We start from the raw sequence: 65426 nt of genomic DNA on the forward strand, positions 1-65426 counted from the left end.
CTATGGGACTAGGCTTTTTTGCTAAGAGTGTAGCCTCCTTCCAAAATCTTGACATGTTTCATCAAAGCAGTAAGCACTGATTAAATGACATTCAAAATACTTCATTTATCCCACAAGGGGCAATTATTGCAAATCTGGTGTTAGTGTTTGAGTTACTGTTTGTCTCTGCTTTTGCTTTGTAAAATAACAGCAGCTGCTGTCAGACAGACAAAGCCTCCCTGAAGGCTCTGGTGTTGGATTGAGGGAAACATAGAGGTCAGGTCTTGCGAGTTAGTACATGTAATGTCAGTGCCGTGAGTAAGTCATACAGCCCTAGATGTCACTTTACAACAGAGGAGAGGAAGAATAGAGGAGAGAGAGATCATAATAGAGGAGAGAGACCATAATATAGAGAGATCATAATAGAGGAGAGAGATCATAATAGAGGAGAGAGATCATAATAGAGGAGAGAGATCATAATAGAGAGAGATATTAATATAGAGAGATCATAATAGAGGAGAGAGATATAATAGAAGAGAGATCATAATAGAGGAGAGAGATCATAATATAGAGAGATATTAATATAGAGAGATCATAATAGAGGAGAGAGATCATAATAGAAGAGAGATCATAATATAGGAGAGAGATCATAATAGAGGAGAGAGATCATAATAGAAGAGAGATCATAATAGAGGATAGAGATCATAATAGAGGAGAGAGATCATAATAGAGGAGAGAGATCATAATAGAAAGAGATCATAATAGAGAATGATCATAATAGAGGAGAGAGATCAGAATAGAGGATAGAGATCATAATAGAGAGAGAGATCATAATAGAGGAGAGAGATCATAATAGAGGAGAGAGATCAGAATAGAGGAGAGAGATCATAATAGAGGAGAGAGATCATAATAGAGGAGAGAGATCATAATAGAGGAGAGAGATCATAATAGAGGATAGAGATCAGAATAGAGGATAGAGATCATAATAGAGGATAGAGATCATAATAGAGGAGAGAGATCATAATAGAGGAGAGAGATCATAATAGAGGAGAGAGATCATAATAGAGGAGAGAGATCATAATAGAGGATAGAGATCATAATAGAGGATAGAGATCATAATAGAGGAGAGAGATCATAATAGAGAGAGATCAGATCAGAGATAGAGGAGAGAGATCATAATAGAGGAGAGAGATCATAATAGAGGAGAGAGATCATAATAGAGGATAGAGATCATAATAGAGGAGAGAGATCATACTAGAGGAGAGAGATCATAATAGAGGAGAGAGATCATAATAGAGGATAGAGATCATAATAGAGGAGAGAGATCAGAATAGAGGATAGAGATCATAATAGAGGAGAGAGATCATAATAGAGGAGAGAGATCAGAATAGAGGAGAGACAGAATGTGTACGGTACACTAATGATGTCATTCACCTTCTGTATTTCACAAGGATAATGACATCTTATTGACATACTAATGCAGCTAACTTTCCTAAAGTACACAAGTGTCTTTAGATGTGACATTGTTCCGTCACCTTAGTCCAGGACTGGGGTCCATTCCATTAGGAGGATTGGAGTTGGAATCCACATTTCTGTTTACTTCCTTTATTGAAATGGAAGTGACCCCAATCCTTCCTTGTTCCCCCTCTATGAAAAGGTAAATGTCTCCCTTCAGACCTTGACAGTGTCATCTTAGTGTAATGGAGTTGTGTTGGTGAGTGGGAGAGCCAGGCTGATTCCCACCAGTTACACTGCTTTTCTCTGTAAACAGTTGAATATCAGGGAGTGTAACTAGTTATATGTTTTCATTCGTCTCAGGGATTCAAACCGTCAACCTTTCAGTTACTGGCCCAGTGCTTTGAACCGGTAGCGCCATATGACTAAATATATTCAAGTTTCCCTCAGGTATATGACTAAATGTATTCAGGTTTCCCTCAGGTACATGACTATACAGTATATATTCAGGTTTCCCTCAGGTATATGACTAAATATATTCAGGTTTCCCTCAGGTATATGACTAAATATATTCAAGTTTCCCTCAGGCATATGACTAAATATATTCAAGTTTCCCTCAGGTATATGACTAAATATATTCAAGGTTTCCCTCAGGTATATGACTAAATATAGTCAGGTTTCCCTCAGGTACATGACTATACAGTATATATTCATGTTTCCTTCAGGTTTATGACTAGATATATTCAGGTTTCCCTCAGGTACATGACTATACAGTATATATTCATGTTTCCTTCAGGTTTATGACTAGATATATTCAGGTTTCCCTCAGGTATATGACTAAATATATTCAAGTTTCCCTCAGGTATATGACTAAATATATTCAGGTTTCCCTCAGGTATATGACTAAATATATTCAGGTTTCCCTCAGGTATATGACTATACAGTATATATTCATGTTTCCTTCAGGTTTATGACTAAATATATTCAGGTTTCCCTCAGGTATATGACTAAATATATTCAAGTTTCCTTCAGGTTTATGACTAAATATATTCAGGTTTCCCTCAGGTATATGACTAAATATATTCAAGTTTCCCTCAGGTATATGACTAAATATATTCAGGTTTCCCTCAGGTATATGACTAAATATATTCAAGTTTCCCTCAGGTATATGACTAAATATAGTCAGGTTTCCCTCAGGTATATGACTAGATATATTCAGGTTTCCCTCAGGTATATGACTAAATATATTCAAGGTTCCTTCAGGTTTATGACTAAATATATTCAGGTTTCCTTCAGGTTTATGACTAAATATATTCAGGTTTCCTTCAGGTTTATGACTAGATATATTCAGGTTTCCCTCAGGTATATGAATATATATGTGAAGGTATTCCTTCTCTATGAACAGGTCAACATGGTGATTGGTATCCTGGTGTTCAACAAGCTGGTCTCCAGAGACGGGATTCTGGAGAAGAAGCCGAAGCATCGAGCTGGGTAAGAAACCACCTACCGCAAAGATATAGAATCTCTATTCTATTCTATTTCTATGACCTGTAGTATGTCTGAAGCAGCTGGGTAAGAGAGCACCTACTTATAAAATACATTGTGATACACAACAAAGACAGACAGCAACTAGTTATTCTTCCTTATTTAGTTATACTTCCTGTATAGTGTTGACTGTATAGTCCTAAGATCTGCAGTGGTCTACTTCTCCAGTCCTTTAGTATACATCGTAGTCTGACTCCCCCTCACCACACATTCACACAGACCCTCTGAATCTCTTCATTTTCCATATGGAGATTAGGCCTCGCTCTTTACTCTGTCTGATGGGAGGCCATTAGAGGCATCAACATAAAGAGGTCACATCTCTCTGGGGGAGACGGTGTGTGTGTGTGTGTGTGTGTGTGTGTGTGTGTGTGTGTGTGTGTGTGTGTGTGTGTGTGTGTGTGTGTGTGAGGAGAGTAGGGGGAGACGTGGCAGAATCAGTCCATAATGAAAATAGTTTAAAACGCCCACCACCCACAGGTCCCCAGATTGGCCCTGACTACTACTAACAAGATACAGAGCTGGAATGAGTTATTTTCTGTCGTCTTCTCGTTGGTTGGTACACCAGAATCCCTCTTAAACAGCCCCACATAAAGACTGGTTTATACTCGGTCTAACAACATGTCTGTAGACCACTAGAATGTGACAACTGTCCACAGACAGTCCTGAGATCTACTGTAAACCAGCCTTAGGTCATCTTGTCATGTGTTTTTAGAACACTTTGGCCCTGCCTGACTACTACTAGTGTGATACAGAAAGTTGGGATGCCATTCCAAGTGATGTTTTTTTCACTAATGTAATTTTCTGTCTTCATCTTGATGCGTGTTAATCCCAAAGCCCTCTACAACACCCACGCTAACATGAAAAGTTGTGGGTGCTACTGTTTTTTCTTAACCCTTGTGTGGTGTTGAGGTCTGTGGGACCCATTTTCAGTGTTTACTAAATGAAAAATGCAATTCATTATTTTTTCAATCTGGACTCTTTGGCCTTGGCTCATTTTCTGTGAAGAACACATGTTTATTGAGTGCACACTGTGAAACTACACAATACATTTTTTATTTATTGTATTTTTCAATTTAACCTTTCACTTGGCAAGTCTTGCGGGAACCTGCACGATGTTATTACAATATATTATTTCAATATATTATTTCAATACATTATTTCAATACATTGTCAAAAAAAAACTCCCCCAGCCAGGTGCAAATTGGGTGAGGAACACAACAGAGAAATAGCTTTGCATGTGTGGCTCCTTACCACAATGAATCAGTAAGGCAAAAATAATCTCTGCTCAGAGAGACTTCAAAATAATTTTTGCATGGAGAGAAGCTGGTGTGGAAAGAGTGTTTTCCACTTTGGAAGATGAAGCAGCTACAGAATATGAGGATCATGTCTCTGTCAATTCAGAATCTGACAGTGAGTTGGAAGAATATGATGAGATTGACCCTCAGCCAGCCCCAGGACCAGCCTGTCAGCAACGAGCCCCAGGACCAGCCCGTCAGCAACCAGCCCCAGGACCAGCCCGTCAGCAACCAGCCCCAGGACCAGCCTGTCAGCAACCAGCCCCAGGACCAGCCTGTCAGCAACCAGCCCCAGGACCAGCCTGTCAGCAACCAGCCCCAGGACCAGCCCGTCAGCAACCAGCCCCAGGACCAGCCCGTCAGCAACCAGCCCCAGGACCAGCCCGTCAGCAACCAGCCCCAGGACCAGCCTGTCAGCAACCAGCCCCAGGACCAGCCCGTCAGCAACCAGCCCCAGGACCAGCCCGTCAGCAACCAGCCCCAGGACCAGCCTGTCAGCAACCAGCCCCAGGACCAGCCCGTCAGCAACCAGCCCCAGGACCAGCCCGTCAGCAACCAGCCCCAGGACCAGCCCGTCAGCAACCAGCCCCAGGACCAGCCCATCAGCAACCAGCCCCAGGACCAGCCTGTCAGCAACCAGCCCCAGGACCAGCCCATCAGCAACCAGCCCCAGGACCAGCCCGTCAGCAACCAGCCCCAGGACCAGCCCGTCAGCAACCAGCCCCAGGACCAGCCCGTCAGCAACCAGCCCCAGGACCAGCCCGTCAGCAACCAGCCCCAGGACCAGCCCGTCAGCAACCAGCCCCAGGACCAGCCCATCAGCAACCAGCCCCAGGACCAGCCCATCAGCAACCAGCCCCAGGACCAACCTGTCAGCAATCAGCCCCAGGACCAGCCCGTCAGCAATCAGCCCCAGGACCAGCCCGTCAGCAACCAGCCCCAGGACCAGCCCATCAGCAACCAGCCCCAGGACCAGCCCGTCAACAACCAGGCCCAGCCTGTCAGCAACCAGCCCCAGGACCAGCCCATCAGCAACCAGCCCCAGGATCAGCCCATCAGCAACCAGCAACCAGCCCCAGGACCAGCCCTTCAGCAAACCAGCCCCAGGACCAGCCCGTCAGCAGCCAACCAGCCCCAGGACCAGCCCATCAGCAACCAGCAGGAGGATGGAGTCCCATGAAAGAATGGTCCTTGTCCAAGGAATGGACCAGCCCTGGCTGCCAAGCAAAGCCCCAGGACCATCCCGTCACTGCAAATCAGCCCAAGGACCAGACCCATAAAGCAACCAGGACCAGCCCTCATGGCTGCCAATGTGATAAACCAGGGCCCCAGGACCAGCCATGTCAGACAATTCAACTGTTCAGGACCAGCACCATCAGAAAATCCAGCCCCAGGAGGGAAGTTTATTTATTTATTTTTAATCAGCAACCAGCCCCAAGGACCAGAACCTGTCAGCAATCAGCCCCAGGACCAGCCCATCAGCAACCAGCCCCAGGACCAGCCCATCAGCAACCAGCCCCAGGACCAGCCCGTCAACAACCAGGTCCAGCCTGTCAGCAACCAGCCCCAGGACCAGCCCATCAGCAACCAGCCCCAGGACCAGCCCATCAGCAACCAGCCCCAGGACCAGCCCTTCAGCAACCAACCAGCCCCAGGACCAGCCCTTCAGCAACCAACCAGCCCCAGGACCAGCCCATCAGCAGCCAACCATACCCAGGACCAGTCCGTCAGCAACCTACAGGAGGAGAAATATGGATGTCAAAAAATTGTGAAATTGAATGGTCTTCTTGTCCAAGGAATGGACCACCCCTCCTGGCTGCCAATGTGATAAAGATACACCCAGGACCATCCCTCAGAACTGCCAATGTGATAAAGATACATCCAAGACCACCCCTCATGACTGCCAATGTGATAAAGATACACCCAGGACCATCCCTCATGGCTGCCAATGTGATAAACCAGGGCCGATGTGGATGGAGGTTTCTCATGAAGCAAGGGATGCAGGTTGCATAGGTATTCTGAGAAGAACAAGGGTTCATCCCAGGACACCATCAGAAAACCTGGACTGTACTTGTTGGAGGGAAGGTGTGTTTATTTATTTATTTTTAATAAGGGGGAGGTTCTTAACCTTGCTGGTGTTTTCAGATCCAATGGAGAATCCACAGAATCCCTGTGGGATGCCATCCCTTCCATGACAGAAAAACAGGCAGAGAACTGGTTTCTGCAACAATGTCTCTGTAAAACTTCCACATTATTAACAGGATTATCCATTGTCAACTGGATGGCGTTGAGACCCCTGGAGACCAGAAGCTCAGCGGAGATGGAGAGAGCTGGGCAAGCATTAGTAAGACCCCTGCAATCCCAGGTCCCCAGCTTCTGCAGCCAATGAGGGATGGAGAGGATGCTGGTGCCCCTCTTTACAACCTGGGGAACCAACAACCCAGAAGAAGTAAGGGATGATGTTGTTGCATGGGGACTCTCCCTTGGCCTGAAGAACCAAGGGATGCCGGTTGTCCTGGGGGAGTCCCTGAGAAGAACCAAGGGATGCCGGTTGTCCTGGGGGAGCCCCTGAGAAGAACCAAGGGATGCGGGTTGTCCTGGAGGAGCCAATGAGAAGAACCAAGGGATGCGGGTTGTCCTGGAGGAGCCCCTGAGAAGAACCAAGGGATGCGGGTTGTCCTGGAGGAGCCAATGAGAAGAACCAAGGGATGCGGGTTGTCCTGGAGGAGCCAATGAGAAGAACCAAGGGATGCGGGTTGTCCTGGAGGAGCCAATGAGAAGAACCAAGGGATGCGGGTTGTCCTGGAGGAGCCAATGAGAAGAACCAAGGGATGCCGGTTGTCCTGGAGGAGCCAATGAGAAGAACCAAGGGATGCGGGTTGTCCTGGACGTGACACAGTGACTCCGTGGCCACAACATCACATGCAATAACTTTTTTACTTTGCAAAAGCTGGGACAGGAGCTCCTCAAGAGGAAGCTGACGATGGTAGGAACAGAGCTCCCACCTCAGCTGCTGAATGCACGGAAGAGGCCTATCAATCCCTCTTAAGTTTGTGTTCACGGCCGACACGTCCCTAGTGTCCTACGTGCCAAAGAAAGGCACAAATGTGGTACTCATGAGTACGCTGCATAGGGATGGGAGAATCTATGACCAGGAACATCATAAACCAGAAATGATAATGGATTACAATGCTACAGAAGGAGGAGTGGACAAGACAAGCTGGTGACTGACTACAGCTGCAGAAGAAGAACCCTCTGTTGGCCACTTGTGATATTCTTTTAACATCTTGGACGTACAACACGTTTGTCAACTGGATGGCGTTGAACCCAGACTGGAACAGAGGGAAGCTCCAGAGGAGATGGCTCTTTCTCGAGGAGCTGGGCAAGGCATTGGTAAGACCCCAAATCCAGAGGAGACAACATATCCCAAGGACCCCAGCTTCTGCAGCCATCATGAGGAGGATTCAGGAAGAGGATGCTGGTGCCCCATCTGCCCGACCCACAGAACCAACAACTCCAGTACCGGAAGTAAGTGTGAGTGATGTTGTTGCATGTGTGTCTGACTCTCCTACCTTGGCCTGCTGTAACTATATATGTGAGTGAGATGTTAGTAAAATTCCTGAACTAAGTGTTTTCATCATTCTAGATTGCAGCCGGTAACAACAAGAAGAAGCACTGTGATGTGTATGGACAAGAAGGACAGGAAGACACAGTACAAGTGCATCAAGTGCAAGAAATACATTTGCAACACACACACACAGTAAAACTCTGTCCCTCATGTGGTGTGTAGACCGGCCTTAATTTGTGTTCAATGGGGCTCATTTATCATTTCCGTAAAATACTGTAGGAATATTTGTCCTTCCAATGTGTTCAGTTCAAAGCAATAAACATCAATTGTGATGAAAACATTGTTTCATTTATATTTGTTCAAGATAAACATGATTTATTCCACCCATGTCTTGATTATCATTTATTTTTGTTTATAAAAATCACATTTTACAACAAAAAAAACGAATAGCGCTTGTATAGATAAATGAGAAATATTAACCATGTATGCTCTCTATATTGTAAGTAATTGATATTAGTCAACATCTAAGTATGAATTATTAAGTATTTTTACATGCTAAATTGTTATGGTTGTATTGTTTTAAAAACCCAAAATGTTGTGTGTCCATCAGACTTGTGAATAGCATGAACACCACACAAGGGTTAAAAACACGGACAAATTGGCCCTAGATTCTGCTAATATGATAGAGAACGTTGGGATGGTGTAGTGCTGCTTCTTCACTACCATCATCACTAGTGTCCACATGTTGTATGAGAGAACAGAAGGAATGCTATGCTAGTCATAGTGCTGCTTCTTCACTACCATCATCACTAGTGTCCACATGTTGTATGAGAGAACAGAAGGAATGCTATGCTAGTCATAGTGCTACTTCTTCACTACTGTCATCACTAGTGTCCACATGTTGTATGAGAGAACAGAAGGAATGCTATGCTAGTCATAGTGCTACTTCTTCACTACTGTCATCACTAGTGTCCACATGTTGTATGAGAGAACAGAAGGAATGCTATGCTAGTCATAGTGCTGCTTCTTCACTAAACACTATTTCCTGTTGTTTTGTTGTTTGTTGTCCCACAGACCGATGAACGAGCCCCATACAGGGTTAACTCTGAAATGTGCCAAATGTGGTGTGGTGTCCACCACTGCTCTCTCTGCAACTACAGCCAGTAATGCCATGTAAGTTCTCTCTTACAGTACATCGATGCCTGGCACTGGGAATTCATGAGTGTGTGTATGTACATGACTGGGCTCATGGTGTGTGTGTGTGTGTCAGACAGTAATGTTGTGTGAGTGTGTGTGTGACAGTAATGTGACCTGTAGTGTACTGTGTGTGTCAGACAGTAATGGTCTGAGAGATGGTCAGACAGTAATGGACCAGTAGAGTACTTGGAAGATCTACAGAGAATAAATAGGATGGAAAATGTGTCCTTGCATAGATAGCTAATGTTAGACCTATAGTAGAGTACTGGGCAGTCAGACAGTAATGTTAGACCTATAGTAGAGTACTGGGCAGTCAGACAGTAATGTTAGACCTATAGTAGAGTACTGGGCAGTCAGACAGTAATGTTAGACCTATAGTAGAGTACTGGGCAGTCAGACAGTAATGTTAGACCTGTAGTGGAGTACTGGGCAGTCAGACAGTAATGTTAGACCTGTAGTGGAGTACTGGGCAGTCAGACAGTAATGTTAGACCTATAGTAGAGTACTGGGCAGTCAGACAGTAATGTTAGACCTATAGTAGAGTACTGGGCAGTCAGACAGTAATGTTAGACCTGTAGTAGAGTACTGGGCAGTCAGACAGTAAGTCAGACAGTAATGTTAGACCTATAGTAGAGTACTGGGCAGTCAGACAGTAATGTTAGACCTGTAGTAGAGTACTGGGCAGTCAGACAGTAATGTTAGACCTATAGTAGAGTACTGGGCAGTCAGACAGTAATGTTAGACCTGTAGTAGAGTACTGGGCAGTCAGACAGTAATGTTAGACCTATAGTAGAGTACTGGGCAGTCAGACAGTAATGTTAGACCTGTAGTAGAGTACTGGGCAGTCAGACAGTAATGTTAGACCTATAGTAGAGTACTGGGCAGTCAGACAGTAATGTTAGACCTATAGTAGAGTACTGGGCAGTCAGACAGTAATGTTAGACCTGTAGTAGAGTACTGGGCAGTCAGACAGTAATGTTAGACCTGTAGTAGAGTACTGGGCAGTCAGACAGTAATGTTAGACCTATAGTACTGGGCAGTCAGACAGTAATGTTAGACCTTAGTAGAGTCATTAGCTGGGCACAGTAATGTCTTAGAGTACTGGGCATCTCTATAGTAGAGAAAGACCACTGTAATAGTCTGGCCAGTAATGTTAGCTGTAGTAGAGTAATGTAATGTTCTACTCTCAGACAGTAATGTTAGACCTATAGTAGAGTACTGGGCAGTCACTGTTACCTGTAGTAGTCTGGCCAGGCAGTAATGTCTTCTATCTACAGAAGAAAGACCACTGTAATAGTCTGGCCAGCAGTAATGTCTTCTATCTACAAGAAAGACCACTGTAGTAGTCTGGCCAGGCAGTAATGTCTTCTATCTACAAGAAAGACCACTGTAGTAGTCTGGCCAGGCAGTAATGTCTTCTATCTACAAGAAAGACCACTGTAATAGTCTGGCCAGGCAGTAATGTATTCTATCTACAAGAAAGACCACTGTAATAGTCTGGCCAGGCAGTAATGTCTTCTATCTACAAGAAAGACCACTGTAATAGTCTGGCCAGGCAGTAATGTCTTCTATCTACAAGAAAGACCACTGTAGTAGTCTGGCCAGGCAGTAATGTCTTCTATCTACAAGAAAGACCACTGTAGTAGTCTGGCCAGGCAGTAATGTCTTCTATCTACAAGAAAGACCACTGTAATAGTCTGGCCAGGCAGTAATGTCTTCTATCTACAAGAAAGACCACTGTAATAGTCTGGCCAGGCAGTAATGTCTTCTATCTACAAGAAAGACCACTGTAGTAGTCTGGCCAGGCAGTAATGTCTTATGTGATCTGATGTGTGCCAGGTTAACCTCTATCCCCTGTCTCCCCCTGTTTCCCCTCTCCCGGCCACTCTCTCCCCTCCCTTCCCCCTCTCCCGCCCCCTCTCTCCCCTCCCTTCCCCCCTCTCCCATCCCACTGTATCCTTTCCTCCTCTCTCCCTCCCTCTGTCAGGGCCTCTCTGTGGAGTTCCTGTGTGGTTCTGCCTCTGCTGGCTCTGACCTGGATGTCTGCGGTGCTGGCCATGACAGACAAGCGCTCCATCCTATTTCAGATCCTCTTCTCTGTCTTCGACTCGTTGCAGGGCTTTGTCATCGTCATGGTGCACTGTATCCTGAGGAAAGAGGTAAGGAAGAGAGAGGGAAGAGGGAGAGAGGAGGGAGAGGGAGGTATATTGAGGAAGTGAGGGAAGGAGAGGGGAGAGGAGGGAGAGGGAGGTATTGGGGAAGGAGAGGGAGAGGGAAGTATTGGGGAAGTGAGGAAAGGTGAGGGGGAGAGGAGGGAGATGGAGAAAGAGGTCTTGGGGAAGTGAGGGAAGGACAAGGGGAGGTATGTATGGGTTGGAGATAATGGGATACTCTTTCAGTAGGATTCTGTTCATAGTGCACAACATATCAAAATTACCCCCCCCCCAAAAAAAAAAAAAAAAAATACTTTACAACATGATATAAAAATTAATGTTTCTTATTGGACCAATTCAGATAGAATCACCCCATTTTACACTTGGTGCCAAATGAACATGGCCCTGTGTCACAACGTTTTGTTGACCCTTAAACATGTTTAATCCCTCATATCTCTTGTGGCCACACACACACACACACACACACACACACACACACACACACACACACACACACACACGTCATGTTTCCCATTTGGCCCTAACTACAGTATTTATTAGGAGATTATTAGGAGATTAGTAATCTGGCCCAGGTTAATTCCAGATGTTTTGTTTACAGTGACTTGCAAAAGTATTCACCCCCTTTGGCATATTTCCTATTTTGTTGCCTTACAACCTGGAATTAAAATATATTTTGGGGGGGTTGTAACATTTTATTTACACAACATGCCTACCACTTTGATGATGCAAAATATTTTTTTTATTGTGAAACAAACAAGAAATAAGACAAAAAAATATAGAACATTTGAGTGTGCATAACTATTCACCCCCCCAAAGTCAATACTTTGTAGAGCTTTTGCAGCAATTATATCTGCAAGTCTCTTGGGGTATGTCTCTATACACATCTAGCCACTGGGATTTTTGCCCATTCTTCAAGGTAAAACTGCTCCAGCTCTTTCAAGTTGAATGGGTTCCGCTGGTGTACAGCAATCTTTAAGTCATACCACAGATTCTCAATTGGATTGAGGTCTGGGCTTTGACTAGGCCATTCCAAGACATTTAAATGGTTCCCCACTCGAGTGTTGTCCTGCTGGAAGGTGAACCTCCGTCCCAGTCTCAAATCTCTGGAAGGATGAAGCAAGAATTTCCCTGTATTTAGAGCCACCCATCATTCCTTCAATTCTGACCAGTTTCCCAGTCCCTGCCAATTAAATGCTTCACTGTGTGGATGGGGTTCTCAGGATGATGAGAGGTGTTGGGTTTGTGCCAGACATAGTGTTTTCCTTGATGGTCAAAAAGCTCAATTTTAATCTCATCTGACCAGAATACCTTCTTCCATATATTTGGGGAGTCTCCCACATGCCTTTTGGTGAACACCAAACATGTTTGCTTATTTTTTTCTTTAAGCAATGGCTTTTTTTCTGGCCTCTCTTCCGTAAAGCCCAGCTCTGTGGAATGTACAGCTTAAAGTGGTCTTATGGACAGATACTCCAATCTCAGCTGTGGAGCTTTGCAGCTCCTTCAGGGTTAACTTTGGTCTCTTTGTTGCCTCTCTGATTAATGCCCTCCTTGCCTGGTCTGTGAGTTTTGGTGGGCGGCCCTCTCTTGGCAGGTTTGTTGTGGTGCCATATTCTTTCCATTTTTTAGAATGGATTTAATGGTGCTCCGTGGGATGTTCGAAGTTTGGGATATTATTTTATAACCCAACCATGATCTGTACTTCTCCAAAACTTTGTCCCTGACCTGTTTGGAGAGCTCCTTGATCTTCATTGTTCCACTTGCTTGGTGGTGTTGCAGACTCTGGGGCCTTCAGAACAGGGATAATGTGACAGATCATATGACACTTAGATTGCACACATGTGGACTTTATTTAACTAATTATGTGACTTCTGAAGGTAATTGGTTTCACCAGATCTTATATAGGAGCTTCAGAGCAAAGGGGGTGAATACGCACCATTTTACATTTGATTTAATCTTTACAACTTTTTTTAAACAAGTTATTTTTTTTTCATTTCAATTCACCAATTTGCACTGTTTTGTGTATGTCTATTACATGAAATCCAAATAAAAATCCATTTAAATGACAGGTTGTAATGCAACAAAGTAGGAAATACACCAAGGGGGATGAATACTTTTGCAAGGCACTGTACATCACTTTCCTGTTAACCTGCCCCCCTGTAATCTGTAGCTGTAATCACTGTGAGCAAGGTCAAGAGGTTACAGCAGAAACAATTGAGCATGGTTTCAGAAACTAAAATACACATGATATATAATATTATACTTATGTCAAGTGCTCTAATACATCACTTTCCTATTAACCTGCCCCCCCCGTAATCTGTAGCTGTAATCACTGTGAGCAAGGTCAAGAGGTCACAGCAGAAACAATAGAGGATGTACTAAATGTGTCTAATACTACTTCTATGGTGCTTCGCTTTCCCCAGGTCCAAGATGCTTTCAGATGTCGTCTCAGAAACTGTCAGGACCCCAGAAACTGTCAGGACCCCCTCAACGCTGACAACACTGGAACTTTCCCCAACGGTCATGCTCAGATTATGGTACGATAACACCAGTACTGTATAACCCTCGACCCAGTGGTGGCTGGTTTGCATTTTCAATGGGGAGGACGGGCTCGGGGTAATGGCTGGAACAGAAATAAATGGAATGGTCTCAAACACATCAAACACCTGGTTTCCATGTGTTCGAAACCATTCCAGTTCATTCATTCCATCCATTATATGTACTGTCCTCCCCTCACCAGCCTCCTCTGTGCTCAACCAAAGCCTATACCTGCTTTTATATTTGAAACAAAGGAGCACATCCACATGATCACGAGTAAAATGTGAATTGATGTCAATGAGACTAAGTCTGAAATGGCACCCTATTCCCTATATAGTGCACTATTTTTGACCAGGGCTAATAGGGAATAAGGTGCCATTTGGGACATAACCCAAGTGAAAATTCCACTTAAATGGAGGTTAGGATTTGCTTCTAACAGCTGATTCACACTATAGGGTTGAACTGAACCGTACTGTGCTGGCTCTGGCTAGGAGACATTCTTTTCACATTGTCCTTTCCAGTATGTTTCCAGCAACTGTGGTGGATGCCTAACCAGGCCAGTGCAGTACGGCTCGGCAGGGATCGCCTTGGCTCAGCTCAGTGTGAAAAGGGTATAGTATTACAAACCCTCAAGACAAGCCTTCATAGCAGGGTTGGGATCCATTCCATTTCAATTCAGTCGATTAAGGAAGTAAACTGAAATTCCAAATCTGCTGGTTGGGCTGGATGAAGCATTGTTACCTGTCGTTTTACTGTAGCTGCTTTAGTTCAACTGTAATTACACTCAGTGTAGACCAGCACGTGGCCCTGGCCCCTGGAACAGATCACACACATGCACAAGCATACACACACACACTTTAATAAATGAGATCCATTTTCCAACTTCCTGGATTCATTTTGATTAAACTCATTTGTCACTTTCGTCAAGCATCAATTTTCATCATTTTACCAAGCCCCCTCTCCATTGTCACACACACACACACACACACACACACACACACACACACACACACACACACACACACACACACACACAGTAATAAAGCACCAGTTGTTTGAATGGCCTTCGTAACGCCACACCAAATCTCTTGATCCAGCAGAACGGCAACTGCCAACGACCTTCGCTGATCATAACTATCATCTGATCTACCCAACGTTGTATTCTAATATCCTCCTACACAGATGGATTTAATTTCCACTGTTGTAGAATGGTGTGTTGGCTGTTGGAGTGCCCCCGGTTCAATAGAATCATTTGCAGAGAACAAACAGTGATTCGTTCCCAATCGCTATTTTAGTGCTACAAATTCCCTGTTATATGCAGGCGTGTTGCTATATAGTTGGGAACGGAGCAGGGAGAATAGGACCATTAAGTTGACAGTAACTGACCCAAACAGGGAAAGGAAATAGAGAGATGCAATGAAACTCCTCTATAAAGATGACGTGTTAAATGAGATGTCAAAAGAGCTTGTTATTGGGATTGTTCTATTGACTTAATTCATCTCAACACTGCATGTGGCTGGAGTTGTTCTAGGTTTCCTTTATGATGTCATAGTGTAACAATCATCTCGGATCTCCAACCATGCTACAATATTAAAGTTAAAAGAAATGCTGTGTTTATATGAGGGTGACCAAGGCAAGACAGACAAAATGAATACAGTGAGCAAAATAAGCATATGGTCATAGTATGTGTACCCTTTCACAAAACCAATTCAAATAGACACAACATAAAGTTCAGGAAGTCTAAATCCCAAATAGAATCCCAATGACAAATAGTCCGAAAGTCAATGAAAAAGTCCAAATAAGAAATCCCCCTTCAAAATGCAAAAATCCAAGTCATTCAAATAAAAATACAATCAGCAGGATAGATCTCACCGGATGGTTGAGGGAGAGGGAAATCCAGCCCTGGGTAGATTTCCTCACAACAGCTCTGCTCATCTTACAAATAGGAGTAAAAATCAACAATAACAAACTAAAAGAATTCCCTGGAATGGATAGATCTGTGCTTAAAGCACAGGCAGCCGGTGGCTCCTTAATTGAGGATGGGCTATTAGTAATGGATGGAACGGAGTTTATGGATTGGTATCCAACACATCAATGCCATTCCATTGAATCCATTCCAGCTATTATTATAAACTGGCCTCCACTCAGCAGCCTCCTGTCCTTAAAAAGTTTTCCACACAAATAGAACCAGAAGCGGCAGGGTAGCCTAGTGGTTAGAGCGTTGGACAAGTAACCGCAAGGTTGCAAGTTCAAATCCCCGAGCTGACAAGGTCTGTCGTTCTGCCCCTTAACAGGCAATTAACCCACTGTTCCTTGAAAATAAGAATTTGTTCTTAACTGACTTGCCTAGTTAAATAAAAAATAAAATAAATACAAAAATAATTTAAAAACTCAACCAGTTATACGCCAAACATTTCCCCAATCTGCTACTTTTTTCTTAAAGGGACAAGCCCTATTAAAGGGATAGTCCAGCAAAATGTGCAAATAAGGCAGAAAGAACTGGCAGATGCATAACATAACAGATACATAACATAACAGATACATAACAGATACATAACATAACAGATACATAACAGATACATAACATAACAGATACATAACAGATACATAACATAACAGATACATAACATAACAGATACATAACATAACAGATACATAACATAACAGATACATAACAGATACATAACAGATACATAACATAACAGATACATAACAGATACATAACATAACAGATACATAACAGATACATAACATAACAGATACATAACAGATACATAACATAACAGATACATAACAGATACATAACACATACATAACATAACAGATACATAACAGATACATAACACATACATAACATAACAGATACATAACATAACAGATACATAACAGATACATAACATAACAGATACATAACAGATACATAACATAACAGATACATAACAGATACATAACAGATACAAAACATAACAGATACATAACATAACAGATACATAACATAACAGATACATAACATAACAGATACATAACACATACATAACATAACAGATACATAACAGATACATAACATAACAGATACATAACAGATACATAACATAACAGATACATAACAGATACATAACATAACAGATACATAACAGATACATAACACATACATAACATAACAGATACATAACAGATACATAACACATACATAACATAACAGATACATAACATAACAGATACATAACAGATACATAACATAACAGATACATAACACATACATAACATAACAGATACATAACAGATACATAACATAACAGATACATAACAGATACATAACATAACAGATACATAACAGATACATAACACATACATAACATAACAGATACATAACAGATACATAACAGATACATAACATAACAGATACATAACAGATACAAAACATAACAGATACATAACAGATACATAACATAACAGATACATAACAGATACATATTATAACATATACATAACATAACAGATACATAACATAACAGATACATATTATAACATATACATAACATAACAGATACATAACATAACAGATACATAACATAACAGATACATAACATAACATATACATAACATAACAGATACATAACATAACAGATACATAACAGATACATAACAGATACATAACATAACAGATACATAACAGGTACAAAACATAACAGATACATAACAGATACATAACATAACAGATACATAACAGATACATAACATAACAGATACATAACAGATACATAACAGATACATAACATAACAGATACATATTATAACATATACATAACATAACAGATACATAACATAACATATACATAACATAACAGATACATAACATAACAGATACATAACATAACAGATACATAACATAACAGATACATAACATAACAGATACATAACATAACAGATACATAACATAACAGATACATAACATAACATATACATAACATAACAGATACATAACAGATACATAACAGATACATAACAGATACATAACATAACAGATACATAACAGATACATAACATAACAGATACATAACAGATACATAACAGATACATAACATAACAGATACATATTATAACATATACATAACATAACAGATACATAACATAACAGATACATAACATAACAGATACATAACATAACAGATACATAACATAACAGATACATAACATAACAGATACATAACAGATACATAACATAACAGATACATAACATAACAGATACATAACATAACAGATACATAACATAACAGATACATAACATAACAGATACATAACATAACAGATACATAACATAACATATACATAACATAACAGATACATAACATAACAGATACATAACATAACAGATACATATTATAACATATACATAACATAACAGATACATAACATAACAGATACATAACAGATACATAACAGATACATAACAGATACATAACAGATACATAACAGATACAAAACATAACAGATACATAACAGATACATAACAGATACATAACATAACAGATACATAACAGATACATAACAGATACATAACATAACAGATACATAACATAACAGATACATAACATAACAGATACATAACAGATACATAACAGATACATAACATAACAGATACATAACAGATACATAACAGATACATAACAGATACATAACAGATACATAACAGATACATAACATAACAGATACATAACATAACAGATACATAACAGATACATAACATAACAGATACATAACAGATACAAAACATAACAGATACATAACAGATACAAAACATAACAGATACATAACAGATACAAAACATAACAGATACATAACAGATACATAACAGATACATAACATAACAGATACATATTATAACATATACATAACATAACAGATACATAACATAACAGATACATAACATAACAGATACATAACATAACAGATACATAACATAACAGATACATAACAGATACATAACATAACAGATACATAACAGATACATAACATAACAGATACATAACAGATACATAACATAACAGATACATAACAGATACATAACATAACAGATACATAACAGATACATAACAGATACATAACATAACAGATACATAACAGATACATAACAGATACATAACATAACAGATACATAACAGATACAAAACATAACAGATACATAACAGATACATAACATAACAGATACATAACAGATACATAACATAACAGATACATAACAGATACATAACAGATACATAACATAACAGATACATATTATAACATATACATAACATAACAGATACATAACATAACATATACATAACATAACAGATACATAACATAACAGATACATAACATAACATATACATAACATAACAGATACATAACATAACAGATACATAACAGATACATAACAGATACATAACATAACAGATACATAACAGGTACAAAACATAACAGATACATAACAGATACATAACATAACAGATACATAACAGATACATAACAGATACATAACATAACAGATACATATTATAACAGATACATAACATAACAGATACATAACATAACATATACATAACATAACAGATACATAACATAACAGATACATAACATAACAGATACATAACATAACAGATACATAACATAACAGATACATAACATAACAGATACATAACATAACAGATACATAACATAACAGATACATAACATAACAGATACATAACATAACAGATACATAACATAACAGATACATAACATAACAGATACATAACATAACAGATACATAACATAACAGATACATAACATAACAGATACATAACAGATACATAACATAACAGATACATAACATAACAGATACATAACATAACAGATACATAACAGATACATAACAGATACATAACAGATACATAACATAACAGATACATAACAGATACATAACATAACAGATACATAACAGATACATAACAGATACATAACATAACAGATACATATTATAACAGATACATAACATAACAGATACATAACATAACAGATACATAACATAACAGATACATAACATAACATATACATAACATAACAGATACATAACATAACAGATACATAACATAACAGATACATATTATAACATATACATAACATAACAGATACATAACATAACAGATACATAACATAACAGATACATAACATAACAGATACATAACAGATACATAACAGATACATAACAGATACAAAACATAACAGATACATAACAGATACATAACAGATACATAACAGATACATAACAGATACATAACAGATACATAACAGATACATAACATAACAGATACATAACAGATACAAAACATAACAGATACATAACAGATACATAACAGATACATAACAGATACATAACATAACAGATACATAACAGATACATAACATAACAGATACATAACAGATACAAAACATAACAGATACATAACAGATACAAAACATAACATATACATAACAGATACATAACAGATACATAACATAACAGATACATATTATAACAGATACATAACATAACAGATACATAACATAACAGATACATAACATAACAGATACATAACATAACAGATACATAACATAACAGATACATAACATAACAGATACATAACATAACAGATACATAACATAACAGATACATAACATAACAGATACATATTATAACATATACATAACATAACAGATACATAACATAACAGATACATAACAGATACAGATACAGATACATAACAGATACAAAACATAACAGATACATAACAGATACATAACAGATACATAACAGATACATAACATAACAGATACATATTATAACATATACATAACATAACAGATACATAACATAACAGATACATAACAGATACATAACATAACAGATACATAACAGATACATAACAGATACATAACAGATACATAACATAACAGATACATAACAGATACATAACATAACAGATACATAACAGATACATAACAGATACAAAACATAACAGATACAAAACATAACAGATACATAACAGATACATAACATAACAGATACAAAACATAACAGATACATAACAGATACATAACAGATACATAACAGATACATAACATAACAGATACATAACAGATACATAACATAACAGATACATAACAGATACATAACATAACAGATACATAACAGATACATAACATAACAGATACATAACAGATACATAACACATACATAACATAACAGATACATAACAGATACAAAACATAACAGATACATAACATAACAGATACATAACAGATACAAAACATAACAGATACATAACAGATACATAACACATACATAACATAACAGATACATAACAGATACAAAACATAACAGATACATAACATAACAGATACATAACAGATACAAAACATAACAGATACATAACAGATACAAAACATAACAGATACATAACATAACAGATACATAACATAACAGATACAAAACATAACAGATACATAACATAACAGATACATAACAGATACATAACAGATACATAACATAACAGATACATAACAGATACATAACAGATACATAACATAACAGATACATAACAGATACATAACAGATACAAAACATAACAGATACATAACAGATACATAACATAACAGATACATAACAGATACATAACATAACAGATACATAACAGATACAAAACATAACAGATACATAACAGATACATAACATAACAGATACATAACAGATACATAACAGATACATAACAGATACATAACAGATACATAACAGATACATAACAGATACATAACAGATACATAACATAACAGATACATATTATAACATATACATAACATAACAGATACATAACATAACATATACATAACATAACAGATACATAACATAACAGATACATAACATAACAGATACATAACATAACAGATACATAACATAACAGATACATAACAGATACATAACATAACAGATACATAACATAACAGATACATAACATAACAGATACATAACAGATACATAACATAACAGATACATAACATAACAGATACATAACATAACAGATACATAACATAACATATACATAACATAACAGATACATAACATAACAGATACATAACATAACAGATACATAACATAACAGATACATAACAGATACATAACATAACAGATACATAACAGATACATAACAGATACATAACATAACAGATACATATTATAACATATACATAACATAACAGATACATAACATAACAGATACATAACATAACAGATACATAACATAACAGATACATAACATAACATAACATAACATAACAGATACATAACATAACAGATACATAACATAACATATACATAACATAACAGATACATAACATAACAGATACATAACATAACAGATACATATTATAACATATACATAACATAACAGATACATAACAGATAACAGATACATAACATAACAGATACATAACAGATACATAACAGATACATAACAGATACATAACAGATACATAACAGATAACAGAACATAACAGATACATAACAGATACATAACAGATACATAACAGATACATAACAGATACATAACAGATACATAACATAACAGATACATAACAGATACATAACAGATACATAACAGATACATAACAGATACATAACAGATACATAACAGATACATAACATAACAGATACATAACAGATACATAACATAACAGATACATAACAGATACATAAAAACATAACAGATAACATAACAGATACAAAACATAACAGATACATAACAGATACAAAACATAACATAACATAACAGATACATAACAGATACATAACATAACAGATACATAATTATAACATATAACAGATAACATAACAGATACATAACATAACAGATACATAACATAACAGATACATAACATAACAGATACATAACATAACAGATACATAACATAACAGATACATAACATAACAGATACATAACATAACAGATACATAACATAACAGATACATAACATAACAGATACATAACATAACAGATACATAACATAACATATACATAACATAACAGATACATAACATAACAGATACATAACAGATACATAACAGATACATAACAGATACATAACATAACAGATACATAACAGATACATAACAGATACATAACAGATACATAACATAACAGATACATATTATAACATATACATAACATAACAGATACATAACATAACAGATACATAACAGATACATAACATAACAGATACATAACAGATACATAACAGATACATAACAGATACATAACATAACAGATACATAACAGATACATAACATAACAGATACATAACAGATACATAACAGATACATAACAGATACAAAACATAACAGATACAAAACATAACAGATACATAACAGATACATAACATAACAGATACAAAACATAACAGATACATAACAGATACATAACAGATACATAACAGATACATAACATAACAGATACATAACATAACAGATACATAACAGATACATAACATAACAGATACATAACAGATACATAACATAACAGATACATAACAGATACATAACAGATACATAACATAACAGATACATAACAGATACAAAACATAACAGATACATAACATAACAGATACATAACAGATACAAAACATAACAGATACATAACAGATACATAACAGATACATAACACAGATACATAACATAACAGATACATAACAGATACAAAACATAACAGATAACATAACAGATACATAACAGATACAAAACATAACAGATACATAACAGATACATAACAGATACAAAACATAACAGATACATAACATAACAGATACATAACATAACAGATACAAAACATAACAGATACATAACATAACAGATACATAACAGATACATAACAGATACAAAACATAACAGATACATAACATAACAGATACATAACAGATACATAACATAACAGATAACATAACAGAAACATAACAGATACAAGAACATAACAGATACATAACAGATACATAACATAACAGATACATAACAGATACATAACAGATACATAACATAACAGATACATAACAGATACATAACATAACAGATACATAACAGATACAAAACATAACAGATACATAACAGATACATAACAGATACATAACATAACAGATACATAACAGATACATAACAGATACATAACAGATACATAACATAACAGATACATAACAGATACATAACATAACAGATACATAACAGATACAAAACATAACAGATACATAACAGATACATAACATAACAGATACATAACAGATACAAAACATAACAGATACATAACAGATACAAAACATAACAGATACATAACAGATACATAACATAACAGATACATAACAGATACAAAACATAACAGATACATAACAGATAACATAACAGATACATAACATAACATATACATAACATAACATAACATAACATAACATAACAGATACATAACAGAACATAACAGATACATAACAGATACATAACAGATACATAACAGATACATAACATAACAGATACATAACAGATACATAACAGATACATAACATAACAGATACATAACAGATACATAACATAACAGATACATAACAGATACATAACATAACAGATACATAACATAACAGATACATAACATAACAGATACATAACATAACAGATACATAACATAACAGATACATAACAGATACATAACAGAACATAACATAACAGATACATAACATAACATATACATAACATAACAGATACATAACATAACAGATACATAACAGAACAGATACATAACAGATACATAACAGATACATAACAGATACAAAACATAACAGATACATAACAGATACATAACATAACAGATACATAACAGATACATAACAGATACATAACATAACAGATACATAACAGATACATAACAGATACAAAACATAACAGATACATAACAGATACATAACAGATACATAACAGATACATAACATAACAGATACATAACAGATACATAACATAACAGATACATATTATAACATATACATAACATAACAGATACATAACATAACAGATACATAACAGATACATAACATAACAGATACATAACAGATACATAACAGATACATAACATAACAGATACATAACAGATACATAACAGATACATAACATAACAGATACATAACAGATACATAACAGATACATAACAGATACAAAACATAACAGATACAAAACATAACAGATACATAACAGATACATAACATAACAGATACATAACAGATACATAACAGATACATAACATAACAGATACATAACAGATACATAACATAACAGATACATAACAGATACATAACATAACAGATACATAACAGATACATAACAGATACATAACATAACAGATACATAACAGATACATAACAGATACATAACATAACAGATACATAACAGATACAAAACATAACAGATACATAACAGATACATAACAGATACATAACAGATACAAAACATAACAGATACATAACATAACAGATACATAACATAACAGATACATAACATAACAGATACATAACATAACAGATACATAACAGATACATAACAGATACAAAACATAACAGATACATAACATAACAGATACATAACAGATACATAACATAACAGATACATAACAGATACATAACAGATACAAAACATAACAGATACATAACATAACAGATACATAACAGATACATAACATAACAGATACATAACAGATACATAACATAACAGATACATAACAGATACAAAACATAACAGATACATAACAGATACATAACATAACAGATACATAACAGATACATAACATAACAGATACATAACAGATACAAAACATAACAGATACATAACATAACAGATACATAACATAACAGATACATAACAGATACAAAACATAACAGATACATAACAGATACATAACAGATACAAAACATAACAGATACATAACAGATACATAACAGATACATAACATAACAGATACATAACAGATACATAACAGATACATAACAGATACATAACATAACAGATACATAACATAACAGATACATAACAGATAACAAGAACATAACAGATACATAACAGATACATAACATAACAGATACATAACAGATACATAACATAACAGATACATAACAGATACATAACAGATACATAACATAACAGATACATAACAGATATATATTAAGATAACAGATAATATAACAGATACATAACAGATACAAAACATAACAGATACATAACAGATACAAAACATAACAGATACATAACAGATACATAACAGATACATAACAGATACATAACAGATACATAACAGATACAAAACATAACAGATACATAACAGATACATAACAGATACATAACAGATACAAAACATAACAGATACATAACAGATACATAACAGATACATAACAGATACATAACATAACAGATACATAACATAACAGATACATAACATAACAGATACATAACAGATACATAACAGATACATAACAGATACATAACAGATACATAACAGATACAAAACATAACAGATACATAACAGATACATAACAGATACATAACAGATACATAACAGATACAAAACATAACAGATACATAACAGATACATAACAGATACAAAACATAACAGATACATAACAGATACATAACAGATACATAACATAACAGATACATAACAGATACAAAACATAACAGATACATAACAGATACATAACAGATACATAACAGATACATTACAGATACAAAACATAAGATTAGATGCAAGTGGCTGTTCCACTGGATGTCATAAGGTGTATGCACCAATTTGTAAGTCGCTCTGGATAAGAGCGTCTGCTAAATGACTTAAATGTAAATGTAAATGTAAATGTAAATAAGAGATACATAACAGATACATAACATAACAGATACATAACAGATACATAACATAACAGATACATAACATAACAGATACATAACAGATACAAAACATAACAGATACATATAACAGATACATAACATAACAGATACAAACATAACAGATACATAACATAACAGATACATAACATAACAGATACATAACATAACAGATACATAACATAACAGATACATAACATAACAGATACATAACATAACAGATACAAAACATAACAGATACATAACAGATACATAACATAACAGATACATAACATAACAGATACATAACAGATACATAACATAACAGATACATAACATAACAGATACATAACAGATACATAACATAACAGATACATAACATAACAGATACATAACATAACAGATACATAACATAACAGATACATAACAGATACATAACATAACAGATACATAACATAACAGATACATAACAGATACATAACACATACATAACAGATACATAACAGATACATAACAGATACATAACAGATACATAACATAACAGATACATAACAGATACATAACAGATACATAACAGATACATAACATAACAGATACATAACATAACAGATAGATAACAGATACATAACAGATACATAACATAACAGATACATAACATAACAGATACATAACAGATACAAAACATAACAGATACATAACATAACAGATACATAACAAAACAGATACATGACATAACAGATACATAACATAACAGATACATAACATAACAGATACATAACATAACAGATACATAACATAACAGATACATAACAGATACAAAACATAACAGATACATAACATAACAGATACATAACAGATACATAACATAACAGATACATAACAGATACATAACAGATACAAAACATAACAGATACATAACATAACAGATACATAACAGATACATAACATAACAGATACATAACAGATACATAACATAACAGATACATAACAAACAGATACATAACAGATACATAACAAAACAGATACATAACAGATACATAACAAAACAGATACATAACAGATACATAACAGATACATAACATAACAGATACATAACAAAACAGATACATAACAGATACATAACAGATACATAACATAACAGATACATAACATAACAGATACATACATCTACATCTATGTCTACATCTATGTCTACATCTATGTCTACATCTACATCTATGTCTACATCTACATCTATGTCTACATCTATGTCTACATCTACATCTATGTCTACATCTATGTCTACATCTACATCTATGTCTACATCTATGTCTACATCTATGTCTACATCTACATCTACATCTATGTCTACATCTATGTCTACATCTATGTCTACATCTATGTCTACATCTATGTCTACATCTACATCTATGTCTACATCTATGTCTACATCTATGTCTACATCTATGTCTACATCTATGTCTACATCTACATCTATGTCTACATCTACATCTATGTCTACATCTATGTCTACATCTATGTCTACATCTATGTCTACATCTATGTCTACATCTATGTCTACATCTACATCTATGTCTACATCTATGTCTACATCTATGTCTACATCTACATCTATGTCTACATCTATGTCTACATCTATGTCTACATCTATGTCTACATCTATGTCTACATCTACATCTATGTCTACATCTACATCTATGTCTACATCTATGTCTACATCTATGTCTACATCTATGTCTACATCTATGTCTACATCTATGTCTACATCTACATCTATGTCTACATCTATGTCTACATCTATGTCTACATCTATGTCTACATCTACATCTATGTCTACATCTATGTCTACATCTATGTCTACATCTATGTCTACATCTACATCTATGTCTACATCTACATCTATGTCTACATCTATGTCTACATCTATGTCTACATCTATGTCTACATCTACATCTATGTCTACATCTATGTCTACATCTATGTCTACATCTATGTCTACATCTACATCTATGTCTACATCTATGTCTACATCTACATCTATGTCTACATCTACATCTACATCTACATCTACATCTATGTCTACATCTATGTCTACATCTATGTCTACATCTATGTCTACATCTACATCTACATCTATGTCTACATCTATGTCTACATCTACATCTATGTCTACATCTATGTCTACATCTATGTCTACATCTATGTCTACATCTATGTCTACATCTATGTCTACATCTACATCTATGTCTACATCTATGTCTACATCTACATCTATGTCTACATCTATGTCTACATCTATGTCTACATCTACATCTATGTCTACATCTACATCTATGTCTACATCTATGTCTACATCTACATCTACATCTATGTCTACATCTATGTCTACATCTATGTCTACATCTATGTCTACATCTATGTCTACATCTACATCTACATCTATGTCTACATCTATGTCTACATCTATGTCTCTACATCTATGTCTACATCTATGTCTACATCTACATCTACATCTATGTCTACATCTATGTCTACATCTATGTCTACATCTATGTCTACATCTACATCTATGTCTACATCTATGTCTACATCTATGTCTACATCTATGTCTACATCTATGTCTACGTCTACATCTATGTCTACATCTATGTCTACATCTACATCTATGTCTACATCTATGTCTACATCTATGTCTACATCTATGTCTACATCTATGTCTACATCTATCTACATCTATGTCTACATCTACATCTATGTCTACATCTATGTCTACATCTACATCTATGTCTACATCTATGTCTACATCTATGTCTACATCTATGTCTACATCTACATCTACATCTATGTCTACATCTATGTCTACATCTATGTCTACATCTATGTCTACTTCTATGTCTACATCTATGTCTACATCTATGTCTACTTCTATGTCTACATCTATGTCTACATCTATGTCTACATCTATGTCTACATCTATGTCTACATCTACATCTATGTCTACATCTATGTCTACATCTATGTCTACATCTATGTCTACATCTATGTCTACATCTATGTCTACATCTATGTCTACATCTATGTCTACATCTACATCTATGTCTACATCTACATCTATGTCTACATCTATGTCTACATCTATGTCTACATCTATGTCTACATCTATGTCTACATCTACATCTATGTCTACATCTATGTCTACATCTACATCTATGTCTACATCTATGTCTACATCTATGTCTACATCTATGTCTACATCTATGTCTACATCTATGTCTACATCTACATCTATGTCTACATCTATGTCTACATCTATGTCTACATCTATGTCTACATCTATGTCATCTACATCTATGTCTACATCTATGTCTACATCTATGTCTACATCTATGTCTACATCTACATCTATGTCTACATCTACATCTATGTCTACATCTATGTCTATCTATGTCTACATCTACATCTATGTCTACATCTATGTCTACATCTATGTCATCTATGTCTACATCTATGTCTACATCTATGTCTACATCTATGTCTACATCTATGTCTACATCTACATCTACATCTATGTCTACATCTATGTCTACATCTATGTCTACATCTATGTCTACGTCTACATCTATGTCTACATCTATGTCTACATCTATGTCTACATCTATGTCTACATCTATGTCTACATCTATGTCTACATCTATGTCTACATCTATGTCTACATCTATGTCTACATCTATGTCTACATCTACATCTATGTCTACATCTATGTCTACATCTATGTCTACATCTACATCTATGTCTACATCTATGTCTACATCTACATCTATGTCTACATCTATGTCTACATCTATGTCTACATCTATGTCTACATCTACATCTATGTCTACATCTACATCTATGTCTACATCTATGTCTACATCTACATCTATGTCTACATCTACATCTATGTCTACATCTATGTCTACATCTATGTCTACATCTATGTCTACATCTATGTCTACATCTACATCTATGTCTACATCTATGTCTACATCTATGTCTACATCTATGTCTACATCTACATCTATGTCTACATCTATGTCTACATCTATGTCTACATCTATGTCTACATCTACATCTATGTCTACATCTATGTCTACATCTATGTCTGACCGTATTTTCACCACTGTTGTCTTTTCTCTCCCAACAGACGGACTTTGAGAAAGACGTTGACATCGCCTGTCGATCAGGTAACAAACAGACAGGTGTCACGTTCAATTAATGAGCTCCTGATTACATTGCCTATTGAAATTAAAGCCCTAAATGGGAATAGGGGTGCCATTTGGGACACAGATGAGGAGTGATAAAGGGGAGGCTTCAGTGAAAAAAGAGAATTTGTTAGGTGTCAGAAAGCCGGCTAGCTTTCTGTGTGGGATGAAACACATTGTTTGATATCAAAGAGAAGGGTAAGATAGAGTGGGAGAGTCGTGAATTTGAATAATAATGACAGCGCTTATCATTTTAAACATCCCTTTGTACTTGTTGTTCATTAACAAAATGGCCGATGGGAAAGCATTGCACTGTAGCCCTGCTTTCATTGGTTTTGTTGATGACTCATGTTTAAAGTATTGTGTTTTTAAGAGTGTGTAAGGTGTCCAATCACAAACACATATTTTGACCAATAGGTAAATGTTCATTGTGTAAATAGTCCTCTAACAAAACCAATGGTTCTAACCTCATGTCTCTATCATAATCCGTTCCAAATTGATTGGAGTTTTTACCCTTGTAGGATGGTGAAGATTTGGGTGACTAAATCAATGGAGGCCTGAGAAAAAAAGTGGTCTAAATTTTTTTATTTATTTGACCTTTATTTAACCAGGCAAGTCAGTTAACATATTCTTATTCTTATTCTTACTCATATTTTTATTCTTATTTTCAATGACGGCCTGGGAACAGTGGGTTAACTGCCTGTTCAGGGGCAGAACGACAGATTTGTACCATGTCAGCTCGGGGGTTTGAACTCGCAACCTTCCGGTTACTAGTCCAACGCTCTAACCACTAGGCTACGCTGGAAAATAACTTTGTTGGATGCTGTGAGAGAATTAAGGCTAACTGACAGTCAGCTGTGACAGAGCCTGGACTCGAACCCAGAATCTCTGGTGGCTCAGCTAGCACTGCAATGTTGTGCCTTAGACCACTGTGCCACTCAGGAGGCCTGACTGCAACATTCCAACAGTGTAATTAATATATTTGATATATGCTATCACAAAAATAAACATTTGGGTAACATTAGAATACAATTTGTGTTTTCTATTTGAAATAACACAATGGCGTTTTCATTAGTTGAAGTTACTGTAGGCTAAATGTAACATATATATATATATAATTGTTCAATCAATTCTATTTGTGGAGTACCTTTGTAACAACTGTGAAACAGAATGAATATTTCATTTGAACATGATAACAGCCTCATCATTCTGATGGAAGCTCAGTAGTCAACATCATGGCGCTTATAACGCCAGGGTAGTGGGTTCGATCTTGATGGACCAGCCTCAATATCATTATAAGGTCTTGATGAAACACATGACTCATTATAAGGCTTTGGAAAAAGCGTCTGCTAAATGGCATATATTATATCAACATCATTATAAGACCTTGATGGAAACATCAGTAGCCTCGACATCATTATAAGACCTTGATGGAAACATCAGTAGCCTCAACATCATTATAAGGCCTTGATGAAAACAACAGTAGCCTCAACATCATTATAAGGCCTTGATGAAAACAACAGTAGCCTCAACATCATTATAAGGTCTTGATGGAAACAACAGTAGCCTCAACATCATCATAAGGCCTTGATGAAAACAACAGTAGCCTCAACATCATCATAAGGCCTTGATGAAAACAACAGTAGCCTCAACATCATCATAAGGTCTTGATGAAAACAACAGTAGCCTCAACATCATCATAAGGCCTTGATGAAAACAACAGTAGCCTCAACATCATCATAAGGCCTTGATGAAAACAACAGTAGCCTCAACATCATCATACGGCCTTGATGAAAACATCAGTAGCCTCAACATCATCATAAGGTCTTGATGAAAACAACAGTAGCCTCAATATCATCATAAGGTCTTGATAAATCGTGAAACTCGGCACAAAAGCAGTAAAGGCATTATAATGAATATAAGTTTAAAAAAATAATCCAATTATTGTCAGCTCGTTCTTGTGTACATCTTTTCGCAACGGCATCAGTTGGATTTAATTTAGCTGTTATTCCTTGTCCTAACAATAAACACAATTTGAGTACCTTTCACTTGCTTGACACACTTTGACATGCCTTTGTTTGGTTGTAGTTGGTAATAGTCTCTGGTTTTCTCTTTATTGTGTCCAATTGTCTTGTCATTCTTCCACACCGTTGTACCACAACACCACGGCTGTGCCAGTGCCTTATTCTGCACAGAGGAAGGGAGCTCCGGACTCACTTTGTTCATAGTGCCGGCCAGACTTGTTTTCTTTTCAAGCTTGTTGTTCACCAATGACAGTGAAGTGAAGACATTTTCCATGGTGACATTGCTCCCCTTGCCAACCTGGGGTTTATTTTTTAACATCTAATTGACTAGGCAAGTCAGTTAAGAAAACAATGTTATTTACAACTACAGCCTGGGAACAGTGGATTTAACTGCCTTGTTCAGGAGCAGAATGACAGAGTTTTACCTTGTCAGCTCAAGGATTTGATGTAGCAACTTTTTGGTTACTGGCCCAATGCTCTAACCACTAGGCTACCTTCACGCCCCGAAGGTTCCACTAGCCTCATCACCACATTCTCCGACACTTGCGCCTGCTGCCCGATGTGGATATTTTCCCAGATATTGAAAGCCATTCAGCATTTACACTACCGTTCAAAAGTTTGGGGTCACTTAGAAATGTCATTGTTTTTGAAAGAAAAGCAATTTTTGGTCCATTAAAATAACATCATATTGATCAGAAATACAGTGTAGACATTGTTAATGTTGTAAATGACTATTGTAGCTGGAAACGGCTGATTTTTAATAGAATATCTACATAGGCGTACAGAGGCCCATTATCAGCAACTATCACTCCTGTGTTCCAATGGCACGTTGTGTTAGCTAATCCAAGTTTATCATTTTAAAAGGCTAATTGATTATTAGAAAACCCTTTTGCGTGTATGTTAGCACAGCTGAAAACTGTTGTCCTGCTTAAAGAAGCAATAAAACTGGCCTTTTTTAGACGAGTTGAGTATCTGGAGCATCAGCATTTGTGGGTTCGATTACAGGCTCAAAATGGCCAGAAACAAATAATTTTCTTCTGAAACTCGTCAGTCTATTCTTGTACTATTTAATGAGGCTGCCAGTTGAGTACTTGTGAGGCGTCTGTTTCTCAAACTAGACATTAATGTACTTGTCCTCAAAAAATTGCTTTTCTTTCAAAAACAAGGACATATTTAAGTGACCCCAAACTTTTGAACGGTAGTGGATAATTACGCATGCTCTCCCTGTGTAGCCTACTCTAATTACGCATGCTCTCCCTGTGTAGCCTACTCCAAGTAGTCCAGAGTAAACTGATAAGACTGCTTTAATTTGGTGAACTGATAGAGGTAACATACCATTTTCAGATTAGGCCTATAATTAGAATAGATCATTACAATAGAATGGTCCGCCCTGTTCTTCATTCACAATTGGTGATTACATAATTATTCATTGTTCGCTTCCCCTCACTTATCAACTCCCCCATACTTTACTTAATTTATTTAATTTGTTGTTATATGTGTGAAATTAGTTTAGGTATAGTTTAGGTTCAGTTTTCAGGCAAATGTGGAGTGATTATCAGCTGGGCAGTGGAGTGGAGCAGGCCCTACTGTTGGGAGAAGGAGGGGCAACAGGCCCTACTGTTGGGAGAAGGAGTGGAGCAGGCCCTACTGTTGGGAGAAGGAGTGGAGCATGCCCTACTGTTGGGAGAAGGAGTGGAGCAGGCCCTACTGTTGGGAGAAGGAGTGGAGCAGGCCCTACTGTTGGGAGAAGAAGTGGAGCAGGCCCTACTGTTGGGAGAAGGAGTGGAGCAGGCCCTACTGTTGGGAGAAGGAGTGGAGCAGGCCCTACTGTTGGGAGAAGGAGTGGAGCAGGCCCTACTGTTGGGAGAAGGAGTAGAGCAGGCCCTACTGTTGGGAGAAGGAGTGAAGCAGGCCCTACTGTTGGGAGAAGGAGTGAAGCAGGCCCTAATGTTGGGAGAAGGAGTGAAGCAGGCCCTACTGTTGGGAGAAGGAGTGGAGCAGGCCCTACTGTTGGGAGAAGGAGTGAAGCAGGCCCTACTGTTGGGAGAAGGAGTGGAGCAGGCCCTACTGTTGGGAGAAGGAGTGGAGCAGGCCCTACTGTTGGGAGAAGGAGTGGAGCAGGCCCTACTGTTGGGAGAAGGAGTGGAGCAGGCCCTACTGTTGGGAGAAGGAGTGGAGCAGGCCCTACTGTTGGGAGAAGGAGTGAAGCAGGCCCTACTGTTGGGAGAAGGAGTGGAGCAGGCCCTACTGTTGGGACTGTTGGGAGAAGGAGTGAAGCAGGCCCTACTGTTGGGAGAAGGAGTGAAGCAGGCCCTACTGTTGGGAGAAGGAGTGGAGCAGGCCCTACTGTTGGGAGAAGGAGTGAAGCAGGCCCTACTGTCAAAAGTTTGGACACACCGAGTCATTCAAGGGTTTTTCTTTATTTTTTAATTTTCTAAATTGTAGAATTGTTTTGAATACATCAAAACTATGAAATAACACATGAAGCAGGCCCTACTGTTGGGAGAAGGAGTGGAGCAGGCCCTACTGTTGGGAGAAGGAGTGGAGCAGGCCCTACTGTTGGGAGAAGGCCCTACTGTTGAAGCAGGCCCTACTGTTGGGAGAAGGAGTGGAGAAGGCCCTACTGTTGGGAGAAGGAGTGGAGCAGGCCCTACTGTTGGGAGAAGGAGTGGAGCAGGCCCTACTGTTGGGAGAAGGAGTGGAGCAGGCCCTACTGTTGGGAGAAGGAGTGGAGCAGGCCCTACTGTTGGGAGAAGGAGTGGAGCAGGCCCTACTGTTGGGAGAAGGAGTGGAGAAGGCCCTACTGTTGGGAGAAGGAGTGGAGCAGGCCCTACTGTTGGGAGAAGGAGTGGAGCAGGCCCTACTGTTGGGAGAAGGAGTGGAGCAGGCCCTACTGTTGGGAGAAGGAGGGGCAACATGCCCTACTGTTGGGAGAAGGAGGGGCAACAGGGGAAAACCTTTCCAAAAAATGACATTCTTAAAACTGGTTATAACTCCAGTTCTGTTGTTGATATTAAGACTTAAAGACTTAAAACATGGCAGAGTAATATACAAATGTATAAATCATGAGCAGTCATAATGACTGCTTTAGCGGTTCTAAAAAAAACTCAAATCCAAATTCTGCCTGGAATCTATCTGGAATAACACCAGGAATACATAATAACTGTGCCAAGAATATATACCAGGAATAATCCCTCGCCTGCCTGCCCATCCTTCTGGCCATGGAGTCATACCACCTCCACCTCCATCACCCTCTACCCTCTACCCCCTACCCTCTACCCCACCCCCTACCCCTACTCTCTACCCCCACCCCCTACTCCCACCCCTACCCTCTACCCCTACCCCCTATCCTCTACCTCACCCCCTCCCCCTACCCTCTACCCCTACCCTATACCCCCCCACCCCTACACCCTACCCTCTACACCTACCCCTACCCCTACCCCCACCCCCTACCCCTACCCCTACCCCTACCCCTACCCCTACCCTCTACCCCTACCCTCTACCCCCTACCCTCCCTCCTTCCTCTCTCTCTCTGCACCACCGTTTATCTCCCTGCTCCACTCTGTGGTGATTCAGGCTGAAAACAAAAAGGGAAGTGTTATGTTTTCTGTTTCTGGCCGTGCTGCGCTGCGCTGCTCTGCTCTGCTATGCTCTGCTCTGGGCTGGACACACACATACACACACACACACACACACACACACACACACACACACACACACACACACACACACACACACACACACACACACACACACACACACACACACACACACACACACACACACACACACACACACACACACACACACACACAAACACACACTGCTGACCTTGTGTTCTCCTTGCAGCCTGTTGGTTTTCAAACAGGCAATTCCCCTGTGGAGGATTCAGAAGGCCAAGATTAAAATGGCCGCAAATGCATCCCAAATGGCACCCTATTCCCTTCCTAGTGCACTACTTTTACCAGGACCAATAGGGACCAGCTCTCATCAAAAGTAGTGCATTATGTAGTGAATATGCTACCATTTGGGACGCAGACATCAGCTCTGCAGCGGTGGAGAGATGCACAGAGAACAGCAGTACAGGCTGTTCTGTCCCCAAACAGAGGGTATTTCTGACTTCTGACAAGGGAGCTTTTGAACAAAAAGCTAGCCTCTCCTGGTTATGTGTCTGGGGTTTTGAGGGTTTTCCAAGGTGAACCAAACCGTAATAAGATAAAAAGGTGTCTTAGGTATCCGGGATTTCAGGTGGAATTTGAGGAAAGTCCTCCTCAGAGGCTTGTCGGCTCAGTACTTAGTTATATCAGGAACATCTAATCCTCTATAGTGGCTCTTTTGAAGTAGTGTCCCTGCGTCCTATTTGAAGAGATCGGTAGTCAAGTTTTGTCTATTTCTTCCCAGCTGTATGAGGAAATAGTCATTACACTGTAAAATGGGCACATCCGGTTCATTGTTTCAATTTGTGCGAAGTGTCCTGGCATTATTATTTAAATTCTTTGTTTTTACATATATTCATCAAAAGGAAATGCAACAATGGTCTGAAATCGGAATGATTTAAAATAAGCATACAATATGAAATAAACAGATCATACAGAACAGACTGACATTAGTTCTCAGTATGGTGCATTCATTCCACTAACCACCCTGTCTGTCAGTATGGTGTATTCATTCCACTAACTCCCCTGTCTGTCAGTATGGTGCATTCATTCCACTAACCACCCTGTCTGTCAGTATGGTGCATTCATTCCACTAACCACCCTGTCTGTCAGTATGGTGCATTCATTCCCCACTAACTCCCCTGTCTGTCAGTATGGTGTATTCATTCCCCACTAACTCCCCTTTCTCTCCTCTCCACAGCTCTCCACAAAGACATGGGTTCTTGCCGCGCGGCGACCATCACCGGCACCCTATCCCGCATCTCTCTGAATGACGAGGAGGATGAGAAGGGTCCCGAGGGGCTCAACTACTCCACCTTACCCGGCAACATCATCTCCAAGGTGATGATCCAGCAGCCCGGCATGCACATGGGCCCCATGGGGGACATGGGTGAGGGTTGCCTGGGCGACAGCGTGTCCGACATGCGCCGCACCGTCTACCTGTGCACCGATGATGCTCTCCGTCAGTCCGACCAGGATATGGGCGGGCACGGGCATGGCGGGATGGGCAGTGGCCACGACATGGGCAACATGGGCGGTATGGGTGGTATGGGCGGACATTCACCCCAAAGCCAGATGATGGAGACAGACTACATCGTGATGCCACGAGCTTCGGCGGCGGCAGCAGGATCTGGGAACTGTAACACACTTCCCACTCTCCTGAAGGACGATAGCTCCACCAAGATGAACATGGGCCTGGGCATGGGAGATACGCTGCCCCATGATAGGATGATGCAACACTACAAGATGGCACCGGACTTCAACATGAGCCCGACGGGGATGGGCGGGATTGGGGTCATGGAGCACATGAACATGGGGGTGAACATGGATCAGAACCTACAGCAGCAGTATGGGTCAGGAGGAGGACAGGAACATATGCAGCAGAACCTGCCCTTTGAACCCCGAACCGCTGTCAAGAACTTCCTGGCTGAGATGGAAGAGACTGGAGGGCTGTCGAGGAGCGAGACGGGATCCACCATATCAATGAGCTCCTTAGAGGTAGGCTGGAGTGGAGAAGACTGTTGAAGTGTTGATTTAACCTTAGAGGTAGGCTGGAGTGGAGAAGACTGTTGAAGTGTTGATTTAACCTTAGAGGTAGGCTGGAGTGGAGAAGACTGTTGAAGTGTTGATTTAACCTTAGAGGTAGGCTGGAGTGGAGAAGACTGTTGAAGTGTTGATTTAACCTTAGAGGTAGACTGGAGTGGAGAAGACTGTTGAAGTGTTGGTTAACCTTAGAGGTAGGCTGGAGTGGAGAAGACTGTTGAAGTGTTGATTTGACCTTGGAGGTAGGCTGGAGTGGAGAAGACTGTTGAAGTGTTGGTTTGACCTTAGAGGTAGACTGGAGTGGAGAAGACTGTTGAAGTGTTGGATAACCTTAGAGGTAGGCTGGAGTGGAGAAGACTGTTGAAGTGTTGATTTAACCTTAGAGGTAGGCTGGAGTGGAGAAGACTGTTGAAGTGTTGATTTAACCTTAGAGGTAGGCTGGAGTGGAGAAGACTGTTGAAGTGTTGATTTAACCTTAGAGGTAGGCTGGAGTGGAGAAGACTGTTGAAGTGTTGATTTAACCTTTGAGGTAGGCTGGAGTGGAGAAGACTGTTGAAGTGTTGATTTAACCTTAGAGGTAGGCTGGAGTGGAGAAGACTGTTGAAGTGTTGATTTAACCTTAGAGGTAGGCTGGAGTGGAGAAGACTGTTGAAGTGTTGATTTAACCTTAGAGTTAGGCTGGAGTGGAGAAGACTGTTTAGGTGTTGATTTAACCTTAGAGGTAGGCTGGAGTGGAGAAGACTGTTGAAGTGTTGATTTAACCTTAGAGGTAGGCTGGAGTGGAGAAGACTGTTGAAGTGTTGGATAACCTTAGAGGTAGGCTGGAGTGGAGAAGACTGTTGAAGTGTTGATTTAACCTTAGAGGTAGGCTGGAGTGGAGAAGACTGTTGAAGTGTTGATAACCTTAGAGGTAGGCTGGAGTGGAGAAGAGAGTGTTGGTTAACCTTAGGCTGGAGTGGAGAAGACTGTTGAAGTGTTGGTTAACCTTAGAGGTAGGCTGGAGTGGAGAAGACTGTTGAAGTGTTGGTTAACCTTAGAGGTAGGCTGGAGTGGAGAAGACTGTTGAAGTGTTGGATAACCTTAGAGCTAGGCTGGAGTGGAGAAGACTGTTGAAGTGTTGGATAACCTTAGAGGTAGGCTGGAGTGGAGAAGACTGTTGAAGTGTTGGTTAACCTTAGAGGTAGGCTGGAGTGGAGAAGACTGTTGAAGTGTTGGTTAACCTTAGAGGTAGGCTGGAGTGGAGAAGACTGTTGAAGTGTTGATTTAACCTTAGAGGTAGGCTGGAGTGGAGAAGACTGTTGAAGTGTTGATTTAACCTTAGAGGTAGGCTGGAGTGGAGAAGACTGTTGAAGTGTTGGTTAACCTTAGAGGTAGGCTGGAGTGGAGAAGACTGTTGAAGTGTTGGTTAACCTTAGAGGTAGACTGGAGTGGAGAAGACTGTTGAAGTGTTGGTTAACCTTAGAGGTAGGCTGGAGTGGAGAAGACTGTTGAAGTGTTGATTTAACCTTAGAGGTAGGCTGGAGTGGAGAAGACTGTTGAAGTGTTGGATAACCTTAGAGGTAGGCTGGAGTGGAGAAGACTGTTGAAGTGTTGGATAACCTTAGAGGTAGGCTGGAGTGGAGAAGACTGTTGAAGTGTTGGTTAACCTTAGAGGTAGGCTGGAGTGGAGAAGACTGTTGAAGTGTTGGTTAACCTTAGAGGTAGGCTGGAGTGGAGAAGACTGTTGAAGTGTTGATTTAACCTTAGAGGTAGGCTGGAGTGGAGAAGACTGTTGAAGTGTTGATTTAACCTTAGAGGTAGGCTGGAGTGGAGAAGACTGTTGAAGTGTTGATTTAACCTTAGAGTTAGGCTGGAGTGGAGAAGACTGTTGAAGTGTTGGTTAACCTTAGAGGTAGGCTGGAGTGGAGAAGACTGTTGAAGTGTTGATTTAACCTTAGAGGTAGGCTGGAGTGGAGAAGACTGTTGAAGTGTTGGTTAACCTTAGAGGTAGGCTGGAGTGGAGAAGACTGTTGAAGTGTTGGTTTAACCTTAGAGGTAGGCTGGAGTGGAGAAGACTGTTGAAGTGTTGATTTAACCTTAGAGGTAGGCTGGAGTGGAGAAGACTGTTGAAGTGTTGGTTTGACCTTGGAGGTAGGCTGGAGTGGAGAAGACTGTTGAAGTGTTGATTTAACCTTAGAGTTAGGCTGGAGTGGAGAAGACTGTTGGAGTGTTGGTTTGACCTTGGAGGTAGGCTGAAGACTGTTGAAGTGTTTTAACCTTAGAGGTAGGCTGGAGTGGAGAAGACTGTTGAAGTGTTGGTTAACCTTAGAGGTAGGCTGGAGTGGAGAAGACTGTTGAAGTGTTGGATAACCTTAGAGGTAGGCTGGAGTGGAGAAGACTGTTGAAGTGTTGATTTAACCTTAGAGGTAGGCTGGAGTGGAGAAGACTGTTGAAGTGTTGATTTAACCTTAGAGGTAGGCTGGAGTGGAGAAGACTGTTGAAGTGTTGGATAACCTTAGAGGTAGGCTGGAGTGGAGAAGACTGTTGAAGTGTTGATTTAACCTTAGAGGTAGGCTGGAGTGGAGAAGACTGTTGAAGTGTTGATTTAACCTTAGAGGTAGGCTGGAGTGGAGAAGACTGTTGAAGTGTTGATTTGACCTTGGAGGTAGGCTGGAGTGGAGAAGACTGTTGAAGTGTTGGTTTGACCTTAGAGGTAGGCTGGAGTGGAGAAGGCTGTTGAAGTGTTGATTTAACCTTAGATGTAGGCTGGAGTGGAGAAGACTGTTGAAGTGTTGATTTAACCTTAGAGGTAGACTGGAGTGGAGAAGACTGTTGAAGTGTTGATTTAACCTTAGAGGTAGACTGGAGTGGAGAAGACTGTTGAAGTGTTGATTTAACCTTAGAGGTAGGCTGGAGTGGAGAAGACTGTTTAGGTGTTGATTTAACCTTAGAGTTAGGCTGGAGTGGAGAAGACTGTTGAAGTGTTGATTTAACCTTAGATGTAGGCTGGAGTGGAGAAGACTGTTGAAGTGTTGATTTAACCTTAGAGCTAGGCTGGAGTGGAGAAGGCTGTTGAAGTGTTGATTTAACCTTAGAGTTAGGCTGGAGTTGAGAAGACTGTTGAAGTGTTGATTTAACCTTAGAGTTAGGCTGGAGTGGAGAAGACTGTTGAAGTGTTGGATAACCTTAGAGTTAGGCTGGAGTTGAGAAGACTGTTGAAGTGTTGATTTAACCTAGAGCTAGGCTGGAGTGGAGAATACTGTTGAAGTGTTGGTTAACCTTAGAGCTAGGCTGGAGTGGAGAAGACTGTTGAAGTGTTGGTTAACCTTAGAGGTAGGCTGGAGTGGAGAAGACTGTTGAAGTGTTGATTTAACCTTAGAGCTAGGCTGGAGTGGAGAATACTGTTGAAGTGTTGGATAATCTTAGAGGTAGGCTGGAGTGGAGAAGACTGTTGAAGTGTTGATTTAACCTTAGAGCTAGGCTGGAGTGGAGAATACTGTTGAAGTGTTGGATAACCTTAGAGGTAGGCTGGAGTGAGAAGACTGTTGAAGTGTTGATTTAACCTTAGAGCTAGGCTGGAGTGGAGAATACTGTTGAAGTGTTGATTTAACCTTAGAGGTAGGCTGGAGTGGAGAAGACTGTTTAAGTGTTGGATAACCTTAGAGGTAGGCTGGAGTGGAGAAGACTGTTGAAGTGTTGGTTAACCTTAGAGGTAGGCTGGAGTGGAGAAGACTGTTTAAGTGTTGATTTAACCTTAGAGGTAGGCTGGAGTGGAGAAGACTGTTGAAGTGTTGATCACCTTAGAGGTAGGCTGGAGTGGAGAATACTGTTGAAGTGTTGGTTAACCTTAGAGCTAGGCTGGAGAGAAGACTGTTGAAGTGTTGGTTAACCTTAGAGGTAGGCTGGAGTGGAGAAGACTGTTGAAGTGTTGATTTAACCTTAGAGCTAGGCTGGAGTGGAGAATACTGTTGAAGTGTTGGATAACCTAGAGGTAGGCTGGAGTGGAGAAGACTGTTGAAGTGTTGATTTAACCTTAGAGCTAGGCTGGAGTGGAGAATACTGTTGAAGTGTTGGATAACCTTAGAGGTAGGCTGGAGTGGAGAAGACTGTTGAAGTGTTGGTTAACCTTAGAGGTAGGCTGGAGTGGAGAAGACTGTTGAAGTGTTGGTTAACCTTAGAGGTAGGCTGGAGTGGAGAAGACTGTTTAAGTGTTGATTTAACCTTAGAGGTAGGCTGGAGTGGAGAAGACTGTTGAAGTGTTGGTTAACCTTAAGGTAGGCTGGAGTGGAGAAGACTGTTGGAGTGTTGGTTAACCTAGAGGTAGGCTGGAGTGGAGAAGACTGTTGGAGTGTTGGTTAACCTTAGAGGTAGGCTGGAGTGGAGAAGGCTGTTGAAGTGTTGGTTAACCTTAGAGGTAGGCTGGAGTGGAGAAGACTGTTGAAGTGTTGATTTAACCTTAGAGGTAGGCTGGAGTGGAGAAGACTGTTGAAGTGTTGGATAACCTTAGAGCTAGGCTGGAGTGGAGAAGACTGTTGAGTGTTGGTTAACCTTAGAGGTAGGCTGGAGTGAGAAGACTGTTGAAGTGTTGGATAACCTTAGATGTAGGCTGGAGTGGAGAAGACTGTTGAGTGTTGGATAACCTTAGAGGTAGGCTGGAGTGGAGAAGACTGTTGAAGTGTTGGATAACCTTAGAGGTAGGCTGGAGTGGAGAATACTGTTGAAGTGTTGGATAACCTTAGAGTTAGGCTGGAGTTGAGAAGACTGTTGAAGTGTTGATTTAACCTTAGAGCTAGGCTGGAGTGGAGAATACTGTTGAAGTGTTGGTTAACCTTAGAGCTAGGCTGGAGTGGAGAAGACTGTTGAAGTGTTGGTTAACCTTAGAGGTAGGCTGGAGTGGAGAAGACTGTTGAAGTGTTGATTTAACCTTAGAGCTAGGCTGGAGTGGAGAATACTGTTGAAGTGTTGGATAATCTTAGAGGTAGGCTGGAGTGGAGAAGACTGTTGAAGTGTTGATTTAACCTTAGAGCTAGGCTGGAGTGGAGAATACTGTTGAAGTGTTGGATAACCTTAGAGGTAGGCTGGAGTGGAGAAGACTGTTGAAGTGTTGATTTAACCTTAGAGCTAGGCTGGAGTGGAGAATACTGTTGAAGTGTTGATTTAACCTTAGAGGTAGGCTGGAGTGGAGAAGACTGTTTAAGTGTTGGATAACCTTAGAGGTAGGCTGGAGTGGAGAAGACTGTTGAAGTGTTGGTTAACCTTAGAGGTAGGCTGGAGTGGAGAAGACTGTTTAAGTGTTGATTTAACCTTAGAGGTAGGCTGGAGTGAGAAGACTGTTGAAGTGTTGGATCACCTTAGAGGTAGGCTGGAGTGGAGAATACTGTTGAAGTGTTGGTTAACCTTAGAGGTAGACTGGAGTGGAGAAGACTGTTGAAGTGTTGGTTAACCTTAGAGGTAGACTGGAGTGGAGAAGACTGTTGAAGTGTTGATTTAACCTTAGAGGTAGGCTGGAGTGGAGAAGACTGTTGAAGTGTTGGATAACCTTAGAGGTAGACTGGAGTGGAGAAGACTGTTGAAGTGTTGATTTAACCTTAGAGGTAGGCTGGAGTGGAGAAGACTGTTGAAGTGTTGGATAACCTTAGAGGTAGGCTGGAGTGGAGAAGACTGTTGAAGTGTTGGTTAACCTTAGAGGTAGGCTGGAGTGGAGAAGACTGTTGAAGTGTTGGATAACCTTAGAGGTAGGCTGGAGTGAGAAGACTGTTTAAGTGTTGATTTAACCTTAGATGTAGACTGGAGTGGAGAAGACTGTTGAAGTGTTGGTTAACCTTAGAGGTAGGCTGGAGTGGAGAAGACTGTTGAAGTGTTGGATAACCTTAGAGGTAGGCTGGAGTGGAGAAGACTGTTGAAGTGTTGGTTAACCTTAGAGGTAGGCTGGAGTGGAGAAGACTGTTGAAGTGTTGATTTAACCTTAGAGGTAGGCTGGAGTGGAGAAGACTGTTGAAGTGTTGGATAACCTTAGAGGTAGGCTGGAGTGGAGAAGACTGTTTAAGTGTTGATTTAACCTTAGAGGTAGGCTGGAGTGGAGAAGACTGTTGAAGTGTTGGTTAACCTTAGAGGTAGGCTGGAGTGGAGAAGACTGTTGAAGTGTTGATTTAACCTTAGAGGTAGGCTGGAGTGGAGAAGACTGTTGAAGTGTTGGATAACCTTAGAGGTAGGCTGGAGTGGAGAAGACTGTTGAAGTGTTGGTTAACCTTAGAGGTAGGCTGGAGTGGAGAAGACTGTTGAAGTGTTGGTTAACCTTAGAGGTAGGCTGGAGTGGAGAAGACTGTTGAAGTGTTGGTTTGACCTTAGAGGTAGGCTGGAGTGGAGAAGACTGTTGAAGTGTTGATTTAACCTTAGAGGTAGGCTGGAGTGGAGAAGACTGTTGAAGTGTTGGATAACCTTAGAGGTAGGCTGGAGTGGAGAAGACTGTTGAAGTGTTGGTTAACCTTAGAGGTAGGCTGGAGTGGAGAAGACTGTTGAAGTGTTGGATAACCTTAGAGGTAGGCTGGAGTGGAGAAGACTGTTGAAGTGTTGATTTAACCTTAGAGCTAGGCTGGAGTGGAGAAGACTGTTGAAGTGTTGATTTAACCTTAGAGGTAGGCTGGAGTGGAGAAGACTGTTGAAGTGTTGGATAACCTTAGAGGTAGGCTGGAGTGGAGAAGACTGTTGAAGTGTTGGTTAACCTTAGAGGTAGGCTGGAGTGGAGAAGACTGTTTAAGTGTTGATTTAACCTTAGAGGTAGGCTGGAGTGGAGAAGACTGTTGAAGTGTTGGATCACCTTAGAGGTAGGCTGGAGTGGAGAATACTGTTGAAGTGTTGGTTAACCTTAGAGCTAGGCTGGAGTGGAGAAGACTGTTGAAGTGTTGGTTAACCTTAGAGGTAGGCTGGAGTGGAGAAGACTGTTGAAGTGTTGATTTAACCTTAGAGCTAGGCTGGAGTGGAGAATACTGTTGAAGTGTTGGATAACCTTAGAGGTAGGCTGGAGTGGAGAAGACTGTTGAAGTGTTGATTTAACCTTAGAGGTAGGCTGGAGTGGAGAAGACTGTTGAAGTGTTGGATCACCTTAGAGGTAGGCTGGAGTGGAGAATACTGTTGAAGTGTTGGTTAACCTTAGAGCTAGGCTGGAGTGGAGAAGACTGTTGAAGTGTTGATTTAACCTTAGAGCTAGGCTGGAGTGGAGAATACTGTTGAAGTGTTGGATAACCTTAGAGGTAGGCTGGAGTGAGAAGACTGTTGAAGTGTTGGTTAACCTTAGAGGTAGGCTGGAGTGAGAAGACTGTTGAAGTGTTGGTTAACCTTAGAGGTAGGCTGGAGTGGAGAAGACTGTTGAAGTGTTGATTTAACCTTAGAGGTAGGCTGGAGTGGAGAAGACTGTTGAAGTGTTGGTTAACCTTAGAGGTAGGCTGGAGTGGAGAAGACTGTTGAAGTGTTGGATAACCTTAGAGGTAGGCTGGAGTGGAGAAGACTGTTGAAGTGTTGGTTAACCTTAGAGGTAGGCTGGAGTGGAGAAGACTGTTGAAGTGTTGATTTAACCTTAGAGGTAGGCTGGAGTGGAGAAGACTGTTGAAGTGTTGGATAACCTTAGAGGTAGGCTGGAGTGGAGAAGACTGTTTAAGTGTTGATTTAACCTTAGAGGTAGGCTGGAGTGGAGAAGACTGTTGAAGTGTTGGTTAACCTTAGAGGTAGGCTGGAGTGGAGAAGACTGTTGAAGTGTTGATTTAACCTTAGAGGTAGGCTGGAGTGGAGAAGACTGTTGAAGTGTTGGATAACCTTAGAGGTAGGCTGGAGTGGAGAAGACTGTTGAAGTGTTGGTTAACCTTAGAGGTAGGCTGGAGTGGAGAAGACTGTTGAAGTGTTGGTTAACCTTAGAGGTAGGCTGGAGTGGAGAAGGCTGTTGAAGTGTTGGATAACCTTAGAGGTAGGCTGGAGTGGAGAAGACTGTTGAAGTGTTGATTTAACCTTAGAGGTAGGCTGGAGTGGAGAAGACTGTTGAAGTGTTGGATAACCTTAGAGGTAGGCTGGAGTGGAGAAGACTGTTGAAGTGTTGATTTAACCTTAGAGGTAGGCTGGAGTGGAGAAGACTGTTGAAGTGTTGGATAACCTTAGATGTAGGCTGGAGTGGAGAAGACTGTTGAAGTGTTGGATAACCTTAGAGGTAGGCTGGAGTGGAGAAGACTGTTGAAGTGTTGGATAACCTTAGAGGTAGGCTGGAGTGGAGAATACTGTTGAAGTGTTGGATAACCTTAGAGTTAGGCTGGAGTTGAGAAGACTGTTGAAGTGTTGATTTAACCTTAGAGCTAGGCTGGAGTGGAGAATACTGTTGAAGTGTTGGTTAACCTTAGAGCTAGGCTGGAGTGGAGAAGACTGTTGAAGTGTTGGTTAACCTTAGAGGTAGGCTGGAGTGGAGAAGACTGTTGAAGTGTTGATTTAACCTTAGAGCTAGGCTGGAGTGGAGAATACTGTTGAAGTGTTGGATAATCTTAGAGGTAGGCTGGAGTGGAGAAGACTGTTGAAGTGTTGATTTAACCTTAGAGCTAGGCTGGAGTGGAGAATACTGTTGAAGTGTTGGATAACCTTAGAGGTAGGCTGGAGTGGAGAAGACTGTTGAAGTGTTGGTTTAACCTTAGAGGTAGGCTGGAGTGGAGAAGACTGTTGAAGTGTTGGATAACCTTAGAGGTAGGCTGGAGTGGAGAAGACTGTTTGAAGTGTTGATTTAACCTTAGAGGTAGGCTGGAGTGAGAAGACTGTTGAAGTGTTGGTTAACCTTAGAGGTAGGCTGGAGTGGAGAAGACTGTTGAAGTGTTGATTTAACCTTAGAGGTAGGATGGAGTGGAGAAGACTGTTGAAGTGTTGGATAACCTTAGAGGTAGGCTGGAGTGGAGAAGACTGTTGGAGTGTTGGTTAACCTTAGAGGTAGGCTGGAGTGAGAAGACTGTTGGAGTGTTGGTTAACCTTAGAGGTAGGCTGGAGTGGAGAAGGCTGTTGAAGTGTTGGTTAACCTTAGAGGTAGGCTGGAGTGGAGAAGACTGTTGAAGTGTTGATTTAACCTTAGAGGTAGGCTGGAGTGGAGAAGACTGTTGAAGTGTTGGATAACCTTAGAGCTAGGCTGGAGTGGAGAAGACTGTTGGAGTGTTGGTTAACCTTAGAGGTAGGCTGGAGTGGAGAAGACTGTTGAAGTGTTGATAACCTTAGAGGTAGGCTGGAGTGGAGAAGACTGTTGAGTGTTGGATAACCTTAGAGGTAGGCTGGAGTCTAATTAACCTTAGAGGTAGGCTGGAGTGGAGAATACTGTTGAAGTGTTGGATAACCTTAGAGGTAGGCTGGAGTGGAGAAGACTGTTGAAGTGTTGGTTAACCTTAGAGGTAGGCTGGAGTGGAGAAGACTGTTGAAGTGTTGGATTTAACCTTAGAGGTAGGCTGGAGTGGAGAAGACTGTTGAAGTGTTGGTTAACCTTAGAGGTAGGCTGGAGTGGAGAAGACTGTTGAAGTGTTGGTTAACCTTAGAGGTAGACTGGAGTGGAGAAGACTGTTGAAGTGTTGGTTAACCTTAGAGGTAGGCTGGAGTGGAGAAGACTGTTGAAGTGTTGGTTAACCTTAGAGGTAGGCTGGAGTGGAGAAGACTGTTGAAGTGTTGGTTTAAGTAAATTAAGGTTTTGTTTGTTGTTATGTTCCACTGAGAAATTGTGTCAGAGGTAAATACATGAATGAATGTGTAGCTGTGTTCAAGTGAGAAGATCGTCACGTTGTTGCCGTAAACTAAAATGGGCTTATTTTGTCATGGTTAGAATGTTATTTAGTGTTCATTAATATAATTATAATTTCTATAGTATTCAGAAGTTAATGACCCCTCATGTTAACAGACTGTCTAATTATCCGCAATATGTTTGTTTTGTCTTCAGAGAAGAAAATCGCGCTACCAAGATCTGGACTTTGAAGTAAGTCAATTTACTGGTTGGCAAAGTGCATGCTTCAGGCTTTTGTTGTTACATTGAGCATTTGTGTTTGCCCTACCCTTTAATTTACTACTGTTGTTACACTGAGCATTTGTGTTCGCCCTACCCTTTAATTTACTACTGTTGTTACACTGAGCATTTGTGTTCGCCCTACCCTTTAATTTACTACTGTTGTTACACTGAGCATTTGTGTTCGCCCTACCCTTTAATTTACTACTGTTGTTACACTGAGCATTTGTGTTTGCCCTACCCTTTAATTTACTACTGTTGTTACACTGAACATTTGTGTTTGCCCTACCATTTAATTTACTACTGTTGTTACACTGAGCATTTGTGTTCGCCCTACCCTTTAATTTTACTACTACCTTGTGTAGCACTTAAGCTTATTGGAGTAACATGGTTTTGACACAAAACAGATGTATTGATGTGTGGCGTAGTTAAGGTAAAAGCAACGCTGTCAATCTAAACCCGTACAGGGCCGCCAGCAAATCTCCCCCACTCATGTTGTTCCTCTCCATCTCCTACATACATCCATCGGCTATGAGTTGATTTGAAAACTGTTACTCTTTATGAGGTCACATGCACATTTCACACCTGACTTCTGCACTTTTTCTATGGAAAATATGACATTGGCTGACAGCCCAAGACACAAATATCTCACACCACTTCTGTGGGTTTATTCCATTTCTCCATCAAATTTGTGTCATCTGACTATTCTGCATAAATGCAAAAGGTAGATTTGATAATAAAATTGGCCATAAATTATATGTAATTACTCAACTGGCTTACATTATATGCAAAAAAAATCCTTAAAAGACACTGGCCCCTTTAATATGTCTCAGGCTTGCCGTAATACCAGTGGCAGATGAAATGCTATTCAGAAAGGTGTACTGGTTGGAGAGGATAATACATTACATTATAATCTTCATCCTATTATTGGCTTTGATTTCCAAACCAAAAACCAACCCCTTGCCATTGCAGAAAGTCATGCACACCAGGAAAAGACACATGGAGCTGTTCCAAGAACTGAATCAGAAATTTCAAACCCTGGATCGATTTCAAGACATACCAAATATGGGCAGCATGGTGAGTAATAATACCAGGAACAGAAAATCAGCAGTAACAGGAAATGGTGAAGGAGGGAGATGATTGGTCAGCGGTCGTCTGTTGTAGACCAATTACAGAGCTGGAGAAGATCCAGGTGGGGTGATTGGTCGAAGCTGGTGGTTGTCGACCAATTAGAGTACAAAACAAGATAATGTCAGGATAGATAGTCTTTTTTAGATGTCCATCCGCTCAGCAACACACGTAGTGAGTCATTGAGCAAATTAACAGATCCAGTGACATGGCCCTATACCTAGCAGGCCTGCCAGGTGCTACTGGTGAGGGGGTTCAGTGACATGGCCCTATACCTAGCAGGCCTACCAGGTGCTACTGGTGAGGGGGTTCAGTGACATGGCCCTATACCTAGCAGGCCTGCCAGGTGCTACTGGTGAGGGGGTTCAGTGACATGGCCCTATACCTAGCAGGCCTGCCAGCTGCTACTGGTGAGGGGGTTCAGTGACATGGCCCTATACCGAGCAGGCCTGCCAGGTGCTACTGGTGAGGGGGTTCAGTGACATGGCCCTATACCGAGCAGGCCTGCCAGGTGCTACTGGTGAGGGGGTTCAGTGACATGGCCCTATACCTAGCAGGCCTGCCAGGTGCTACTGGTGAGGGGGTTCAGTGACATGGCCCTATACCTAGCAGGCCTGCCAGCTGCTACTGGTGAGGGGGTTCAGTGACATGGCCCTATACCGAGCAGGCCTGCCAGGTGCTACTGGTGAGGGGGTTCAGTGACATGGCCCTATACCTAACAGGCCTGCCAGCTGCTACTGGTAAGGGGGTTCAGTGACATGGCCCTATACCGAGCAGGCCTGCCAGCTGCTACTGGTGAGGGGGTTCAGTGACATGGCCCTATACCTAGCAGGCCTGCCAGCTGCTACTGTGGGGGGACTAGCCTCTAGTTGAGAGACTCTGTCTGAGAGAGGGTAGGCATTATCTCATTTAGGCAGTCTGCAGATTCACTGGCTCTTTCTCAATTAATCTTTCCATATTTCCTTGTATCCTATCTCCTCTCCTCCTTCTCAACCATATTGAAGGAGAAGGTCCAAGGTCCCCCCACTCGGACAAGGATGCAAGGAATCGAGAAAAGGATCCTGCTTGGCTCTCTTTACCACCACCCAGCAAATTGGGGGGGGCAAGGTTAAGACTATGTACCATAGATGTATTGAAGAGAGCCACTGTGAGATGGTTGTCTGTCGTCGTGGTAGTCCATCTGAATTAGAGTTCATCCATTCAAATCCAGATGTGTATCATTCAAGAGACCAGACATGGTCATTCATGATTGATCACTACTGAGTGAATGCTTTCTGCATTGCTTTCTGCACTGTATCCTGGGAAATTGGCCTGTTGACCAAAACACACTCAGGCCTATTGTTGTGTGAGAATAGTGTCAGCTCTGCGGCATGCAAGTAGGCAGGCAGGCAGTTAGCCCCTCGGCCTGCCATGTCATGTAATCTTCTCTCTCTTCTCTCACATTTCAATCAGCCCCACTGCACAGTGTAATTCTCTGCTTGTTGCTTAGTAACCACCACAAGGACATTTATATAGAAAACTACATCCCTTTGTTTTTCTTTTTTTTCTTCTGGAATAAATGTACTGCAGTGTTGGCTGGTCTAGTTGAATAAATGTACTGCAGTATTTGCTGGGCTGGCTGAATAAATGTACTGCAGTGCTGGCTGGTCTAGTTGAATAAATGTACTGCAGTGCTGGCTGGTCTAGTTGAATAAATGTACTGCAGTGCTGACTGGGCTGGCAGATTAAATGTACTGCAGTGCTGGCTGGTCTAGTTGAATAAATGTACTGCAGTGCTGACTGGGCTGGCAGATTAAATGTACTGCAGTGCTGGCTGGGCAGGCTGAACAAATACACTGCAGTGCTGGCTGGGCTGGCTGATTAAATGTACTGCAGTGCTGGCTGGGCTGGCTGATTAAATGTACTGCAGTGCTGGCTGGGCTTGCTGATTAAATGTACTGCAGTGCTGGCTGGGCTGGCTGATTAAATGTACTGCAGTGCTGGCAGGGCTGGCTGATTAAATATACTGCAGTGCTGGCTGGGCTGGCTGATTAAATGTACTGCAGTGCTGGCTGGGCTGGCTGATGAAATGTACTGCAGTACTGGCTAGGCTGGCTGATTTAAATGTACTGCAGTGCTGGCTGATTAAATGTACTGCAGTGCTGGCTGGGCTGGCTGATTAAATGTACTGCAGTGCTGGCTGGGCTGGCTGATTAAATGTACTGCAGTGCTGGCTGGGCTGGCTGATTAAATGTACTGCAGTGCTGGCTGGGCTGGCTGATTAAATGTACTGCAGTGCTGGCTGGGCTGGCTGATTAAATGTACTGCAGTGCTGGCTAGGCTGGCTGATTAAATATACTGCAGTGCTGGCTGGGCTGGCTGATTAAATGTACTGCAGTGCTGGCTGGGCTGGCTGATTAAATGTACTGCAGTGCTGGCTGGGCTGGCTGATTAAATGTACTGCAGTGCTGGCTAGGCTGGCTGATTAATTGTACTGCAGTGCTGGCTAGGCTGGCTGATTAAATGTACTGCAGTGCTGAGTGGGCTGGACTGGCTGATTAAATGTACTGCAGTGCTGAATGGGCTGGACTGGCTGATTAAATGTACTGCAGTGCTGGCTGGACTGGCTGATTAAATGTAGTGCAGTGCTGGCTAGGCTGGCTGATTAAATGTACTGCAGTGCTGGCTGGGCTGGCAGATTAAATGTACTGCAGTGCTGAATGGGCTGGACTGGCAGATTAAATGTACTGCAGTGTTGGCTGGGCTGGCTGATTAAATGTACTGCAGTGCTGGCTGGACTGGCTGATTAAATGTACTGCAGTGCTGGCGAGGCTGGCTGATTAAATGTACTGCAGTGCTGGCTGATTAAATGTACTGCAGTGCTGGCTGGGCTGGCTGATTAAATGTACTGCAGTGCTGGCTGGGCTGGCTGATTAAAACTGCAGTGCTGGCTGGGCTGGCTGATTAAATGTACTGCAGTGCTGGCTGGGCTGGCTGATTAAATGTACTGCAGTGCTGGCTGGGCTGGCTGATTAATTGTACTGCAGTGCTGGCTAGGCTGGCTGATTAAATATACTGCAGTGTTGGCTGGGCTGGCTGATTAAACGTACTGCAGTGCTGGCTGGGCTGGCTGATTAAATGTACTGCAGTGCTGGCTGGGCTGGCTGATTAAATGTACTGCAGTGCTGGCTGGGCTGGCTGATTAAATGTACTGCAGTGCTGGCTAGGCTGGCTGATTAAATGTACTGCAGTGCTGAGTGGGCTGGACTGGCTGATTAAATGTACTGCAGTGCTGAGTGGGCTGGACTGGCTGATTAAATGTACTGCAGTGCTGAATGGGCTGGACTGGCTGATTAAATGTACTGCAGTGCTGGCTGGGCTGGCTGATTAAATGTACTGCAGTGATGGCTAGGCAGGCTGATTAAATGTACTGCAGTGCTGAATGGGCTGGACTGGCTGATTAAATGTACTGCAGTGCTGGCTGGACTGGCTGATTAAATGTAGTGCAGTGCTGGCTTGGCTGGCTGATTAAATGTACTGCAGTGCTGGCGAGGCTGGCTGATTAAATGTACTGCAGTGCTGGCTGGGCTGGCTGATTAAATGTACTGCAGTGCTGGCTGATTAAATGTACTGCAGTGCTGGCTGGGCTGGCTGATTAAATGTACTGCAGTGCTGGCTGGGCTGGCTGATTAAATGTACTGCAGTGATGGCTAGGCTGGCTGATTAAATGTACTGCAGTGCTGGCTGGGCTGGCTGATTAAATGTACTGCAGTGCTGGCTGGGCTGGCTGATTAAATGTACTGCAGTGCTGGCTGGGCTGGCTGATTAAATGTACTGCAGTGATGGCTGGCTGGCTGATTAAATGTACTGCAGTGCTGGCTGGGCTGGCAGATTAAATGTACTGCAGTGCTGGCTGGGCTGGCTGATTAAATGTACTGCAGTGTTGGCTGGGCTGGCTGATTAAATGTACTGCAGTGCTGGCTGGGCTGGCTGATTAAATGTACTGCAGTGCTGGTTGGGCTGGCTGATTAAATGTACTGCAGTGCTGGCTGGGCTGGCTGATTAATTGTACTGCAGTGCTGGCTAGGCTGGCTGATTAAATATACTGCAGTGTTGGCTGGGCTGGCTGATTAAATGTACTGCAGTGCTGGCTGGGCTGGCTGATTAAATGTACTGCAGTGCTGGCTGGGCTGGCTGATTAAATGTACTGCAGTGCTGGCTAGGCTGGCTGATTAATTGTACTGCAGTGCTGGCTAGGCTGGCTGATTAAATGTACTGCAGTGCTGAGTGGGCTGGACTGGCTGATTAAATGTACTGCAGTGCTGGGCTGGACTGGCTGATTAAATGTACTGCAGTGCTGGTTGGGGCTGGCAGTGCTGGCTGGGCTGGCTGATTAAATGCTACTGCAGTGCTGATTAAATGTACTGCAGTGCTGGCTGGGCTGGCTGATTAAATGTACTGCAGTGCTGGCTGGACTGGCTGATTAAATGTATGCAGTGCTGGCTAGGCTGGCTGATTAAATGTACTGCAGTGCTGGCTGGGCTGGCAGATTAAATGTACTGCAGTGCTGAATGGGCTGGACTGGCAGATTAAATGTACTGCAGTGCTGGCTGGGCTGGCTGATTAAATGTACTGCAGTGCTGGCTGGACTGGCTGATTAAATGTACTGCAGTGCTGAGGCTGGCTGGCTGCAGTGCTGGCTGATTAAATGTACTGCAGCTGGCTGATTAAATGTACTGCAGTGCTGGCTGGGCTGGCTGATTAAATGTACTGCAGTGCTGGCTGGGCTGGCTGATTAAAACTGCAGTGCTGGCTGGGCTGGCTGATTAAATGTACTGCAGTGCTGGCTGGGCTGGCTGATTAATTGTACTGCAGTGCTGGCTAGGCTGGCTGATTAAATATACTGCAGTGTTGGCTGGGCTGGCTGATTAAACGTACTGCAGTGCTGGCTGGGCTGGCTGATTAAATGTACTGCAGTGCTGGCTGGGCTGGCTGATTAAATGTACTGCAGTGCTGGCTGGCTGATTAATTGTACTGCAGTGCTGGCTAGGCTGGCTGATTAAATGTACTGCAGTGCTGAACTGGCTGATTAAATGTACTGCAGTGCTGAGTGGGCTGGACTGGCTGATTAAATGTACTGCAGTGCTGGCTGGACTGGCTGATTAAATGTAGTGCAGTGCTGGCTAGGCTGGCTGATTAAATGTACTGCAGTGCTGGCTGGGCTGGCAGATTAAATGTACTGCAGTGCTGAATGGGCTGGACTGGCAGATTAAATGTACTGCAGTGTTGGCTGGGCTGGCTGATTAAATGTACTGCAGTGCTGGCTGGGCTGGCTGATTAAATGTACTGCAGTGCTGGCTGGGCTGGCTGATTAAATGTACTGCAGTGCTGGCTGGGCTGGCTGATTAAATGTACTGCAGTGCTGGCTGATTAAATGTACTGCAGTGCTGGCTGGGCTGGCTGATTAAATGTACTGCAGTGCTGGCTGGGCTGGCTGATTAAATGTACTGCAGTGATGGCTAGGCTGGCTGATTAAATGTACTGCAGTGCTGGCTGGGCTGGCTGATTAAATGTACTGCAGTGCTGGCTGGGCTGGCTGATTAAATGTACTGCAGTGCTGGCTGGGCTGGCTGATTAAATGTACTGCAGTGATGGCTAGGCTGGCTGATTAAATGTACTGCAGTGCTGGCTGGGCTGGCAGATTAAAAAGTGCTGGCTGGGCTGGCTGATTAAATGTACTGCAGTGTTGGCTGGGCTGGCTGATTAAATGTACTGCAGTGCTGGCTGGGCTGGCTGATTAAATGTACTGCAGTGCTGGTTGGGCTGGCTGATTAAATGTACTGCAGTGCTGGCTGGGCTGGCTGATTAATTGTACTGCAGTGCTGGCTAGGCTGGCTGATTAAATATACTGCAGTGTTGGCTGGGCTGGCTGATTAAATGTACTGCAGTGCTGGCTGGGCTGGCTGATTAAATGTACTGCAGTGCTGGCTGGGCTGGCTGATTAAATGTACTGCAGTGCTGGCTAGGCTGGCTGATTAATTGTACTGCAGTGCTGGCTAGGCTGGCTGATTAAATGTACTGCAGTGCTGAGTGGGCTGGACTGGCTGATTAAATGTACTGCAGTGCTGAATGGGCTGGACTGGCTGATTAAATGTACTGCAGTGCTGGCTGGGCTGGCTGATTAAATGTACTGCAGTGCTGGCTGGGCTGGCTGATTAAATGTACTGCAGTGCTGGCTAGGCTGGCTGATTAAATGTACTGCAGTGTTGGCTGGGCTGGCTGATTAAATGTACTGCAGTGCTGGCTGGGCTGGCTGATTAAATGTACTGCAGTGCTGGCTGGACTGGCTGATTAAATGTAGTGCAGTGCTGGCTAGGCTGGCTGATTAAATGTACTGCAGTGCTGGCTGGGCTGGCAGATTAAATGTACTGCAGTGCTGAATGGGCTGGACTGGCAGATTAAATGTACTGCAGTGCTGGCTGGGCTGGCTGATTAAATGTACTGCAGTGCTGGCTGGACTGGCTGATTAAATGTACTGCAGTGCTGGCGAGGCTGGCTGATTAAATGTACTGCAGTGCTGGCTGGGCTGGCTGATTAAATGTACTGCAGTGCTGGCTGATTAAATGTACTGCAGTGCTGGCTGGGCTGGCTGATTAAATGTACTGCAGTGCTGGCTGGGCTGGCTGATTAAATGTACTGCAGTGCTGGCTGGGCTGGCTGATTAAATGTACTGCAGTGCTGGCTGGGCTGGCTGATTAAATGTACTGCAGTGTTGGCTGGGCTGGCTGATTAAATGTACTGCAGTGCTGGCTGGGCTGGCTGATTAAATGTACTGCAGTGCTGGTTGGGCTGGCTGATTAAATGTACTGCAGTGCTGGCTGGGCTGGATGATTAATTGTACTGCAGTGCTGGCAAGGCTGGCTGATTAAATATACTGCAGTGTTGGCTGGGCTGGCTGATTAAATGTACTGCAGTGCTGGCTGGGCTGGCTGATTAAATGTACTACAGTGCTGGCTGGGCTGGCTGATTAAATGTACTGCAGTGCTGGCTAGGCTGGCTGATTAATTGTACTGCAGTGCTGGCTAGGCTGGCTGATTAAATGTACTGCAGTGCTGAGTGGGCTGGACTGGCTGATTAAATGTACTGCAGTGCTGAATGGGCTGGACTGGCTGATTAAATGTACTGCAGTGATGGCTGGGCTGGCTGATTAAATGTACTGCAGTGATGGCTGGACTGGCTGATTAAATGTACTGCAGTGCTGGCGAGGCTGGCTGATTAAATGTACTGCAGTGCTGGCTGGTCTGGCTGATTAAATGTACTGCAGTGCTGGCTGATTAAATGTACTGCAGTGCTGGCTGGGCTGGCTGATTAAATGTACTGCAGTGCTGGCTGGACTGGCTGATTAAATGTACTGCAGTGCTGGCTGGACTGGCTGATTAAATGTAGTGCAGTGCTGGCTAGGCTGGCTGATTAAATGTACTGCAGTGCTGGCTGGGCTGGCTGATTAAATGTACTGCAGTGCTGGCTGGGCTGGCTGATTAAATGTACTGCAGTGATGGCTAGGCTGGCTGATTAAATGTACTGCAGTGCTGGCTGGGCTGGCAGATTAAATGTACTGCAGTGCTGGCTGGGCTGGCTGATTAAATGTACTGCAGTGCTGGCTGGGCTGGCTGATTAAATGTACTGCAGTGCTGGCTGGGCTGGCTGATTAAATGTACTGCAGTGCTGGCTGGGCTGGCTGATTAAATGTACTGCAGTGCTGGCTGGGCTGGCTGATTAAATGTACTGCAGTGCTGGCTTGGCTGGCTGAATAGCTGGCAGGCTCCAGAGCTACAGACAACATTAGTGACCATTGTGTGTTCCCTGACTTTATAGTAACAGCTCCGATAGCTCGCTGTCCTATTTGACTCCCTACTAGTCTCTTTGTGAGTGTCAGTGAGAGTACATCCAGATTATGGGAACAGAACGGCACACAGCCAGACACAGTGGAAGCTCGTCCTCTAGTCCCTCTTCACCGTTATTCAGCTGGAAGGGAACACACTATTCATTTGATTTCTTCCATGATATAATCTAACCATATTATTCACATTTGAGATACTTATCATTACCTTTTGTTACTTACACTTCTCATAGAACCATTACACCATTAATATGCTCTACCAGAACATTAGTCGAGGTGATCAATGCATAGAGGCAGTACAGCATGATTCAAAGTCCATTGTTTTGCTACACTTTATAATAATTTTCATAATAATTTTCACGGATAATCCATTATAACTTTCATATTAATGTTTATAAATGTTTTAAAGTGATGAAATTCAAATGTATTTATAAACAGTTTATTCATGCTTATTCATTAAAGTTATTATTAACCAATGTTACCCAATGTTTAAGAAGAAGAACTGTAACCAGTGACAGTGAGGCATGCTCCCTTCTAAGTGATAACCCTCACATATCCCTGTATGTATATATCCCTGACCCTATCCTATATATTACATATAAAGTATATGTGGTATAACATATAGTAACAATTTATAGTGAACCATGTTTAGTGACTGTAAGGCATGCTATCTGCTATGTCCTGCTATGTCCCTGTCCATATCTGCTATGTCCTGCTATGTCCCTGTCCATATCTGCTGCTAACCTGTCCCCGTCCCTGTCCTCCCAAGGACAAGGCCATGGCCAACAAGAACCCCTGGGAGAGCTACAACCCAGCCTGCGAGTACCAGAACTACGCCAGTATGAATGCACTAGACCCTGACCCCAAGGACTCACTGGAGATGACCGCAGCAGAGTGGGAGAAGTGTGTCAATCTCCCCTTAGACGTACAGGAAGGAGACTTCCAGACAGAGGTCTGATCTGATCTAAACAAACCAGGAAATGAGTCCAAAATGGCACCCTTTTCCCAATGAAGTGCACTACTTATGACCAGGTCCTATAGGCCTCTTTTTCACCAGTACCCAAAGGGCTCTTTTGAACAGGACTCATAGGGCTCTGGTCAAAAGTAGTGCACTATATAGGGAATAGGGTGACATTTTGGATGCACTCCAGGAAGGAGACTTCCAGGAAGTAAAAACCAGGAAGAGGAAAACCAGGAGAAAAATGATAACCAGGACATGGAGGGAAGGGGAAAGGATGTATTTTGCACTGAAAAAATGGACAGACTGTCCTAACAGCCTTGGCCTAGTACATATCTGGATTGTAAAGGAGTATGACAAGGACATGATGTGCCAATACCTTTTAAGAGGAAAACACAGAGGACAGGAAGAAAAAATACAACAAAAAATACAACAAAAATCATCAGTGTTACTTTTTGTATTCTCACTAGTGTACTTAGTGCAGCGGGCCAGCCAGGTGGGTGTACAATATTTACCATCATGTGTTTCAGAGTACCCATGGTGAGAAGAATTGGTTTCAAAAAGGTGAACATCTTTCTAGATGAATAAACCTCAAAAGCTAAATGAAGACATAATACAATGTCAATCCCAGCTTCGTTGGGTCCAGTTTTATATTTCACAAAACTGGACCCTGGAAGCACAATGTATATATTTATGCAGGTTTTTAAAAAGTTTATAACAAGTCTGTTTGGCCATTACTATACTTTTTACTTTATAATATAAAATATATATGAGCGAGAGTGGCAGGCAAAGAGGATTTTCTGTCATATAAAAATGAATGTTTGTCAAAGCTACATTCTTCATTGCTTTAAATGCAATAAAGGTAATACTCACTTTTATATGAATAATATATTTCACAAACTTTAATACTGCAGAATCTTGCTTGAAGAATCTCGGCTAAAACTCTCTCATCTGCAGCCCTGTATAAAATATTTAAAAATGAAAAATGTTGTATGGTGTAAATAAACTTTTGTCTACATATGTTTTACTTGTGCCAATTTATTTTAATGAGAAAAGCGTTATAGCGTTATAAAATGTTAACATTTGAACAAGGAATGTAAATAAAAGAGGAAATATGTTCGTACTGCTTCAGAGAACGTGTCAAGTCTATCTGGTTGCCTTTGTCAGATGCTCTTTAAACCAACAGGTTCTCCTCAGAAGCCCCGTTTATACCTTGTGCTAACATTTTTTATTTAACAAGGCAAGTCGGTTAAGAACAAATTCTTATTTTCAATGACGGCCTAAGAAACAGTGTGTCGTTCTGCCTGTTCAAGGGCAAAACGACAGATTTGTACCTTGTCAGCTCAGGAGTTTGAACTTGCAACCTTCCGGTTACTAGTCCAACACTCTAACCACTAGGCTACCCTGCCGTCTCTACACTCTAACCACTAGGCTACCCTGCCGTCTCTACACTCTAACCACTAGGCTACCCTGCCGTCTCTACACTCTAACCACTAGGCTACCCTGCCGTCTCTACACTCTGACCACTAGGCTACCCTGCCGTCTCCACACTCTAACCACTAGGCTACCCTGCCGGCTCTACACTCTAACCACTAGGCTACCCTGCCGTCTCTACACTCTAACCACTAGGCTACCCTGCCATCTCTACACTCTGACCACTAGGCTACCCTGCCGTCTCCACACTCTAACCACTAGGCTACCCTGCCGTCTCTACACTCTAACCACTAGGCTACCCTGCCGTCTCTACACTCTAACCACTAGGTTACCCTGCCGTCCTACACTCTAACCACTAGGCTACCCTGCCGTCTCTACACTCTAACCACTAGGCTACCCTGCCGTCTCTACACTCTAACCACTAGGCTACCCTGCCGTCTCTACACTCTAACCACTAGGCTACCCTGCCGTCTCTACACTCTAACCACTAGGCTACCCTGCCGTCTCTACACTCTAACCACTAGGCTACCCTGCCGTCTCTACACTCTAACCACTAGGCTACCCTGCCGTCTCTACACTCTAACCACTAGGCTACCCTGCCGTCTCTAGGTGTAAACAAGGCACTCTAACCACTAGGCTACCCTGCCGTCTCTACACTCTAACCACTAGGCTACCCTGCCGTCTCTACACTCTAACCACTAGGCTACCCTGCCGTCTCTACACTCTAACCACTAGGCTACCCTGCCGTCTCTACACTCTAACCACTAGGCTACCCTGCCGTCTCTACACTCTAACCACTAGGCTACCCTGCCGTCCCTACACTCTAACCACTAGGCTACCCTGCCGTCTCTACACTCTAACCACTAGGCTACCCTGCCGCCTCTACACTCTAACCACTAGGCTACCCTGCCGCCCCATGTGTCCTTTGTCCTGATCTTTTCCACATTCTGATTGTGCCCAAATCTTTTGACAGGTGTAGACATTATAAAGACTCATTGTGATCTTATTGTGATCAGATTTTCCTGTCCAATTCCAGAGGTAGGGTGCATTGTGTCTGGATATCTTACAAGTGTAGACAGATCTGAAATCATTGACAGGTGACAGGATTGACTTATGGCACAACATGTCTTAAAACAAATGCATGTATCTTGTTTTGAAAAACTCTTTGTGAAATAATTTACATACAAGTATACCTGTTTACATTGCAGACACTGTGGATGGATCAGAGACATTTTAAAACCATGTGTAGATGCGACAAACCTTGATCAGATAGTGATTGTATCATATTGATCAGATTACGTAACCTACATGCTAGTGCAAGGTGTAAACAAGGCTTATTAAGATGTATTCCATCTGGTTCTGCCATCTTTGCTTTGTTTTTGACCTCCATTAATAAACCCACATTAGGTTGGACAGAACGAACAGAATGAATAGAACATAACATGTGAAATGAAAGAAGTCAGGCTTTACACTTCATACAGTATTCTATCCATATCCTGGAAGTTCAGCATGATAGAAATGTAAAGGCAAAGTTTCCAGCGTTAGCAGAGACTTGGAAATGGGGATACTTAGTCAGTTGTCCAACTGAATGTATTCAAATGTGTCTTCTGCATTTAACCCAACCCCTCTGAATCAGAGAGGTGCGGAGGGCTGCCATTATCAACATCCAGGTCTTCAGTGCCCAGGGAACAGTGGGTTAACTGCCTTGCTCAGTGGCAGAAAGACAGACTTTTACCTTGTCAGGTAGGGGCTCCGACCCAGCAACCTTACGGTTGGCCCAACGCTCTAACCACTAGGCTACCTACCTGTTGGTTATCATTAGGAACAGTCAGAGAGATACTGAACAGAACATTGGTATGAGGTAGTGGAGACCTATAGTTATTATTAGGAACAGTCAGAGAGATACTGAACAGAACATTGATATGAGGTAGTGGAGACATACAGTTATTATTAGGAACAGTCAGAGAGATACTGAACAGAACATTGGTATGAGGTAGTGGAGACATACAGTTATTATTAGGAACAGTCAGAGAGATACTGAACAGAACATTGGCATGAGGTAGTGGAGACACAGTTATTATTAGGAACAGTCAGAGAGATACTGAACAGAACATTGATATGAGGTAGTGGAGACCTACAGTTATTATTAGGAACAGTCAGAGAGATACTGAACAGAACATTGGTATGAGGTAGTGGAGACCTACAGTTATTATTAGGAACAGTCAGAGAGATACTGAACAGAACATTGATATGAGGTAGTGGAGACCTACAGTTATTATTAGGAACAGTCAGAGAGATACTGAACAGAACATTGATATGAGGTAGTGGAGACCTACAGTTATTATTAGGAACAGTCAGAGAGATACTGAACAGAACATTGATATGAGGTAGTGGAGACCTACAGTTATTATTAGGAACAGTCAGAGAGATACTGAACAGAACATTGATATGAGGTAGTGGAGACCTACAGTTATTATTAGGAACAGTCAGAGAGATACTGAACAGAACATTGGTATGAGGTAGTGGAGACCTACAGTTATTATTAGGAACAGTCAGAGAGATACTGAACAGAACATTGATATGAGGTAGTGGAGACATACAGTTATTATTAGGAACAGTCAGAGAGATACTGAACAGAACATTGATATGAGGTAGTGGAGACATACAGTTATTATTAGGAACAGTCAGAGAGATACTGAACAGAACATTGGTATGAGGTAGTGGAGACATACAGTTATTATTAGGAACAGTCAGAGAGATACTGAACAGAACATTGATATGAGGTAGTGGAGACATACAGTTATTATTAGGAACAGTCAGAGAGATACTGAACAGAACATTGGTATGAGGTAGTGGAGACCTACAGTTATTATTAGGAACAGTCAGATAGATACTGAACAGAACATTGATATGAGGTAGTGGAGACTTACAGTTATTATTAGGAACAGTCAGATAGATACTGAACAGAACATTGATATGAGGTAGTGGAGACCTACAGTTATTATTAGGAACAGTCAGAGAGATACTGAACAGAACATTGATATGAGGTAGTGGAGACATACAGTTATTATTAGGAACAGTCAGAGAGATACTGAACAGAACATTGATATGAGGTAGTGGAGACATACAGTTATTATTAGGAACAGTCAGAGAGATACTGAACAGAACATTGGTATGAGGTAGTGGAGACCTACAGTTATTATTAGGAACAGTCAGAGAGATACTGAACAGAACATTGATATGAGGTAGTGGAGACCTACAGTTATTATTAGGAACAGTCAGAGAGATACTGAACAGAACATTGGTATGAGGTAGTGGAGACATACAGTTATTATTAGGAACAGTCAGAGAGATACTGAACAGAACATTGATATACTGAACAGAACATTGATATGAGGTAGTGGAGACATACAGTTATTATTAGGAACAGTCAGAGAGATACTGAACAGAACATTGATATGAGGTAGTGGAGACATACAGTTATTATTAGGAACAGTCAGAGAGATACTGAACAGAACATTGATATGAGGTAGTGGAGACCTATAGTTATTATTAGGAACAGTCAGAGAGATACTGAACAGAACATTGGCATGAGGTAGTGGAGACCTATAGTTATTATTAGGAACAGTCAGAGAGATACTGAACAGAACATTGGCATGAGGTAGTGGAGACATACAGTTATTATTAGGAACAGTCAGAGAGATACTGAACAGAACATTGATATGAGGTAGTGGAGACCTATAGTTATTATTAGGAACAGTCAGAGAGATACTGAACAGAACATTGGCATGAGGTAGTGGAGACCTATAGTTATTATTAGGAACAGTCAGAGAGATACTGAACAGAACATTGGCATGAGGTAGTGGAGACCTACAGTTATTATTAGGAACAGTCAGAGAGATACTGAACAGAACATTGATATGAGGTAGTGGAGACCTACAGTTATTATTAGGAACAGTCAGAGAGATACTGAACAGAACATTGATATGAGGTAGTGGAGACCTATAGTTATTATTAGGAACAGTCAGAGAGATACTGAACAGAACATTGGCATGAGGTAGTGGAGACCTACAGTTATTATTAGGAACAGTCAGAGAGATACTGAACAGAACATTGGTATGAGGTAGTGGAGACCTACAGTTATTATTAGGAACAGTCAGAGAGATACTGAACAGAACATTGATATGAGGTAGTGGAGACATACAGTTATTATTAGGAACAGTCAGAGAGATACTGAACAGAACATTGGTATGAGGTAGTGGAGACATACAGTTATTATTAGGAACAGTCAGAGAGATACTGAACAGAACATTGATATGAGGTAGTGGAGACATACAGTTATTATTAGGAACAGTCAGAGAGATACTGAACAGAACATTGATATGAGGTAGTGGAGACATACAGTTATTATTAGGAACAGTCAGAGAGATACTGAACAGAACATTGATATGAGGTAGTGGAGACCTATAGTTATTATTAGGAACAGTCAGAGAGTTATAAAAGCACTTGTAAACTGGGTGGTTAGAGCCCTGAATGCTGATTGGCTGACAGCCGTGGTGTATCATATACCACAGGTATGGCAAAACATTTATTTTTACTGCTGTAATTACGTTGGTAACCAGTTTATAATAGCAATAAGGCACCTCGGGGGTCTGTGGTATATGGCCAATATACCACGGCTAAGGGCTGTGTCCAGGCCGCGATGCGTCGTGCCTAAGAACAGTTTATTGGCCATATGCCACACCCCCCCCCCCCGTGCCTTATTGCTTAAATATATACTGTTATATGTTGGTGGTGGTATATGTTGGTGGTGGTATATGTTGGTGGTGGTATATGTTGGTGGTGGTATATGTTGGTGGTGGTATATGTTGGTGGTGGTATATGTTGGTGGTGGTATATGTTGGTGGTGGTATATGTTGGTGGTGGTATATGTTGGTGGTGGTATATGTTGGTGGTGGTATATGTTGGTGGTGGTATACTGCATATTCAGTAATGGTTTTGATGCAGTGTTGAAAAATAGGTTATAGTTAGGGGTGAAATCAGTGATCACATCTCAGTGGAATCCCACATCGTGAGCAGATTGTATAGTTTCTTTAGGAATCAAATTAAAAATGACTGGCAGATTTCTGTCATTATTTTAAATACAGGAAGACAGGCGACATAGAGCAGCTATGAATTGCAGTGCAGAAGTGGATGTCCCCATATGTTTTAAATGACTGGCCCCAGAGCCCTTCTACTCTGTCTTCACTGTCTCTGTCCTCTGAAATAAATGTCAGGGGTTGTAGATTAGTAGTCATCGCTGCCCTCCTTTAATCTGTCACCTCACCTCTTACTCTCCCTGTGTGTCAGTCTAGCAGCCTGCATTCTCTCTCTCTCTCTCTCTCTCTCTCTCTCTCTCTCTCTCTCTCTCTCTC

At 41.0% G+C, this 65426-nt stretch overlaps 1 protein-coding gene across 1 annotated transcript; it reads left to right on the forward strand.

Moving 5' to 3' along the window:
* Positions 1–2833: 2833 nt before the first annotated feature.
* On the forward strand, positions 2834–59704 carry LOC118382811 (adhesion G protein-coupled receptor B3-like). The gene is made up of 10 exons (XM_052505173.1): positions 2834–2925; positions 8917–9015; positions 11027–11198; positions 13634–13747; positions 14270–14359; positions 30854–30893; positions 37793–38589; positions 48551–48586; positions 49586–49690; positions 58390–59704. Exons 1-10 carry the CDS (start codon positions 2846–2848, stop codon positions 58576–58578), a joined length of 1722 nt encoding a protein of 573 aa, XP_052361133.1. The 5' UTR covers positions 2834–2845; the 3' UTR covers positions 58579–59704.
* Positions 59705–65426: the final 5722 nt, after the last annotated feature.

Source organism: Oncorhynchus keta, unplaced genomic scaffold (assembly GCF_023373465.1).
Source record: "Oncorhynchus keta strain PuntledgeMale-10-30-2019 unplaced genomic scaffold, Oket_V2 Un_contig_22617_pilon_pilon, whole genome shotgun sequence".
Classification (NCBI taxonomy): Eukaryota; Metazoa; Chordata; class Actinopteri; order Salmoniformes; family Salmonidae; genus Oncorhynchus; species Oncorhynchus keta.

Coding starts and splice junctions, on each gene's coding strand:
- LOC118382811 (XM_052505173.1), top strand. CDS start 2,846: ATGGTGATTGGTATCCTGGTGTTCAACAAGCTGGTCTCCAGAGACGGG. Junction 2,926..8,916: donor AAGCCGAAGCATCGAGCTGG/GTAAGAAACCAC, acceptor GTTGTCCCACAG/ACCGATGAACGAGCCCCATA. Junction 13,748..14,269: donor ACGGTCATGCTCAGATTATG/GTACGATAACAC, acceptor TGTCCTTTCCAG/TATGTTTCCAGCAACTGTGG.